Genomic DNA, 71579 nt, shown 5'->3' on the forward strand with positions numbered 1-71579 from the left:
AAGTGTGTCCAGGTTATTCGTTGCATGTCTCTTAGGGTAATTTGTATTGTTGGGGAAGCTGGGACATAGGTCTTCAGCTTAACAGATGGGTTTACGGGTAATGACCATTTGTTCCCCTTTGGATTATGTTTGGTTGGATTATGATTGGTTGGATTGCCTTATGGACTTGTGATTTGCTCTTTTTGGTGTGCTCTATTATCACCATGCTTGGTTAATAAAGACTCCTTAATAAACCTTAGACATGTCTGGTGTGATCTCGCTTGTTCCCTGTTACAAGAGCTACAAAACCACAGGGGAAACTCTCAAGTCTCCATAAAGCTTAAGATCAAGAAAAAAATGTTAATTATTCTCACCATTATTTAATATTTTCTTTCCCACAGCCTGGCATGGTAGATTAGCAGCTTAAGTCCTTGCTTTGCACGTGCCAGGGTCCAACATGGGCGCCGGTTCTAATTCTGGCAGCCCCACTTCCCACCCAGCTCTCTGCTTGAGGCCTGGAAAAGCAGTGGAGGACAGCCCAAGGCCTTGGGACCCTGCCCCTGCGTGGGGGATCCAGAAGAGGCTCTGGGCTCCTGGCTTCGGATTGGCTCAACTTCAGCCATTGCAGCCGCTTGGGGAGTGAATCATTGGATGGAAGATCTTCCTCTCTGTCTCTCCTCCTATCTTTATATTTGACTTTCCAATAAAAATGAAAATAAACCTTTAATATTTTCCAAAATGCAAGTCAGTGCATTTAAAAAACATTATAAATAGAGACAGAGGAATTGTTTTCCCAACCATTGACCAAAACTGACAAGAGTTGGACAGGTTCTGTCCGTTCACCCCCAAGGAGAAACAGATCTCAAGGATAAGAAGACAGGCTTGCTTTTAGATACAGGAACAATGGGAGTGTCAGATTCAAAGTCTGGCCTTTCTAAGAATTATCTCAGAACTACAGACAAAGAACTGACACAGCCCCAGGCCATGGGCCTGGCCAGAGCAAAGCCGGAAGCCGGAAGCCGATTCCAGCCAACTGACTCCTTCCACAGCGCACTGGCTTTGCAGTGGGGGAGTAGGGGCCCTGCAGATCACTTACCAATGCACCCTTGTTTGGAAATGTAATTGGTGGCAAACAGTGAGGCCATGTCCTCCACATGATCCAAAGATTACGAATAACCTTTAAAACAAGCCATTATTTTTCAATAATAGGAATAAAAGGCATGAAGGTCACGTGTGAGCTTTTGACCCAGTTGGTGATTTTTAGTTCTTTAATAGATCCTGTGAGTGGACCTAAAGGCCATAAACCCGAAAACTTAAAAACCACTGGGAACTTGTCTGGTTTCAGGTACGAGAGAATAGATGGGGTCTACCCATTTTCTTGCACCAAGTGAAGCTGGGGAACCCAAGAATGAAAGGAGTTGATGTGAGGATTCGGGAAGGAAAGAGTACATGGCTTGAGTAGCAAGATCTGAAAAAAGCACATGGCATAGTAGGAATAACTACAGCCCTGGTTTCCTGATTACAGAATTAAAGCTAGGAGCTATAGTAGATCAGAAAGTCCCAGGCAGAGCAGGAGGGGGAAGGAGTTAAGGAGAGCGATGTCATGCAGTAATTTGTGAACTTGAGGGCTAAGCTCCGAGCTCAAGTACTGCATCAGAGATCCTTGTCTTCACGCAAGAATTTCAAACAAGAGAGGAAGAGCAGCAGTAAGCACACTAGCCAAGTTTAATCAAGCGAATGCCTTTGCTGAGCCAGGAGGTCATTTCCACAAAGAACTGAAAGCTCAGATTGCATGCAGACTGTAGCTTGCATGGATATGGCTATAGGACTCACCAATTTTCCCCCAGCTCCTTCTTCTGGGATGTGGAATTTGTGAAATTCCTCCAGAGACTTTCATCAGCACAGCATTATGGAGCCTAACAGCCTTCCCTGGTACAGGATAGTGAAGTACCCCCTAGCTTCCCCAGCAGCAGGTCTGGGATTCACCTAATAATGCTATTGGATTGGGCAGGACTTGATGTGCAAATGCAACTGCTTCGCACTAATTCACACAGCACATAAGTTGATGGCTACCCAGGACCCTGGAGGCTCAGGGCTGGATCTGTTCCAGTCCCGGCATGTCTCCCAGGCTTCGGCCCAGAACAGGAGGGGCCACAGGAGCCAGTAAAGTCACCTGCCTGGTGGGATTCCAGCCGACCAATGGACATTCCTTACATAACTGGGGCACGGTCCACCCCTTCACCAGCCCACGTGTCTAGAGCAGTATAAAACTCCTGGACACGTATCTCAATTGCCCTTCTCGCCTCCATCTTCCTTCCGCTCTGTGCAAAGGGGGCCCAGGAGCAGATTTTCCAATAAAGCTTCCCTTACAACTATGGACAACTTGCTGATATTATTCCACCAGTGGGCGGGCGGTCGATGGTCATCATCTAACATATGTAATATATGGAGCTATGATGCCACATTGAAGCTGTGCCAGGTTTAATTCAAATATAAAATAACAATAACGCCTGGTGCAGTAGTGTAGAGGCTGAAGTTCTTACCTTGCAAATGCCCAGGATCCCATATGGGCACTGGTCCATATCCCAGCTGCTCCACTTCCCATCCAGCTCCCTGCTTGTGGCCTGGGAAGGCAATCGAGCATGGCCCAAAGCTGTGGCATGTTTCACCTACACAGGAAACCTGGAAGAGACTCTTGCCTCCTTGCTTCGGTTTGACTCAGTTCCAGCTGTTGCGGCCACTTGAGGAGTTAACCAGCTGATGGAATAACTTTCTCTTTGTCTCTCCTCTCTGTAAAATCTGCCTTTCTAATACAAAGATAAATAAATTTTTTTTAAATAACAATAACAGAAATGGTTCTCTGGCCGTGATGGGACCAGTGACAGCAAGATAGGGGAAAAATCACCAGACATGAGAGAATTAAGCCGTTCATGTGTAAACATGTCATGGGTCAACTAATGTGTCTCCAGAGAAAGAAGAAAATGGCTAGAAATGAAGTAAAATGGGAAGACTCCCAGTTTTAATTTGTAGAGCACAGCTGTATCAGCACTTAGTAGGAATTGTTCTGATACTAAGTGCTTCTATCAGAAGACTTCAAATTAATAAACTTGCTGATTAAAAACTGAATGAAAACAGAAAAACATTGGCAAGCACACACAAGAATCAGGCCTGGGATCACTTCAGATGAAGTTTCTTTGGGAATCCCCCAACTGAACTATTGGACCCAGAACCCCAACTATGGAGAGAAGTGCAGGTTCCATGGTCTGACCATGTTATGTGTCAGAGCTGGGCCTCCTCAGTGGCTTAGATGGAGCAGTGGACAGCACATCCAAGTGCACATGGAGGATATGGAGGGAAACTGGGACCTGCAGAGGACACCTGTTACCATAACAAAGAATGGAAGACAGAACAAATCAATTAACTACCCCCCACAGAGTTGGCAGTGAATATCTGGGCGAATGGAGACTCTAAGGTGGACTACGTCAGAGTCTGGAGAGATTTCATCATGATTGGAGTGGCAAGATCAGCAGCAATACAGAACTGTTGAACTATCAAAACCACTTGAGCAGGACCCTTGGAGCATGCCCCACATCGGGGACCCTGGGATGCATGGAAGGCTGGGTGGGGCTTCTCCGCTTATCTCTCCCCTCCCTCCAGATAAGGAAGGAAAAAAGGAATGTCAAAACAACAGTCTCACCCACTTTCTTCCAGCCTCTGGCCCTTTGCACCCTAATCACGTATGTAAAAATTATCAAAAATAAAATTTAGACAATTCTTCAAAAAAAGAGCGAAACAAACTCGAAGCAAGCAAGGGGGCTTATCTTGGAATGTAAAAGTAATTCACTAACAAAAAGTCCACCAATGTGATAATGCCACATTAACCAACATAGAAAAAACATCTGACCATGTTAAACAAGCACTTGTTAAAACAACCTAGAAGCCTGGAATGAAAGACAGCTTTAAAAAAAAAAAGATTTTATTTACTTGAAAGGCTGAGATAGTGAGAGAGCAGAGTGACAGACTAATCTTTCATCAGCTGTTCACACTCCAAAATGACCACGAGGCCAGGTCTGGACCAGGTTGGAGCAGAAACTCCATCTGGATTTCCCGGCTGTTTGGGCCATTTTTCCGTAATATATATATATATATATATATATTATATATATAATATATAAATCTTATTCATTGTTCTTCAGGGGCAACACACTGGCCATTTCATGTTCTGTAATGTTATACACCGTACTTTATATGTTTATGTCTTTTTTCCCAGGCCCCACAGCAAGCCTGTGGAGAAGTTCGGAGCACTGAATTCCTATTATAATATTGAATATATTCAATGTACAGATATGACTAAAGTTACAGTTTGGATTCTATTCAGAATTCGATATTATTTTCCAAAAATATTTATTTACTTGAAAGCAGACTTACAGAGTAATGGAGAGACAGAGAAAGAAGAAATCTTCTACCAATTGGTTTATTCCCCATAAGGTCACAATTGCTGGGCTAGGCGGGGCCAAAGCCAGGAATCTGAAATAGCATCTGGACTTCCCCCGTGGGCGGCAGGGGCCCAAGCATTTGGGACATCTTTTACTGCTTTCCCTGGCACACTAGCAGGAAGCTGGATCAGAAGTGGCAAAGCTGGGACTTGAACTGCTGCTGAACTGGTGCCCACATGAGATGCTGGTGACACCAGGTAGTTTAGCATCAAACACCACAACACTGGCCCCTACATTCAATTTTGAACAAGCAAAATGTGTGAACTTTGCCTGTTCATATTCCTGCAAAACAACTTTTAAAATATTTCACATACTAAACCATGGGAAAATGAAAACAAGACAAAAATACAAATAACTCACTGTCATTTTTAGAAAAGGAAAAAAATCTGACCTGAAAAACCACATACAATGGCACATTCTGAAGCATGCAACTCTGTGGGAATAAATGCTCTCTAATCCACGGAGCTGTGTGCTTACTGAGATGCAGGTGAGCTGGTGATGTCACTGCTATGTCACGTGCCTCCCTGGCCTTGCAATAAAGCACATCTCAGACAATGCAGACAGATGCAGATGGAGGCTTTCCATGCCCTTTGGCTACTTAGCAGAACTGTACTCTTTGCCTTATCGTCCCCATCACCCTTATTTCCTGGAGTCCTCAATGGAGCTTTTTGCTGACCATTAAAAAAAAAAATACACTGTTTTCTTAGAACAATTTTAGATTCATAGCCAAAGGGAAGGACCTGTAGTTCCTGTATCTCTGCCATTCCCTCCACCTGCAGCTCCATAGAGGCTTTCATTATTCCCCCACTACACTGGACTAAGTTATGGTAGCAATAGCTGGCTCTATCTAGACCATCAATATCACACAACGTCCTTGGTTTATTTACCTAGGTTCATTCCTGGGGTAGTAAATATGGTGGACTCAGATAAATGTATATATAACATGTACCTACCTTGATAGTATCATTCAAAGTGATTTTTCGGGGTCAGCACCATGATATAGCTTGTAGGGCTACCCTCTGTAGAGCTGGTATTCCATCTGGGTGCCAGTTCAAGTTCATGCTGCTCCAATTCCCATCCAGCTCTCTGCTCATGCACCTGGGAAAGCTGAAAAAGATGGCGTGAATACTTGGTCCCTTGCGGCACCAGTGTGGGAGTCTCAGAAAAAGAGTTCCAGGCTTCAACTTGGCACAGCTCAGGCCATTTGAGGAGGAAACCAGTGGCTGAAGGACTTCTCCTTTCCTCTCGGCCTCTGATTTTTTTCCCGCTGGAACTCCACCTCCCCTTTTAAAAAATAACTTGATTTGCTCCAAAAACCATGGTGCCCTGTGTATTACCTCTCCTTCCCTTGCTCCCACCACTAATTCTTTTTTTTTTTTTAATTGGAAAATCAAAAATACAGAGAGGAGGACAGACAGAGAGGAAGATCTTCTGCCCAATGATTCACTCCCTAAGTGACTGCAAAGGCCGGAGCTGCGCCAACCCAAAGCCAACAGCCAGTAGCTCCTTCCGGGTCACCTGCATGAGTGCAGGGTGCCAAGGCTTTGGGCCATCCTTGACTGCTTTTCCAGACCACAAGCAGGGAGCTGGATGGGAAGTAGGGCCACCGGGATTAGAACCAGTGGATGTTTGGGATCCCAGTGTGTGCAAGGCGAGGATGTTAGCCACTAGGCTACCATGCTGGGCCCACCACTAACTCCTTTTAATAGATGTATTTATTTCTATTTGAAAGTCAGATATTCAGAGAGGAGGAGACAGAGAGGAAGATCTTCCAACCAATGAGTCACTCCCCAAGTGGCTGCAGTGGCAGGAGCTGTGCCCAACTGAAGTCAGGAGCCAGGAGCCTTTTCTGGGTCACATGTGGTTACAGGGTCTCAAGGCTTTTGGCCATCCTTGACTATTTTCCCAAGCCACAAGCAGGGTGCTGGATGGGAAGTGGGGCCGGAATATGAACCAGTGCCCATATGGGATCCCAGTGTGTGCCAGACGAAGACTTAATTGCTAGGCTACTGCACCGGGCCCTACCACCACTAACTCTTGATCTGTGTTCTACCCTCGCAGTAGTACCTTTCCCAGAATGTGATACGGTTGGGCTCAGGTGGCATGCTGGTCTTTCCAATTGGCTGCTTTCACTCTGTCATATTCATTTAAACTTTCTCCAGGGCTTGCCAATGTCTTCTCAGTGCTGAATCTTACTTTACTCTTGCGCTGTATTACAGCTAACCCATTGGCCTACTGAAGGACATCTTGTTTTTTTCCAAGTCTCAGTAGCTATAAATAAAGCTGCCATACATGTCTATGAACAGGTTTTTATACGGATATAAATTCCGAACTCATTTAGATAAATATCAAGAAGTCTTCTTCCTGGATCACACGGTAAGAGTGTGTGTAGTGTCGTGACTGATCGAACAGACAACAAGATGCTGAATGGAGAAACGATGTTATTAATCCACGCTGTGGCCGTTATGCTCACTTCAGGGATGACAGACTATATATTTAAGAATACGCAGATTTTATACCCCCAAGGAACATGGGTGTCATACAAAGCTTCCTTTAATCGTAAGTGCAGCTAGCTGTTCTTAGAACAGTTTTTCTTATGTTAACTAAAACCGAAAAAAGGGAGATGACATTAACAGAGTCTTGGTATGTTCTGATTAGTTATTTACAACTCATAGAAAGCAAGAAGAAAAGACAGCATTGAGGCCAGTAATACTTCGGTTATTTTTAGGCATAAAGGAGAAATAGCGCTGGGGTTCCGGTCTGTTGCGTGGTGTTACAAGCTTAGTCACAAACCCAGGTATCCCTGGCCTGGGAATAATAGCTCTCTTGCCCACTGATGCACTCTGCTCTTTCAGTGCACATTTAGTTTTGTAGAGCAATCTTCACGCTGACTTCCAGATTGGCTGCGTCATTTTGCATTCCCGGCAACAACGAGAGCTCAGGTGGCTCCACAGCTTCCCCGCCACATGGTGCTGTCAGTATGCTGACTCAGGCCAATCTAATGGGCATGTCATTGATGTTTTAATTTGCGTTGCTCTGATGACACATGATGTCAAGCATCCTCTCACATGTTTATCTGTCATCTGTCTGACTTCTTTGGTCAGGTACCTGTTAAGGCCTTTTGCCTGTGCTTTTCAGTTGGGTAGTTACTTTTCTTACTGCTGAGTGTAAGGATTCTTTGTGTGTGTTGGATAAGTCATTTGTCACAAATGTCTTTCACAAATACTTTCCTCCAAGTCTGTGCCTTGACTTCCAGTTTTCTCCTGAAATTGTCTTTTGCATAGCCCTTCCTTCCTTCCTTCCTTCCCTCTTTCTTTCCAGGGATGTCCAGGTTAGAAATAATTTCTTCTGTGGATTGTTCCTTTGATGTTGTATCTGAAAACTCAATGTTTCAGTCCAGATCATCTAGATTTTTTTCCTGCATTATCTTCTAAGGCTTCTACAGTGTTCTATTTTCCATTTAGCATTCATTTTTGCAAAGGGTATTCAGTCTGTATCTATATAGTTTATTTTATTATTTGTTCATTTATGTGAGTACACTGTACTCTTTATTAAAAAGATTGTTTTTCCTCCATGGTCTTGCCTTTGCCCTTTGGTCAAAGACCAGCTGACTGTATTTATGTAGGTCCCAGCTTTGTATCATGTGGTCTCTGTCATCTCTTCCCTCTCCTGGATTGATGTCCGCTGCCCACAAAGCCTCTTAAAGCAGCATCATCACGTTGGGTGACACTCTTTGTGAAGACACTAGTACCTACATTAGGAATGCTCTCTTGAGTATCCCAGGACCCGAGCTTTAGGTGCTTGGTTCACTGATGGACATTGGAGACAATGGCTGTGTTGTCAGGGTCCCAGCTCAAGTGCCTCTAGAGACTATAATCAAGGGACCATCATAACAATGTGGTCAGACTCAGGCAACCAATAAGAAGGGACCCAGAGATTGACTTCATGAGGAACGCATTCTTTTTTTTTTTTTTTAAAGGTTTTACATATTTGTTTGAAAATTGGAGTTATAAAGAGAAAAGGAGGGAGGGGGTAGAAGGGAGGAAGGAAGACTTCCTATATGCTGATTCAGTCACTAAATGGTTTCAATGGCCAAGGCTGGGCCAGGCCAGAGCTTCTTTTGGGTATCCCACATGGGTTCAGGGGCCCAAGAATCTGGGCCATCCTTTGATGCCTTCCCAAGTATACTAGCAAGGAGTTGGATTGGAGGTGGAGCGTCCAGGTCTCCAAATGGTATCCATGTGGGATGCAGGACTGTGGGTTGGAGGACTAAGTTGATGTGCCACAGTGCTGGCCCCAGAAGTGTTTCTCAGGTAGGATCTAGAGAGGCAGAGGCAGGAAATAATCAGCAAAGTACAGGAGAAAAATGTAATACAAACCTGGGAGATCAAATGAGTTCTATTGGGAAAGTAGCATCATTTTTAAGAATGCAGGTCTTGGTCTGGGGAAGCAGTGACAGGTGCCATGTCCGGCCAGGAAGGTGGCAAAAAGAAGCCCCTGAAACAACCCAAGAAGCAGGCCAAGGAGATGGATGAGAAGGATAAGGCTTTCAAGCAGAAGCAGGAAGAACAGAAGAAACTTGAGGAGCTGAAAGCGAATGCTGCGGGGAAGGGCCCCTGGCCACAGGTGGCATTAAGAACTCTGGCAAAAAGTAAGCTGTTTCTTGGCACCTGAAGTGATGCTGCCCTCAACCCCACACATGTCTGAACATCTGGCGCCATGGCCAGAGCATCTTTAGTCGCCCATAGTTAGAATAAAGTGTCACCTTGGAGCCCGTTGTACATTTATAAATAAACTTTTGTAAAAAAAAAAATGCATTTCTTAAGTTTTTAATACATGATGTACATCAACCACCCAACCTCAAAGACCATTAAGGCACTACTGGCACCTTAAAACTTAGCCTAAATTGGGCCATTTCCCAATCTATCAGACTAGCGGTTCCCAGGGCTGGAGGTGTGATGACACCAGTGACGTTCAAGAGCATGCATGAGTCTGCTGCCATGCTTCTTTTGCTATAAGATGAACTCCTTGAAAGGAGTGTCAAAGTCAAATGGAGAATAAAAGTGCAATGACCATCTTCTCCACTGAGTTACGAAATCCATGGGCCCTGAGACAGTGGTATTTAAATCGCAAATGGCCACTTCACCTCTTCCTAAGATTGAAACACCTCTCCCCACCTGCTTCGTGAACTTTACTTGCGTCCCAAGTCTACAGTCCCTACCCAAACAACGAAACAATGAAATAAGCCGCTCCTAGACTACCAAAGCACCTGCGTGTACCATTGCAGACAGGGAGATGCCTGGAAGACAGGATGAGTCAGAATCATGATTTAGGAACATCACTTTGGCTGTGGAAGCAAAAACAGTATGAGAGAAGGGTGGGGACAGGAAGGCCAGTTGGGCAGCTGACAGGGTGATGATGACAGAGTAGCACTATAGAGTTGAGCAAAGTATAGGCAATGAGAATGAAAGAGATGAAAGAGATGTGGGGAGTGAGCGAACGCAAACTACATGAGCGTTATTACCATTTGATAGGAAGGAAATCAGGAGAAAAAAGTAGAGTGTGGGGGGAAGAGAATGAATTCAGCACCAGTGATGTTTAGCCTGGCACAGTCCACTTGGGTATGCCCACCGCAAAAAGTCTTGGAAGTTGTGGATATTGACCTGTGATTCAGGAGAGGAAACTCGGCTAGAGACATTCAAGTCTGGGATGCGACCACGTAAGGGAGGATGAAGGCATGTGAGTGCAAGAGGGCAGCCAGGGCCCAGTGAATGTAGTCGGAGAATCAGGCTTAAGCCTGAAGAGAAATGTTTGAAGGGTAAGCAAGAATACTGCACCAAAAAAAAAAAAAAAACCTGGGAAAGATGTGATGGGCAGATGTTCAAGAGAATCTGGCATTGCCAAACTCTCAGATATGTTGCAAGAATGATGAGGAGGTTTTTGTTTCTGTTTTCATCTTGGCATGACTGATACAGTGTAGCAGTTCTCAAGCATTTTGAGTCCTATGATTTCTTCTTCTTTTTTTTTTATTGGAAAGGCGTAAGTACAGAGAGGAGAGAGACAGAGAGGAAGATCTTCTGTCCGATGATTCACTCCCCAAGCTTTTGCAATGGTTGGTGTTGAGCCAATCCGAAGCCAGGAGCTTTCAGGTCTCCCACACAGGTGCAGGGTCCCAAAGCTTTGGGTTGTCCTTGACTGCTTTCCCAGGCCAAAAGCAGGGAGCTGGATGGGAAGTGGAGCTGCCGGGATTAGAACCGGCAACCATATGGGATCCTGATGCGTTCAAGGTGAGGACTTTAACCACTACGCTATCACGCCAGGCCCAAGTCCTATGATTTCTTATAGACTGTAACTAGCTTTTAGTCTAGTGATTAAGGCACTACCTGGGATACTAGCATCCCGTATTGGAGGACTTGGGTTCACACTGGAGCTCTGCTGCTGATTCTAGTTTCCTGCTGTTCCTGTATGCACCCCGCAAAAAACCAGGTAAGACTCAGGTACATGGGCTCCTGTCCCGCACATGGAAGACCTGGCTAGACTGAAGCCAGGAGCAAGGGGTTTCTTCTGGGTTACTCACGTGGGTACAGGGGCCCAAGCACTGTACATAAGAATATTCATTCAACACATATTGAACACATATTAAGTGCCAAGAGGTATTTTCAACACTCAGGATATAATAATGAACAAAAATATCCTGATCCTCTCTCTCTCTTTTTTTTTTTTTAATTTTTTTTCTAGTTGCTGTGGCTCTTGGCCATCTGGTGTATTTTCTTATTTATTTGTTTATTGCTTATTTCCCCTGCCCTATCCCCAAGTCCCTCCCCTCCCCAGAATTCCTCTATATCATTACTATAGCATAGCCATGATTACATCTATTATACATGATCACATCTATTATATATGACATTAGCTGGAAGAGTCAGGAGGTTAGACGAGGTAACAAAAGCTTTCCGAGTGCTTGACACATGCCAGGCAGTTTCCAAAGTATTCCATTATTACAGGTAGGAAGGCTATGAAGAAAAGGTGACCCCAGCTCTTGTCTCACATAGAATTTCCTCTTGGACAAGGCAGCAAGAAAAGCTAGATGTATTTGTCGGTCAGGAGAGGAGACACAGGGCAGGAAAACCCGAGAAGTTAGTTGCTGGTGAGCAGAATGATGGGAACAACCAGAGGGGTGGGGGTGGGGAAGACCAAAGGCCGGAAATGTCATCCTATCAAGCTGCTCAGGCTAAAACAAAGAGCCAATACAAGAGTGTGACGGGGAACTTCTTTCTACACTCCTAAACCTAGCACCACAACAAGGCTGGGATTGGGGCTCTACTGGCTAATCCTCCAACTCCAAGCCCTGCATCCCATATGGGCACTGGTTCCTGTCCCAACTGCTTCATTTTTCCTTCCAGCTCCCTGCTCGTGGCCTGGGAAAGCAGTGGAGGATGGCCCAAAGCCCTGGGATTCTGCACCTGCATGAGACACTTGGAAGGGGCTCCTGGCTCCTATCTCCTTGCTCCTGGCTTCACATCAGCTCAGCTTAGCTGTTGCGGCCAGTTGGGGAGTGAACGAACAGATAGAAGATCTTTCTTTTTCTCATTCTCTCAGCCTTTCAATTAATAATTAATAAATCTGCAGGAAAAAAAAAAAAAGAAGGGTGAAATCGCACTTGTATCCTCCTAGAAGGACTTCGTCTTGTCTCATTCCAACAGGGGCCCGGGCTAACTGCCCCACTAGCTCATCTACTGCCTCACAGCAGAGGAGGTGTCCTAGCTTGTCTTGGTAAATATACCACAAATGCAATTTTTGTAACGGTGCAACAGGTCTTGGGGTGGAGCGAGCTACAATACATCTGCTATGTCTACAATTCCCTTGCAAGAAATGCTACAGGGAAGCTAACATCACCTGTTCAGGCCCTTAATAGCGCATGCCATTTAGCTCCTTTCATCATAAAAATTCCAAGCAGTCTACAGCTCTGTGAGAGACCCAGGCTCCGAGGGGAGTCGGCTGGACGTCCGGCTTCAGGTACGAGACTCTGGTTCTAAGCAGGTGCTGACATATCGTAGCTGTCTTCTTTGGAGTCTCCATCCACTTCCAGTTACCCAAGAGAGGGGAGGGTCAGCTCAGGGTTGGGGAGGCGGCGAAGAGCGCACTGCGCTTGCGCAAGGGCGGGGCCCGCCACCCGGAAGGACGCGGCGGGCTCGGGTTGTGCGCAGGCGCAGTGCTCCCTGAAGGCGGAACTAGGGCGTCCCCGGCTTGAGCAACCCAAACACCCGGTGGGAGGAAGGTGGCGGCCGCGGGGCAGTGCGCATGCGCGAGCGGCGCTCCCGGGTGAAGTGAGAGGCGGACAGGGCGGCCGGCGGGGCTCGGACTGGGTCAGGATGGACGAGGACGTGCTGACCACCCTCAAGATCCTCATCATCGGCGAGAGTGGCGTCGGCAAGTCCAGGTGAGGAGGTGTGCGGGCCCGCGAGGGGAACGGTCAACGGCGGCCGCTCCCGAGGCCTCCCGGCCGCCCCGCGGGGCCGCCAGGGCCAGGGCCACCGGCCAAGTCCGGCTGCGGGAACCGAACCGGGGGCGGGCGCGGCCCAGGCTCCGGGGACAGAACCGGGCCGGGTCCTGGGAAGGGGCCGCGCTCCCTCCGCGCGGGGTCGCGTTCCCGGCCGCTTGTGGCGCAGCCCGGGGTCGCTGCTGTTCTTTCGTCCCTGCCAGCCGCGGCGGACGGGCCCTTCCCGGGAGCGCTTGCCGCGTCACTTTGGCCTGATTTGTCGTCGGCTTTTGCCACTTGGTGTTGGAGGAGGTCGACTTTCGGGGTCCTGGCCGGGGTGGCGTCCAGCGCGGGGTGTGACCCCGACCTCAGGGTCGTGAATTGGGGCAGGTTATGGGGACGAAGTTCTCTGGGTGCGGCCGCGGCGCCAGCTGTTAGGGCTGGGCCAGCCTGGGTACAACTCAGCAGTCACGACACTTGGGAAATGGAAAGCCTAAAGTGTGTGTTCTCCATACGGTGTGTGTGTGTTTTCCCCCAAGTTTGGCACCGTGGTAATTCTCCCTCATTCCCACGCTGTGTGCGATGCACTGAGGGGTTTCTGCATAGGAACGGATGGGGCAATGGTGCACCCTGAATTCCAAAGTCCTTGGCCGGTGCTGGTGTTCAAGGGCGGAATACAATGAGCAAGACGGGCGTCGTGGCCACCTTCTGTGATTGCCCATGTCAGAGGATTAAAAAGTTAATTGATTATTGAGGATGGGCTTAATGGGATTTCCATCATCTTTTCCGATTTTCCTGTTCTTGAGCCGTGCCTTACATAGTGAAGGCATTTGAAATGGCTGTCTTTGGAGTCAGGAAGGCTCAGCCATCATTTCGGGTAGTTGGTATAATCCGTGTTGGATTATGCGTTGAAGTGTGTTAGGTGCGGTTAGCTGAAGCAGTGAATTGGGGTTCCCTCTTTAGACCGTGGCCTGACAGCTGCATTTGTTGGTTTATCTTAGTTCATTACCTCCCCCATTGCATATGAGTCTATTTGAGATTAATCTGCTTTCATTTTTTTTTTTTCTACAAATATACTTAATGGGGAATGATTAACTACTCCGTGCACAGTTTCAACACTTTGTTTCTTTCGTGGTCTGCATCTAGGGAGGTCGTTTGCTTACTTGTCCAGGTCTAGGCACATTTTGGTCTGAGAAGCCTGTTCCTTTTTTTTTTAAAGATTTATTTTTATTATTTTTTTATTGGAAAGGCGGATATACAGAGAGGAGAGACAGAGAGGAAGATCTTCTGTCCGATGATTCACTCCCCAAGTGAGCGCAACGGCCGATGCTATGCCAATCCGAAGCCAGGAGCCTCTTCCGGGTCTCCCACGCGGGTGCAGGTTCCCAAAGCTTTGGGCCGTCCTCGACTGCTTTCCCAGGCCACAGGCAGGGAGCTGGAAGGGAAGCGGCGCTGCCGGGATAGAACCGGCGCCCATATGGGATCCCAGGCGTGCAAGGCGAGGACCTTTAACCACTTGCGCTACCGCGCTGGGCCCAAGCCTGTTCCTTTTAAGGTGAGTTCAACGCAGGAACGTTTGCCGTGGATGTGGTCTTAGAGGGCCCGTGTAGCCAGTGCGTGCTTCAGACCTCTTCCAGGACTGCGCTGGTGCGAGTGAAGCTAGCACCTGCAGGCCTCATCCTACCAGAGGATTTCCGCTTGTTGCCTAACCTGTCGTTGGAGCCGGGAATGAGGCTCCTGACACTTGTGTTGCTGTTTGCATTACCTGCTGTTTGATCCTTGACATCTCTGGTTTCTGAAGGGCTTGGCAGAGACACTTCTCAGATTCTGTTGTAAATGTTTAGATTCTGTGACGACGCCTGATGAAGCAAGCATATGGCAGAGCGTCTCAGGAAATGACAGGGGCTCTTGGAGCCCCGGGCTCTCCATTGCTGTCCCTCTTCCGCTCCTTCCGTGCCCCTTGCTGGGGAGGAGTTTGATCTCTAAGTTAGGAAAAGCAGAGTAGTTAACAGTCTCTGCTACATGTGGTCTTCATGGCGTGATGGAAGTTACACTGGACACCGAGTATTGCATGGTGAATGTTTTACACTTTTAAACTTTTGAAAACTTGAAGATTTTTTTTTTTTAAAGATTTATTTTATTTTTATTGGAAAGGCAGATATACAGAGAGGAGAGACAGAGAGGAAGATCTTCCGTTCGATGATTCACTCCCCAAGTGAGCGCAACGGCCCATGCTATGCCAATCCGAAGCCAGGAGCCTCTTCCGGGTCTCCCACGCGGGTGCAGGGTCCCAAGGCTTTGGGCTGTCCTCGACTGCTTTTCCCGGGCCACAGGCAGGGAGCTGGATGGGAGACGGGGCTGCCGGGATTAGAACCTGTGCCCATGTGGGATCCCGGGCGTGCAAGGCGAGGACCTTAACCACTGCGCCACCGCGCCAGGCCCAAAAACTTGAAGATTTTTGAAAACAGAAAATGAGCGCAGTGCTTCTTAAACATTCGATGTGGTGAATTCCTTTTAAAGTCTGCTAGACGTGTGGATTCCATAGGGAAGCACACGCGTGGACTGTAGGATACGCCTCTGGCTTGATGAGGTTTAGACTTGGAGCTTCTGGGAGAGTTGGTGGCTGCACAGCACGCCGGCTGCCTGCCTTTCTTGGTGACCAAGGCTGTTACAGAAGGATTAACGGTAACGGAAGAGAATTCCCAGGCTTGGTGTCTGGCCTGGTATCTGACACACTGTCACGGCCAATATTGCCATTATCACTGATGTTATTACTATAGTTTTTTTTTTTTAAGATTTATTTTACTTTTATTGGAAAGTCAGATATCCAGAGAGGAAAAGAGACAGAGAGGAAGAACTTCCGTTCATTGATTCACTCCCCAAGTGGCTGCAGTGGCCGGAGCTGCACCGATCTGAAGCTAGGAGCCGTGAACCTCTTCCGGGCCTCCCATGCAGGTACAAAGTCCCAAGGCATTAGGCAGTTCTCATCTGCTTTCCCAGACCACAGGCAGGGAGCTGGATGGGAAGCAGGACCACTAGAACACAAACCTGCGCACATGTGGGTTCCTGGCGGATGCAAGGCAAGGACCTTAGCCACGAGGCTACTGTACCAGGCCCTATTGTAGTGTTGTTGTTACTACTTCTTTACAAGGCCACGTTAACGTGTATTTTTGTAGTACTAATTTGTGTGGTGACTGAGTATGAAAACATACCGTTTCTATCCTTAACCTGAGCATAACAGAGCTTGTTAGGAGAGAAGGAAATTTTTATATATAATTAATTTTTTAAAGATTTATTTATTTTTATTGGAAAGTCAGATTTACAGATGAGGAGAGAGAGAGAAAGATCTTCCGACCGCTGGCTCACTCCCCAAGTGGCTGCAATGGCTGGAGCTGGGCTGATCCAAAGCCAGGAGCCAGGAGCTTCTTCTGGGTTTCCCACGTGGGTGCAGGGACCCTGCGCAAGACTTTAGGCCATCCTCCACTGCTTACCAGGCCACAAGCAGGGAGCTGGATGGAAAGTGGAGCGGCTGGGATATGAACCGGTGCCCATGTGGAATCCCAGCATGTGTAAGGAGAGGACTTTAGCCACTAGGCTACCGCGCTGGGCCCTTACGTATAATTGTTAAGTTACTAGTGCTGTCACATGATTCGTGTTGGAAGTCAGTAAAAACAGTTAGACAAAATGTTAAGTCAAAAAGTTTCAAAATGTTTGTTTGTTTTCAAATGTTGTTTGAATGAGTTACAGAGACAAAATGGCAAGGAGAGAGAAATCTTCCGCTGGCTGTAACAGCCACACTTAGGAGAGTCTGAAGCGAGGAGCTTCTGCGCCTTCCATGTGGGCAGGGACAAAGGCCTTGGGCCATCCTCAGCATCCTGTGCTGCTTTCCCAGGCCATTAACAGGGAGCCGATGGGAAGTGGAGGAGCTGGGACTTGAACCAGTGCCTGCATCAGATGCTGGCTTCACGGGCAGAGGCTGGATGACACCTGCCCCAAAGTTCAGAGTTTGACTTTAGTTTTACCTGTGATGTTGTGGCATATATTTTTTTGTGGTAGACCCATGAAAACAACTGAAAAATGGCAGTTGATTCTTCATGTGTGTTTGACACCGAGTTTGAAAATGTTCAGGGAGGCATTGTGTTTTGCATCATGGTCTGGACCAGAAAAGTAGTTAGCAGCAATAATCCCAGGGTTTTCCTTCAGCTCCAATCTGATGGCTGTTTGCTTTGATTTTATTCATGCAGGCAGGTTAGCAGAAATGTTCTACAACAGGTGTCATGGGGAGCTTCATCTTGTCAAGCTAGGTTTTTTTTTTTTTAAGATTTATTTTTATTTCAAAGTCAGATCTACAGAGAGGAGGAGAGACAGAGAGGAAGATCTTCCATCCGATGATTCACTCCCCAAATGACCGCATGGCCGGTGCTGCGCCAGTGTGAAGCCAGAAGCCAGGAGCTTCTTCCGGGTCTCCTACACAGGTGCAGGGTCCCAAATCTTCAGGCCGTCCTCGACTGCTTTCCCAGGCCACAAGCAGGGCGCTGGATGGGAAGTGGAGCTGCTGGGATTAGAACTGGCGCCCATATGGGATCCTGGGGCGTTCAAAGGGAGGACTTTAGCTGCTAGGCCACTGCGCCGGGCCCCAAGCTAGGTGTTTAGCAGCGACTTCCGTTTCCTTTTCCAAGAGCTTCAAATTACTTGTGTGTCAGAGCAGTTTAGGTAGGAGACACAACTTTAGAGTCCTCTTCTGACCTGGTGCTCCCTGCTCTTCTTCCTTTCCAGTTTCTTTACACTTGGTAGGCTCAGACCTTTGTTCTCCCACTGTAGCAACGGCACCTGTTTTCCATTCCTCCTTTTCTTTTTTTTTTTTCCCCCCTGGTGTTAGTACATCGTGTCATTCTTTTCCTATCAAAGTCTTCCCCGGCTCCTGGTTGACCCTCCCTAGCCTTGGTCAGAATACATTTGTCTGGCTCTCAGGATTTCCATTCTGCCTTGTCCTCCTACTAAGAAAGTCATGCTGCTGGTTAGGCACCGCTAGGAAAAAAACCTTTGTGACCTGACTTAGTGGACCATACATCATATTTTTACTCAGTTTGTTGAACTCAACAAAGTGTTTCCCCTTACACCCACTCGATTACAGCATTCCCAAGCTGCTGCTTTAATCTCTCAGGACATACCAGAGCAGTTTAAAGCAACAGCAAAACCAACTTTTCCTGCTAGGGTTTTGCAGGGAGAACATGGAAGTCCTACTTATTGGTAAACTGCTTTGCTGTTAGGGTTTTTGAATTGGCAACAGTTTATTGTCCTTGTTTATCTGTACTGAAGGGTTCCTGGGCGAAGACATTTATCAGCCCTTATGTGCATCTCCTAGTTGGGACCAAACTTTACAGTCCTGAACTCATTTGTCATAGCGTTGGAAGTAAAAGTCAAGTTTCTAAGGTATTTTTTTTTTTTTTTTTTACTGTCTTTTAGCCTGCTCTTGAGGTTCACGGACGATACTTTTGATCCAGAGCTTGCAGCGACTATAGGTAAGTCCGTATCTGCAACTTTGACAAGTGTGCCTTCGGGCTGCTCTGTGTTGTCACCCTACTCCTTGCTGTCCCACTGCTTGCATGTTCTTTGGAATGGCACCTGTTTCAGAACCTAACTGTGCTGCTCCTCCGTCTCTGGAGCCTGTGTAGAGCTCTCCCAGGGAATGTGCCCAATCCCCGGGGTCCGTGGTGCTGGGTGGTCCTGCCGATAATGAGATGATCTGCCTACACGTTTCTCTCGTGTGTATGGATTATCTTTTATTTTGCAACACACAACAGCGTCTGATTATCTGTGGTGTGCAGGCACTAACCTGAGTGGCGGGGCGGTCACGATGACTAATGCAAGCTTGGTGTCTGTTATCATGGACTTAATAGTGCGCCAATGTTTTATGCTGAATATTTGCTGCAGTGTGTGGCATGGATTCTCCACATATTTGTTTTGGGTATTAGTTACTGACTAAAGATTATCAAGCACAGTGACACCTAAGAGCCTTTTTAAAATAGCACGGGCTGATGGGACCTCATGGAATATCAGAGGTGAAGATTCCAGCATCCCCTGTTCAGAGCTTGAGTACACGGTGGGGCAGAGGCCTCCGGAGCCAGCCAGGAGTGCTGCAGGAGAGCGAAGCAGTTGAGCTGGGTTGTAACCTCGCTGTGCTGTGAGCTTGACGTTCGTCTTTAGCCGTTTTCCTTCATTGTCTTCATCTGTAAATTGAAGGATTTGGGGGCAAGAGAAGACCATTTTCTTCCAGCATCAGTTTCCTTATCTGATAAGTGGAATACATGATAACCAGCGTCAGCACTGTCGGCCTGTTCTGCGTTTTTCTCAACTCGCCCTGTTTGCATTTACAGTGTGATTTTGTTTTGTTTCCTGTGAAATATTTTCCAACCCAAACATCATAAAATTAGCAAAAGAATTTCTGTATATTATGTTCAAGTCCCCAAATATATTACCTTTACTTTATCATTTTCTCTCTACATACACACATGATAATTCTTTTTGCAAAGTTAAGAGTGAATTGTCTTTCACATATACGTATTTTATTTTATGAATATTTATTATTTATCTGAAAGCAGAGCTACAGAGTGAGGGAGACTGGGAGATCCATCTTTCATCTGTTGGTTCACTCCCCAAATGACCGCAATGAGTTTCTTGCAGAGAAAAGACAGTGTAGCTGTTCCATATTTTTGCCCTGTTGCTCCATTGTCCCCTGACAGCCTGGGCTTCAACAAATAGTAAGGACACTACGTAACCACGTCATTCCAGCCGTGGTGGTCGTCAGCTGGTGATTTTTCAGCTGTGACCATTCTGCCCACATTTCTTCACTTGGATTCGAAAGGAAGGGCGCCACTTCTTTTTTTCTGCAATATGAACCTGTGATGCCTCTAAATTTTTATTCTATCAGGTGTTACTACATTTATACATTTATATGTATTGAAAGAATCACTTAAACCCTAATACTTAGAAAGCCACTTAAATTTACCTTTGATGTGTTATTCATGTTGCCTGGAACAGGCCTAGTAACGGATAGTGAGGAGTAGAGGAATGGTAACTGCAGGGAAAATAAACTTGTTTCAAGTTTTACTGAAAGAATGAGCTTATATGTAACATGAAACTAGCTATTTTCATTTCAAACCCACATGGAATCTGGGAACTGGCAGAATGTCATGTCTTGGGTTGTCCTTAGTGCTCTAACAGCTTTGTCTTTTGCAAAACCAAATATCAAGATTATAGTATGCTAATAAAAGTGCATATAATCTGTTCCCTAGATGGACCGTGGATTTTGAATACATTTAAAAAGTAACTTTTGCATTTGTGTATCAGATGACTTTCTGCCATGGATTATAACCAATACAATCGTATTTGTTTTTTTTTTTAATTTATTGATTGTTATTATTTTTCATGATACAGTTTTGTAGCTATAAGCATTCCCCCCTTCCCTTCCTCCCTTCCGATCCTCTTGCCATTTTCCCCATATTGTTGTAATAGTATAGTCCTCAGTAAGTCACAAGTCCAGCATTCTGAACAGATACATTTGTTTATTTGGAAATGTGGCAGAGGAGAGAGAAAGATCTTCTGCTTGCTGAGTCACTCCCCACATGGCCACAATGGTCAGGGCAGGCTGAAGCCACAAGCCAGGAATTCCATCTGAGTCTGCCATGTGGGTGACGGGTCAACACCTGACCCATCCTGTGCTGTTTTCCCAGGCACATTGGCAGGGAACGTGGTGGGAAGCTGAGGAGCGAAGACTCAGAACCCCACACTCTGACATGTGGCATGCCAGTATCACAAGCAGTGGCTTAACTTGGCGCGCTGCAACATCAGTACCACAGGAGTTTTATTGTTTTTGAACAATAGTTCAGTTGGTCATGGCCCTGTGAAAATACCATATCTAGCCCTGCCGATGTGGATATGAGATCCTGTCAGGCCCTGGTTTCCTGTCTCATTTCCTTAAGTTTCTTTGCCTTTCTTTGATGATGAAAAATGAGCCTGTTTCTAAAATTGACTCACTAAGCTGTGGGTATGGTGCATCAGATCCACCTGGCCCTGTGGTGTCCCGGGTCACCAGACTCACTGGTCATTCCTCTCCTGGGACTCTGCAGTCAGCAGCTCCTGTTGTGAGGTCAGGTCTTCAGGGGGTTTTGTTTCTCTGTGTTAACAAGAGTCCTTGGCTCTGAACAGAAAGTAACTACTGCCTGCTCTTAGCCCCTTGACTCATCAGAGCCCTCTCTGCCATGATCAGAATTGCCAGAAGAACCTAATGACTGTTTCATCAGAAAGCAGTGGAAGGCGGAAGCAGTGGGAACCACCTGATGATGCACATCTGAGCCTCGATTTTACCCTTAGCCTGTTGGATCAGGAATTAAAAATAGCTGCCCACACTTCTTGCTGCATGCTTTGCAAATAAATTCTTCGCTCCTCTGATGTCTGTGACTGGCATGCTGTGCGTGAGCCCTTTACAAATAGCTGGTCCCGGAAAACCTTACCTTCTTCAAAGTTGAAAAGTCAAAGAATTCCTCTCCAGGCCCCTGCAAACATTGAAGAACCAAAAAAGTAAAGAACTCCTAAAAATATTGTCCAAAAAAGATGAATATTGTGACTAAACATTTGCATGACTTTAGAAAGCTTAGTGAAGTACTTAGCACTAATATCAAAGCAGTGGATCCAGGACGCTGGGAAGCAGTACTGTGACCACATGAGAAAATGCAGGGTAGGGCCCGGCGCGGTGGCACAGTGGCGCAAGTGGTTAAGGTCCTCGCCTTGCACGCCTGGGATCCCATATGGGCGCTGGTTCTATGCTGGCAGCCCCTGCTTCCCTTCCAGCTCCCTGCCTGTGGCCTGGGAAAGCAGTCAGTCGAGGACGGCCCAAGGCTTTGGGACCCTGCACCCACGTGGGAGACCTGGAAGAGGCTCCTGGCTTCGGATCGGCATAGCATCGGCCGTTGCGCTCACTTGGGGAGTGAATCATTGGACGGAAGATCTTCCTCTCTGTCTCTCCTCTCTGTATATCCACCTTTCCAATAAAAATAATGAAAATAAATCTTTAAAAAAATTTTTAAAAAATGCAGGGTAAACTGGATGGAAAATGAACAAAACCATCACTGAGATGAAGGTGAAATTGGAAGGAAAACCAGGATGACAGAGAACTATCACAGAAAACAAGACAGAAAGTGGTTCTAAAATGGGAAGAGTGGGTAGACTGTACTAAAATGAATGGAAAATGTTAGTTGAGAAGCTGTCAGGGCCTGGCGCTGTGGCTTGGTGCGTAAAACTGCTACGGGCAGCACCAGTAGCCTTGCGTGCAGAGGCCCTAGCGGCTTCACTTCAATCCAGCTCGCAGCTAACGCTCTTGATAAAGATGGAAGTTTTTTGTTTACTTCTCTCTAAAAGATGTATCTATTTCTTATTTATTTGAAATGTAATGTTGTGGAGGGAAGGAAAGACAGAGAAAGAGAGATCGTCAGTCTTTTGGTTTACGCCCTAAATGGCTGCAACAGCTGGAGCTGGGCCCTTCTGAACCCAGGAGCCAGGAGCTAGTCTGGGTCTCCCTTGTGGATAGCAGGAACACAGGTTCTTGAGCTGGTACCTGATTCTCTCCAGGCTGTGCGTTAGCAGGTAGCTGCAGTTGAAAGTGGAGCTGATTCTCCATGCACCAGTGGCAAGGTTTTGTTGTTGTTGATGTTAAGATTTTATTTATTTGTTTGAAAGGGATAGTTAGAAAGGGACAGGAGAGAGAGAAAGAGAGATCTTTTGCCAGCTAGTTAACTCACAGGTGGTCAGAATTGCCACAGCTGGGCCAGGAGCCAGGAGCTTCTCCCGACTCAGCATGGATGCAGAGGCCGGAGGCCCTGGACTATCCCCCACTGCTGCCAGGTGTGTTACCAGGGAGCTGAATAGAAAATGGAGCAGCTGGGGCTCAAACTCCTATGCATATGGATGCCAGCACTCAGGCAGAAGCTCAGCCTCTTGTGTCCCAGCACTGACCCCAACGGGTTCTTAACCACCATGCCCAATGCCTGCCTCAGAGTTGGTAAGCCTTGGAATAGCAAAGTAGTGTTTTAAATGTTACTTCTTTTTTTCTAATAAAAACTTAGAAATTGTGAAACAAACAAACAAAAAACACCCTTTTTTGTATTGATTCACCAATTTTTGCTTAGCCTATTTCTAAGATTGATAGAATTGGCAGCTAGTGGGTTGAGCTGCTGCCTGCCTTCCAGAGTGGTAGGGGCCCATATACCTGAGCCATCCTCTTGTGCTTTTTCCAGGCTGTTTGCAGGGAACTGGTTGGAAAGTGGAGCAGCCAGGACAGGAACTGGTGATCCTGTGGGATGCCCGCATGGCCAGCAGAGGCTTAACTGGCTATCCCACAATACCAACCTCAGCCAAGCTCAAGGCAAACTTTGATTGTGATTGGTTGACTTAGATCATTCATTCTTCTTGCTCTTTAAAATATCTCCCTAAGGTGGCCCAGAGTTAACTCCTAGCTTTTTCCTGGCCCAGCTCACCATTGTGGATGTCTGAAGAGTGAACTAGCAGATAGGATCTCTCTCCAACTATAAAACACAGTTCAAATTATAACATCTCACAATGCTGATGACCCACCTCCACTGTTCTAGGATCTATTGTAGTTCTGAAATAAGTCTTAAAAGCCTGCATTGATGTGGTGATGATATTGGAACAGAGTAAAAAGATATATATTTAAATGTTTATTTATTTTTATTGGAAAGGCAGATATACAGAGAGGAGGAGAGACAAGAGAGGAAGATCCTACGTCCAATGATTCGCTCCTCAGTCGGCCACAACGGCTGGATCTGAGCTGATCCAAAGCCAGGAGCCTCTTCCGGGTCTCCCATGCGGGTGCAGGGTCCCAAGGCTTTGGGCCGTCTTTGACTGCTTTCCCAGACCACAAGCAGGGGCTGGATGGGAAGTGGAGCTGCCAGGATTAGAACCGGTGCTCATATGGGATCCCAGGCGCGTTCAGGGTGAGGACCTCAGCCATTACATTATCATGCAGGGCCCAGAGATATATTTTATATGTGTTTGTGTATAATGTTATATATAATACATATACTATATGAATATATAGTTATTATATATCAATGATATAAATTATAGAAAAATATATTACGTATATATACATTTAATGAGAAAAAGGATCCTGAAATTTTCACTGCAGTAGATTTGTTAAGTTTAATGTGCAACTGATGCCAGTCTTAATATTTTCCTTAAGAGAGTTTTCTCTGTTTATGTTTTGGAACTTTGCTTATTTCTTTTTTTTTTTAAGATTTATTTATTTTTATTGCAAAGTCAGATATGTAGAGAGGAGGAGACAGAGAAGAAGGTCTTCTGTCCAATGATTCACTCCCAAAGTCCTCCAGGTCTCCAGTGCAGGTGCAGGGTCCCAAGGCTTTGGGCCGTGCTTGACTGCTTTCCCAGGCCACCAGCAGGGAGCTGGATGGCAAGCTGGGCTGCCATGATTAGAATCGGTGCCCATATGGGACCCTGGCGTGTTCAAGGCGAGGACTGTAGTTGCTAGGCCATGGCGCCAGGCCCAAACTTTGCATATTTCTTTATCGCCGATGTTTCGCAGTGTGTTCAGACCCTTGCACGGTAGTCAGTCTGTGATATGCGCACCTGCTGAGCAGCTGTGTCTTCCTTAGGGCTGCTTTTTGAGCCATCCTACACTTGATCTGAGCACGTCATTTTCTGTTTGAGATGCCTGGTTTATTTTAATAAATCAACTTTATGCTTTAAGTATTTATTCAAAATGCAGAAATAGGGAGTGTGTGTGTGAATGAGAGAGAGAATGAGCAAATGAGTGCCAGGTTAAGGCCAGGAACCTCATTTGGGCTGCCCCCCGTGGGTGCATGGGTCCAAGTGCTTGAGCATTTTCCACTGCTCTCCTAAGCGCGTCAGCAGCAAGTTGAACTGGAAGTAGACCAGTGGGTCCTGATTTGACAGCTGTGTGAGAGGGAGTGCCACGGGTGGGACGTAACCAGTTGCGCCATAGTACTGGCCCTGAGACACTGGTTTTTGTTTTGTTTTTAAGATTTATTTATTTTTGCTGGAGAGTCAGATATACAGAGAGGAAGAAAGAGAGAAAGGAAAGATCTTCCATCCGCTAATTCACTCCCAAAGCGGCTGCAACGACCGGAACTCAGCCGACCCAAATCCAGGAGCCAGGACCCTCATCTGGGGCTCCCATGCTGGGTTCCAAGGCTTTGGGTGCTTTCCCACAAGCAAGGAACTGGATGGGAAGTGAGGCTGCTGGTATTAGAATCGGCATCCATATGGGATCCTGGTGCTTTGGCAAGGACTTTAGCTACTACGCTATTGTGCCAGGCCCGAGACACTGTTTTTTGTTTGTTTGTTTGTTTGTTTTTTAAATCATATATGATTTACCTGTAAATTTTATTTTGGACAATAGCAGTGTAGATTCCTTGGTATAGCAACAATTTCGTTATTTATTCTTTCTAGTACTGTTGCTATACAATTAGCATAAAATAGTATAACAAATATACTATTTACAATAATACTATATATAATATAGTATAATTTATTGTCGCTGTCCCGCAGCGACGGACTTGGTGCACGGAGCCGATAATAACACGCGTGGACCCTGACTGATGGTCAAAGCCGAAGTTTATTAGGGGCATCAGACTTTATACTCTGAAAGTCCGTATTGGGTAGGGGAGGAAGTATCGAGCTCATAAACAAAACCATCAACTGTTTTTGCACTCTAGATTGGAATTCCTTTAGTCTTTACATCGCGCTAGGTGTTCTCATTTACATGCTGTTTACTGGACCCGTGGGAACTATCTCTCAACAGGTATACAAAAGGTAGCCATTCGGTTGTTGTCATGCAAATACTGCCCAATGAACTGCAATCCTGTGCTGCTGGCCTTCCAGGGACACAATGTCCTCCTACAATTTATGAACTGTCTTTAAAAACTGCTTATAATAACTTTCAGCACTATCACTGGTGAGATTATAACCCCAGGAATAATTGCTAAACCTATACTAAATTTGTTGTTTTTGTTATCAATTTCATTTAGCTAATCTTTGTTGCAACAAGACTCATTACTGAAGTCATTTATCAGAATAATGTTCTCCCGTTAATATATTGGATATCAGAATGATCGTTGTCAATAAAATTTAGGGGACGCTTGAGAGACTATCCTCTTGGGCCACACTGTGCTGCAGCTGCTGAAGCTGTGGCTGTGACACTGTCATCCCGCACTGGAGTGCTGCTCGGGTCCTGGGTGCTCTGCTTCTGAGCCGGCTTCCTGCTCATGCTCCTGGGGGGGAAACATCTGGGGCGTCAACTGCTTGGGGCCCTGCTGCTGTGCTGGAGACCCGGGTGGAGTTCCTGGCGACTCGGTTACGTCCACACCTGTCTGTCGTGGCCATTTGGGAGAGTGGACCAACAAATGGGAGATCTGTGTGACTCTGTCTTGCAAATAAGCCCTACTTTTCAAATAAACTTTAAGATTTGATGTGCCGATATTTGGTGTCCTTATCACTGGCCATTTATGACTTGTGCTTGGCTCCCAGTGGCTGAGTCCAGACTTGAGGGAACTTTGCACCAATTGATTTAAAGTTGGGCTTTAAAAAAGATAATTTAGTTACAATGAAAAGTTAGTAGGTTTAAACTTCTTGATTAATACTGTAACAAAAACTTGGTATAATGTTTGAAGATGAGATAATTTGAGGAAAACCAAAACTGGTATCTCATGATTTATGCATATACATGTTTTAATTGGAATAAAAAAGAGTTAAGATTAGTATTTCTTTCGACCACTAACATGGTCTTACTGATTTAAACAATCGCAACAGGTGAGAACCTGTGAGCTGCTTTTAGTTTGTTGGTTTTCAACATCGGCATTTTCAGGTTTTGCCGTTCTTAGGAGGGTTTTGAGCCACAGCTGCGCAAGCGCTTGCTTTCTCCTTGGTTAGTAGTCTAGCAGGCTCTGCATTATTTGTGACTGTGCATTATTTGTGACTGTGATTTGTGTCACTTCTAAACTTGTGCATTTTTTGTTGTCTGTCTTTTCTTGAGCAATGTGTTCCGCAGCATTGCTGGGGGGGCTGCTTTTTTATACACCCCCCATTTTTCTATACATTTTTTTTTCCCCTAAAGACTGTGAGAGAGAGTGAGAGAGAGAGAGAGAGATCTGATTCACCCTTCAGATTGCCACAGCAGCCATGAGGCAAGGGCTGAAGCCAGAAGTCTGAAACTCCATCTGGGATTCCCGTGTGGGCCTCAGCACTGTCTTTGAGTACTTTTCCAGGTGTGTTTGCAGGAAGCTGGACTGAACCAGAGCTGATCTGCACAATTGTCCGTGCCACAATGTGGGATGGACATTTGACCTACCAGGACACAGCATCCCTTGTCAGAGTACCTGGGGTCCAGTCTTGGCCCAAGCCAGTCCTGACCATTGTAAGCACTAGGAGAATGAGCCAGTGGTTGGGAGCTTTCTGTCTCTCAAAACAAAAACAACCCTAAAAGGCAATAAAGCAGGACTTAAGTATTTCTTGGTTAGAAGGAAATTGACTTAGAGGTTTTATGTCCTTAGCTAATGAGGCATTAATAAGAGAGCTGGGACTGAAGTTCAGCCTCCCAACGCCTAACTTGATATTCTTTTAATTACATCACATAGATGAACTACAAATCCGGACAGAGTACCAAAGAATGCTAAATGTAGGTAAAAGAGACTCCTCAAAATAAGTCAGTGAATTAAATATGTATATGTCTAATTCTAATAATTCAAATATAAGATTGCAAAGTGCTGAAATAACAAATATTGAAAAGGAAAAAATGGCCAGGTAGTTAGTAAGTTAAACAAGGGTTTGTAATGTAACATAAGTTAAGGTTGAGTTATAGGTTTGTGCATCAAAGAAAATAAAGTGGGGTATTATGTGATGACTTAAAGCTTGGTTATTTAATGCAGCAGTTGAAATAGTTACAAACAAGTAGACACAAAAAAATGGAAGTCATATATAAAAGCAAAGTTAGGGTCCCGGCGTGGTGGCGCAAGTGGTTAAGTCCTCGCCTTGCACGCCCGGGATCCCATATGGGCGCCGGTTCTAATCCTAGCAGCCCCGCTTCCCTTCCAGCTCCCTGCCTGTGGCCCCGGAAAGCAGTCGAGGACGGCCCAAAGCTTTGGGACCCTGCACCCGCGTGGGAGACCCGGAAGAGGCTCCTGGCTTCGGATCGGCATAGTATCGGCCGTTGCGGCTCACTTGGGGAGTGAATCATTGGACGGAAGATCTTCCTCTCTGTCTCTCCTCTCTGTATATCCGCCTTTCCAATAAAAAATAATAAAAATAAATCTTTAAAAAAAAAAAGCAAAGTTAGTTTAAAATGCAAAAGGAGAATTTTATGAAAATACAGTTAAGTAAGTTTGTTACATTTCTTTCACAGTTAGATTAAAATTTTTCCAGACGTGTTTGCATGAAGGTGGACTGAGCCAGAGATGATCTGCAATCCCTAAAATACACAGATAAGTTTATAAGGAGATGGAAAAACACTACCCACAAGTCTCATGAATAACTCTGCTTTAAAAGCCCATGGCGGCCCAGGGTTGGGTGAAGTCTCCTCCTGCAGTGCCCATGTGGATGCTATTGGAGTCCCAGCTGCTTTACTTCCAATCCAGTTGCTTGCTAATGGCCTGGAAAAAGCAACAGAAGATGTCCCAGTGTTTGTGCCCCTGCCACCCTCGCGGGAGACCCGGACGAAGCTCCTGGCTTCAGCCTAGGCCAGTGCTGGCTGTTTTAGCCCTCTAGGAAGTAAACCAGCTAATAGAAGATCTCTTTGTCTCTCCCTCCTTGTCATTCTGACTCCCAAATAAATAAATACATCTTATTTTAAAAAAAGGAAAATGTTTTTGGTATGTTCCATGGATATGACTTAATAGCAACACATTTGTACTAGCATTTGTTAAAATGAGCATTTTGTGTTGTTTTTTTTTTTTTGGTATGCAATTATTTGACTTTGAACGTGTGCGTTATAGCAAGTGTCTGTGCTATACAGATTGCCAGCAGTCTGGATACCACACAGTTCTGTCCTCCCATAACCTGCCTTCTGCCTCTGATCCCAGGCAACCAGCGATCTGCTCTCCGGTTTTCTCTCTAGCTAGCTGTGCCCTATGAATGGGATCCTAATAGTGTGTCACCTTTTGGCACTGACCGCTTTTCCTTAGCTGAATGTCTTTGCAGGAATCACCAGTTCTTGTTCATTGCAAAGTTGTGTTCCACTGTGTGCATGTCCCACAAACTGAGTTCTTCATTGTTTTTCATCACTATGAACAGGCCTCTTATAAACTCTCCAGGTCTCAAGTTTGCATGGATGTTCACTGGTCTGTAGGACACATTCAGTGATGATGTTGCCGACCCATATGGTCTGATACTTGAGTTTGCAAAATGATTTGGATATGTTTTTATACAATGCATTTGTATTTCCACTGTGATGATTAAATGAGAATTCCTGTTTTTCCATAACCCTTACCTATATTTACTATAGGCAATCTTTTAAATTTTAACAATTTAGTGTTTGGTATAGCATAGTGGTTAAATTGCATATACATGACTAATTATGCTGAGCTGTGAGACGTCTCAGACTTTTAATATTAATTGAATATTATTTTATGCTAAGTTTTTAAAATTCTTTATATATTCTGCTTATAAATGTCTTATTAAATGACACATGGTTTTCAAAATATTCCTTCTAGTCTTAGCTTATCTTTTCATTCTTATTACATTGCATTTCTAAAGATGCAAGATTTTTATTATGATGAAATCCAATTTTTAAATTTTTCTAAAATAATGTTCTGTTTTTGGTTATAGAAGGTTTCAATGGTTATTTTTCCTCTGATTTCTTCTAGAAGTTTCTTAGCTTTAGGTTTTACATTAAGTATAGTTTTTGAATGGTGTAAAGTGTTGATTGAAAATCTTTTCTTTCACATACAGCTGTCCAGTCGTTCTAGCCCTCAGTCAAAAAATCTGTCCTTTCTAAACCTAATAGCTTTCATTCTTTATTAGACTGTCATTTATTTAACATATGCACACATATTTCTGGACTCTACTCATCTGTCTTTTTTATTTTTGAAAACTCATTCTACAGCTTTGAGAATTTAACATTAAGTATTCTTTATATTTTTTAATTTTCATTTTTCATAATACTGTTTTGAATAGTATTTTAAAATGTTTGTTTCCCTTTGTTCATCACTAATATGCAGGCATTTGATTCATTTTTTGATTGTTGTTGTATTTTGTATTTCTGTTGCTTTTGGGTGGTTGGAGAGAAAGAATTGAGACAGGGAGAACTCCCCTCTATTGGTTCATTCCACAAACAGGTCACATCAAAGCAAAAGTCAGAAAATCAAACTAGGTCTCCCGTGTGGATGGCCGGGACTCCAGAACTAGCCATCACATACTGTTTTCCATTGGGATGAAACGAATTGACAGTGCAGCCAGGAGTTTCACCCATGCAATTTGATATGGTCTGTGGGTGTCACAGACAGCGTTTTAACCACTGCCCCAAAGCCTACCACATAACTGACTTTTTGAATGTTTATTTTGTATCCTCCAACGTTGCTAAACTTAGACCTACTTGTTCTAGGGCTGCTGTGCTTTTTCTTTTTGCTGTACTCCAGTGAATTTTTAGATTGCCTTCTTTCCAATCTGAATATCTTTGTTTCTTGTCTTATTTCTTTTGGCTGAAAAATCTCAAGTGCTGTCCGGTATTGAGTAGAAGTGGTGAGAGCCACATCTTGTTCCTCACATTAAGGACAAAGCATTCTTTTACTGTGAAGTGTGGTGTGAACCCTGGGATGTTGAGAGATGGCCTGTATCTGGCTTACCTGATTTAGTTCAGTGTTTTCCACATCCATCCGGTGTGTGATGTGTTAGTTTTGGATTCTGTTTTGTGCCTGGGTTGTGTTGCGTGGTAAAATGTGCTTACAAAACATGAGATCCATATATAGTTTTTTTTTTTTTCGTATTATGACTTTCCAGTGGACTTTTTAAAGGCCCCTCATATGTATGATTTTCTGTCTCTTTAAAAAGTTTTTTCAAAATCCGTATAACCCACTGTTTGAGAGACAATTACAGAGAGACAGAAGAGAGTCTTCCAGCTACACATCATTCCGCTGAAGGCTGCAGTGGCAAGGACTGGTCAGGCTGAAGCCGGGAGACCCAGCAGCTCCACCTTCATCTCCCATGCGGAGGCAGGGCCCAAGCACTTAGGCTGACAGGTGCATTAAGCAGGCAGCTGGATCAGAAGAGAAGCAATAGGGACTGAAACCAGCACTCCTGGGATGCCAGCGTCACAGACAATGGGTAAACCTGCTGTGCCATGTCACTGGCCCTATCCACAAACTTTGAAATGCCAGATGTGTGTACCATATTTTATTATTGATTTGTTCCTACCTTTTGATAGTCGTGGATAGCATGAATAGTACGGCTGTGCACTTTGTTCTCTAAATATGTATTCTGAGTCCTTGCTGTTAATTCTTTGGGGTCTTTACTCAGAAGTGGAATTGCTAGCTTATGTAATAATTTGATTTTTAGCTCTTTGAGGAATTGCCAAATAGTTCACAAAAGCTGAGCCAGTTTGATTCCTATTAGCAGTATGGAAGGGTTCTAATTTCGCCATATCTTTGTCTATGTTTATTATTTTCCATTAGCAGACCTCGCAACCTTTTTTTTTTTTTTTTTGAGAGCTAGAAAGGCGATCTGAGCCAAACGGAGTCCCATCTGCTAGTTCACTTCTCAGGTGCCCCAGCTGCAGGGGCTAGCATGGTACTCTGTCCAGGTCTCACACATGGGTGGCAGGGACCTACCTGCTTGAACCACCTACTGCCTGGAATCAGTACTATATAATGTGTCGTATCAACACTAATGATATTGGATACAGGCATCTAGGCTGGTGTATTAATTTCCAGGTCAAACGTCTGCCCTGATTTTTTTCCCCCAAGATTTATTTATTTGGAAGCAGAGTGACAGGGAGAGAGACACTCAAGAGTTTTTCTTTCCGCTGGCGAGTTCACTCCACCCACAATGCCTGTAAGGCCTGACCAGGTGACGTCAGGAACCAGGAAGTCCCTCCAGGTCTCCCGGCTGGGTGACAGGAGCCAAGTACTTGAGCCATCATCTGCTGCCCAGGTCATTAGGGGGAAGCTGGATCAGAAACACAGGTTGATCCCAGACATATAAAGGAGAGTAGCTCAACAGTCTGTGCCTTGATATCTGCCCGTGCTTGTTAAAACAGTAACCATTCTAAAGTGGGTGAATTATCCCTTTGTGCTTTTGTCAAGCATCTGCCTGATGGCTGAAGATGTTGAACATGTTTTTTGTGCTGTTTGGTCATTTTGTTTGTCTCTTTGGAGAAATGTCCTAGGTTTGTTGTTGTTGTTGTATTTTCTGGTTGAGATTTATTTTTATTGAGAAAAAGATCTTTCCTCAGCTGATTCGCTCCCCAAATGACTATAATGACCAGAACCATTATCTGAAGCCGAGAGTCAGGAGCTTCTTCTGGTCTCCCTCGTGGGTGCAGGGTCCCAAGGCTTTGGGCCGTCCTTGACTGCTTTCCCAGGCCACAGGCAGGGAGCTGGATGGGAAGAGGGGGAGCCAACACAAACTGACACCAATCTGGGATCCCAGTGCTTGCAAGGCTAGAATTTAGCCACTGAGCCATCGTGCTGGGATCTTGTTTTAATAGCTCTTCTTATATATGAACCTCTTACACAATACAAGATTTGTCAATGTTTTATTTCATTCTTAGGGTTGTCTTTCAGTTACCGTGGTAATGTCCTTTGATGCATATGAATTTTTTTAAACATTTATTTTCATTGGAATATTGAAATATTGCAAAACCAGGCTTAACAGAGAGAAGGAGAGACATCTGCTGATTTAATCCCTAAGTGGCTGCAACAACAGGATCTGAGCTTAACCAAAGCCAAGAGTCAGGAGCTTTTCTGGGCCCCCACTGCAGATGCAGGGTCCCAAGGCCTTGGACCGTCTTCTGCTGCTTTCCCAGGCCACAAGCAGGGAACTGGATGGAAAGTGGAGCAGCTGGAACATGAACCAGTGCCCATATGGGATGCCACAGCTTGCAGGTGGAGGATCAGTCTATTGAGCCATCACACCAACCCCTACTTTATGCAGTTCTAAAAGAATTTTGTATTGAATGCTTTTCCATTTCTGCAAAAAAGCTGTTGGAATTCCATAGGAATTGTTTTGAATCCTTAGATTACTTTGGGTATAATGTCATGTTAATATTAAGCCTTCTAATTCACTAACCAGTCTCTCCAGTTATGTCATATTTAATTTCCTCAGCAGGGTCCTGTAACTTTCAGTGAATGCTTTTTTTTCCCGCCCTTTTGATTACATTTATTGCTAAGTAGATTATTTCTGATGGTGTTGTAGATGGAGTGGCTTTTTTGAATTTTGCTTTTTGAATTTTTCAAGGCTAATGTGAAGAAATGCAACGGATAGGTTTTGTGTGGTAATTTTGCTGAAATTTATTTATTCTTAAGTGTGTGTCTGGCATCTTGTTAGTTTGCTACATGTAACATCAAACCATCTATGAACGGAGATTATTTTGCTTTCACTTTTCCAATTGGGATTCCTTTTCTTTCCTGATGTCTTTGACTAGTCTAAGCATTTTGAATTTCAAGAATAGAGATGGTGAAAGTTGGCATCCTTGTCTTTCGGTTCCTTACCTCTGAGAACAATATTAACTATTGGTTTTACATGAATGACCTTTATCGTATTAAGGACATTTCCTTTTATTCTAGTTTTTGAGTATTTCCATCATGAAAGAGTATTGTGTTGTGTTAGATGCCTTTTCTACATCTACCGAAAACATCCCTGTTTTATTCTATTTTTTTTTTTTAAAGATTTATTATATACTGTAAAGTCTGAGTTACATAGAGAGAATCTTCTGTTTGCTGGTCACTCCCAAGATGACCACAGCAGCCCAGGGCTTGTTCGGGCTAAATCCAGGAGCCGGGATCTTCTTTGGGGTCTTATATGTGGGTCCAGTGTCTCAAGGGCTTGACCTTCCTCCGCTGCTTTCTAGGCTGTAAGTAGAGAGCTGGATGGGAAGTGAAAGCAGCCAGGTCACTAAGTCTCTATGGGGTGCCAGTGCCACAGCTGGCCACAGTGCTAGCCCATTCCTTTCATTCTGTTCATGTTATATATGCCTACATTATAATAAACAGGATTGCTTGCTGATTCCAACTGCCCGTTTGTTATTCTAGTCCCATTCAGTTTGGGCCATTTGTGTATTTGTAGGAATTCATTTCATGTAGGTTGTCTTAATTTGTAGGTGTACAATTCTCTGATATTTTCTCACAACCTTTTTTGATGGAAAATTGGCAGTAGAGGCTGAAGAGCCATACGCTCCAAATCTAAGGTGCCCTGACGCTGCATGTTTGGGTGCATCTCTGCTGTCTGATTTTGGGTTTTCAGAGTAGGGATGCTCAGGTGGTAGAGGAAGCTTGAAATCTGTGAGACCCCCCAAACCCAAAATGCTCCTGCTCCTGAGCGTTTCAGCTAAGGGAAGTCAGCCTTGAATGTGTTCTTTCACATCTGATTTTTGTCATTTTAATTCTTTTTTTTATTATTATTATTCATGATACTGTTTCATAAGCTCAAGGATTTTCTTTTCCACACTCTCCATTCTTTCTGTCCCCCACTGTCTCCCCCCCATATTCTTAAAATAGTGTAGTCCAATAGTTTATAGATCTGTTAGTGTTGATTTTACTTAAAAGACAAAAACAAGGGCCAGTGTTGTGGTACTACAGGTTAAGCTGGTACTTGCAATGTCAGCATTCCACATCACAGCGCTTATTCCTGTCCAGCGGCCCCAGTTCCCATCCAGCACCCTGCTGGTGTGTTTGGAGGCAGCACAGGATGGCTCAAGTGCCTGGGCCCGTGTCTCCACGTGGGACGCGAGTTTGCAGAGTGAACCAGTGGATGAAAGTTTGAGCTCTTCCCTTCACCTTCTGCCTTACGTTTCTCCCTCTACTTCCCCCTTTCCTCTCCTTTTTCCTTCTGTTTCCCTTTTCTCTCCCCCCGCCCGCTCCACCTTGGACCCCCATCTCTCCCTCTCTGTGGCACTCTGACGTACAAATGAGTAAGTAAATTTAGGGGCTGGCATTGTGGTATAGTGGGTAAACTCCAGTATATCATGGGTGCCAGTTTGTCCCAGCTATTCCACGTGTGATCCAACTCCCTGCTAATGGTCTGGAAGAGCTGTGGAAATAACCTTAGTGTTCAGTCCCTATACCCACATGGCGGCCCTCAAGGAGCTTCTGGCTCCTGGCTTTGGCTTACCTTGGCACTGGCTGTTCTGGCTGTCTGGAAAGTTAGGCCATGCAGGGGGCGCACCAGCCGATAGAGGGTCAGTCTCTCTCTCTCTCTCTCTCTCCTCTCCTCTCCTCTCTTTTGTGGCTCTCCCCTTTCATCTCTGTAGGTAGTTGTAATTTTCAAATAAATGGATTTTTAAATTTCTAAAAAGCTAAATAAATAAATCTTTAAAAATGTTTCTCTGTTGTGTATCTGTGCTTCATTTGGCTTTGCTCTAATCTTTATTTGTATTTGGTTTGTTTTCCTAGTTTCTTTAGCTCTGAAGTTAGGTTACTGTTTTTTTTTCTCTTTTTTTTCCCACATTTTATTATTATTGCTAAAATTTTATGATACAATTCCATATTCCTTTAGCCCCTCCCCAACTCTCCCCCCCCCCAGTTCCTTTATATTATTACTAACGTATAGTTCTTCATACCCAGTCATATGTTCAGCATTGCAGGCATGGATAATGACAGAGAGTCCAGAATCCCATTGTCAAAATATAATATAAACAGTTTCACTGTAAGTCCATCTTTGTCTGGAAACAGAAATGCATACCACACTGCATCCTCACATTTGGATGTTAGTCTCCATTACATAACTACTGTACATTCCCTTAAATGAAAAGTCATGATACAGAATCAACAATAGAAAGAAAAATAGAAATTTACAATGCCATGAAGTTAAATGACTTGTTACTAGATATGACAGTCTCGATTACACAACTACTTTACCTTCCCTTAAATGAAGAGCCACAAAACAAAATCAACATCTGAGAGAAAAAAGAAATTAACAACACCAAGAAGCTAAACAACATGCTATTAAATGTCTAACATGTAGCTGAAGAAATGGAAATCAAGAACCTTCTTGAAGAAAATGATGCCACTGCATGATCTACGAGTTATTGAATGATTTAATCAGAAGAAAGTGTTTTGAAGAGATGAAACCAACAGAAAACAACAAAACCCATGTGATAGTTTCCGCTGATCTTTGTTGGAGTGTGTCTCCTCCAGACAATAAACAGATGGGTTCTGTTTTTTAATCCAGTCTACTAATCTATGACGTTTGATTGGGCTTAAGCCATTTACATTCAGAGTTTAACATGTATGGGTGGTACTTTGATCCTGTCATTTTAGGAATGGATTGTTCTGTTGTCATTTTACTGGGATGTTCTTCCCATTTGCCTTTGGTTTTGGTAGGTACTATTCCTCTTCTCTGTCAAAAAAACATCTTGAAGTATCATTTGTAGGGCAGGTTTGGAAGAGGCAAATTCTTTTAGCTTTTGTTTACTCTGGTGTGGGCAACGCCCGCGTTGCCACATACCCCGAACTGAGCGGAGGGACTAGGGTTATGAGACAGACAAGACAGACAACACACACAACACACTGAGGCTCATTCTTGTGAAGAGAATGCCCTTTATTCAAAGTCAAATTGCTCTTATATACTCTGCTTGGCCCCTCCCAGGATTTTCCCAAGCAACGCCTAAGGCCTCCCCCCAACCCACTTCTGCAAAACCAGGAAGCAGGAAGGAGGGAAATTGCAGTCAAGCCAGGGGCTAAATGTATCAGGCCCCGATTGCCCTTCTTGTTACACTTTGAGAACCAAGCTAAGCTGTGGAGTTAACCCTTGGGAGACCAGGGCCTACACTCTGAAAGAATTTTATTTCATTTTCAAAGATGAAGGAAAGCTTTGCTGGGTATGTTATCCTAGGTCGACAATTTTTTTCTTTTAGAATCTGTAATATGTCACTCCATTCTCTTCTTGCCTGTAGAGTTTCCTGTGAGCTTAATTGGCATTCCTTTATATGTCAATTGATTTTTTCACGTGCACATTTAAGGATCTTCTCCTTATTTTCAATTGAAGAGAGTTTGATAATCATATGTCTTGGTGAAGATTGCTTTTAATCAAGCCTGTTGGGAGTTCTGTGTCCCTCCTGGATCTTGTTTCCCAATTCTTTCTCCAGATTAGGGAAATTTTCCTTGATTATTTCTTTAAATACATTTGCAAACTCAGCTTCTCTTTCTGCACCTTCTGGGACTCCCATAATTCTTATATTTGGCCTCTTAATAGTGTCTTTCAATTCTAAAATACTTTTTTTGACCTGATCCAGCTCTGCTTCCAGCTTTTTGTTTGCTTCCCCTTGGTGACAGGAGACATCTGCTAATTCTGAGATTCTTTCTTCTGCTTGTTTCATTCTATTTTGGAGACTCTCAACTGTACTTTTAATTTGCTCTCCTGAGTTCTTAATTTCTGATATATCAGCCTTGATTTGCTTTATTGCTTCCTTAAATTCTTTGAACTCTTGCATGAGCTTCTCATTTTTGACCAGAATCTTTAAAATGAGTCTTATGGATTCTGTGTCCCCCATTTTCTCGATGTCTTCCTGGGTTAACTCTGAGGTTGGCATAGGGTTTTGCTCCTTTGCAGGGGAGTGCTCAGTGATATTCATTGTGCCTTTGTCTCTTCTTTTGCTCTTGCTCATTGTACTTCTGGTTAGCGGGGTCTTCTCCTTGGGACAGGTTTCTAAGCTGTGTCACCCACAGGTCTACAATGCGAGTTTACTTATTGCAGTTGGTACACAGCTTTTTGCTTGCAGCCACTTATGCCACAACCTCCAGCGAGTTCCAGGTCTGGGTTCTTATGTCAGATATCCACCGTGGTCTCCACAGCCCCAGCTCTTGGCTCACCACTCTCCACCTCCTATGATACCGTGTTTAGGCTGCACCATTGTCTCTGCAGCCTTTCTCCCTCTTCCGGTTGGAGTGGGTTCCAGGATTAGAGACACCAGATGTACTATCTAGTTAGGTTGTTGGTGGTGCTGATCTTGTTGGAACCTGTTGGACGTTAGGTCTGGGTGCCACACGGACCTAGTTTGACCGGTACAATGTCACAGTCGGTATTATTTCCCTGTGGGACCTCAGCCAGCTCTGGCGAGCTCAGCACATGCGCAGTTCACTGTTTTCCCTGCAGACCCAAAGCTATTGCCACAGTGTGCAAAATGGCACCCGACGTGCTACCACAACAGTTCTTGATCTGCTGGCCCTCAGATCCAAGGGCTACCAAGACCTGCCCCGGGTGGAACCCATAGAATGCCACGTCGTTGCAGTTCATCGAGTCAGAAATGAGCGCACTCCCTGCTCAGAGCATGCTAGTCCTTTCCCTTGCTCTTTTCTCCTTACGCAAATTGGCACCCAATTCAGCTCTAGGGGGCTGACTGGGCTATGAAATTCACTCTGTTCTCGCACTGCCTGAGATCTGCTGCTCTGTCTCTGCTCCTGGTCAAATTAAAGGGACCAGCAGGACGGACAGTTCCCCATCTGGGTTTACCTCCCAAGCTCCCAGTGAAAGTCCCTTCCCACCTGGTTGCTGGTGGAGTTCCTGCTGCTATCGGAGTTCAGATCGCCGTGCTGGAGTATCAGTCACTGCAACACCACACTGCCATGCCTGCTGCTTTCCTGTGTCTGTCAGTCTCCAGGTACCCCTCTGCTGTTGTTCTGTCCTTTCCTATTTCCTGGAATATGTCCTCTCTGCTTCATCCTGATTAAATGTTTCTCCGTCCATTTAAACGTGTCCTTACCCTATTCCGCCATCTTGATTCTCCAGGTTACTGTTTTGAAATATTTCTTTTTTTATTATGAAGTTTGTTCTGAAGTGCTCTCATTGGTCTCAAGATGTTTTTATTTTCCTTAAAGTTTCTCCTTTGGTTTATTGGTTAGTTCAGAGATTGTTCTTAAGTGTCTACATGTTTGTGATTTTCTAGTTTTCCTCCTCTTACTGATTTCTAATTTTACTCCATTGTGACCAGAAAAATAGTTTGTATGATTTTAATGTTGGGGGGTTTGTTTGCTGTATAGTCCTCTATGCTCTGTTATGGAAATATTCCATGTGTATTTGAGACAAATTTATTGTTAAGTACAATGTTTTACATATGATTAGTTCCCAGTATTGTTCGAATATTTTGGTTGTTGTCAATGATGTGTCTTGTGGCTCTGTTCATTACTGAAAGTGTTATATTAAAATTTACAACTATTTCTGTTATTGTAACACTCTTGTTTTCTCCTTGAATTTTTTTTAAAGATTTATTTATTTTCATTGGAAAGTCAGATATACAGAGAGGAGGAGAGACAGGAAGATCTTCCATCCGATGATTCATTCCCCAAGTGACCACAATGGCTAGAGCCGAGCCAATCCAAAGCCAGGAGCCTCTTCCGGGTCTCCCACAAGAGTGCAGGGTCCCAAGGCCTTGGGCCGGCCTCGACTGCTTTCCCAGGCCATAAGCAGGGAGCTAGATGGGAAGTGGAGCTGCCGGGATTAGAACCGGCGCCCATATGGGATCCCAGGCATGCAAGGCGAGGACTTTAAGCACTACACTATCATGCAGGGCCCTCCTTGTGAATTTTGACAGTGTTTGCTTTGTGTGTATTTGGAGATGTAGTCTGTGGTGTGTATGTACTTATAATTAACTGTATCTTCTGGTGAATTTTTGTCTTTTGTAACAGTTTTTGATAACATTTAGATATTGTGTGATAACTTGTATAATCACTTCTATATGTCTTTTGCTCATTATTTGCATGAACTGTGTCTTTTCTCCTTTCACTTTAAACCTTGTTGGTGTTTCTAGACCTAAAGTTAGTCTCATGGCGCTGGTGTTGTGGTGTACTAGATTAAGCTGCCACTTGCAGTTCTTCATTTTATAAAAATGTTGGTTCAGGTCATGGCTGCTCTGCTTCCCACCTAGCTCCCTGCAAATGTGCTTAGGAAAGCAGCAAAAGAGGGCCCAAGTCCATGAGCCCTTACACCCAAGTGGGAGATCCAGAAAAAGCTCCTGCCTTCTGGCTTTGGCATGAGCCAGCCTGGATTGTTGTAGCCATTTGCGAAGTAAGGCTAGTTGGGGAGTGGACCAGCAGATGTAGGATCTCTCTTGCTCTCTGTTTTTGTAATTCTACCTTCCAAATAATAAATAAATAAGCCTTTTTAGAAAGTTTCTTTTGGGCCCAGCATGGTAGCCTAGCAGTTAAATCCTTGTCTTGCATGCGCCAGGATCTCATATGGGCGCTGGTTCTAACCCTGGTGGCCCTGCTTCTCACCCAGCCCCCTGCCTGTGGCCTGGGAAAGCAGTCGAGGACGGCCCAAAGCCTTGGGACCCTGCACCTGTGTGGGAGAGGTGGAAGAAGCTCCTGGCTTGGGATTGTCTCAGCTCCAGCCGTTGCAGCCACTTGCGGAGTAAATCAACAGACCTAAGATCTTCCTCTCTGTCTCTCCTCCTCTCTTTATATCTGACTTTGTAATAAAAATAAATAAATTCTTTTTTAAAAAGTCTTTTTTGCCAGTTTCTAGTTAAATAGTCTATTGATCTCTGCCTTTTTATTGGAGTTTTATCTATTTACATTTATTGAAGTTTCTGATAAGAAAGGATTTGTGCTGTTTTCTACTTGTTTTCTGAAAGTTTATCCTATATTTTGCTCCAACTAAATACCTTCTTTTCTATTTAGTTGATTTTTCTTGGTGATAAATTTTAATTTCTTTTTTTTAATATTTCATAGATATTTTGTGATGTTTCTTTTTGAGTCAATTCTGATCTTAAATCTTCCAGGCAGATTTCTATTATTCTGAGCTGTTAAACTTATGGATACGGTCTTACTCATAAAAATTTTTTTTTGAATGTTTATTTATTTGAAAGAAACAGAGCTCATGTACCTGCTGGTTTCTTGCTTCCTGATGCTCGCAACAGTGAGGGGAGCCAGGCCGAATAGAGCATCCCATAAATTGATTGAATTTTCCTGCAAGGGTGGCAGTGACCAAACCCAAGGATTTGAGCCCTCACCTGTTCCCTCTGTGATTTGCACCAACAAGAAGCTGAAGTTAGAAGCAGTGGTGGCAGATAAGATTCCTAGAGCAGCCAAGGGAAGTGGCCCCCTCCACCATCAAGGTGCCCTTGCAGCCTCCCTGTGTGTCTGTTGGCTCTCCTGGTCATCAGCTGCCATGGTTGTTAGCAGTGTGTCAGTAGCTTGAAGATGCGGGAGATTAGCCACGTGACAGAGGCACTAAACTGTTATCAACAAACATACACAGGTAGGGATGATAAAAGATGGGGGAGGAGGGGAAAGCACAGGTGGGGAGCAGTGAGTTTCTTTATTGGAGTAGGTAGCCAGTGCCTAGGAAAGAGCCTGTTCTTTCCTAAACAAGCCTCTGTGCTTATTAAGAAAAAAGTTAACTGTCCATATTCTGTCTGAAGAACCTAGAGAATTGAACTTTGGAGTATAACAGGCTGACTCGCTAATGTCGCTCAGTGGCCCTAATTTTGTACCTACACCAAGTTAAAATCATTTGCCTTCCTGAAAATTCTCGGGTTTTCCTTTAAGTTTGTATTATGCCATTAAGTGGCCTAAGACTTCTTTCTCTGGATCTGAACACCAGAGTGTTTAGTCTTTGAGATGTTCCTTTCAGGGTTCCCTTTGGCTGCATAATCAACCTTGTCCCCTTCCCAAGGGTTTTCTGTTCATTCTAGGTGCTTCTCCATCAACTCCAGCTCCTTCATCGCTAGCCCACGACTTCACACTCTCCTTTTTTTTTTTTTTAACAGTATCTTTAGCATACAAAAATCCTTGACATAATGTGCATTTTGAATGTGCACTTTTATTACCTAATTTTTGTATGTAATGGATTGTCGCAAGTCATCCAAAAATGACAAAAATATTTCCATATGATGACAGGTGTTCTGTTAAGCTTTTGGTACATCATGAGGGTGCTGTTCATCATAGTTGGGGTTGTTTGGAATTAATTGTGACAAGCTAATAATATCTTTTGAAAGTTTCTTTCCATACTTGTTGAGCTAATGTTTTCCCTCTGGCTAGTGGGGTAGACTGCATAGTATTTTCAGACTTTTTAGAGACATGCGGGCAGTCACTGTTCATTTGAGCCAGATGCCTGTGTCAACTCCATTTCCTGGAAAGGAGAGATTTCTTTCTTTCTTTCTTTCTTTTTTTTTCTTGGTCGGTTGTAATAAATTAGCCTTATGTGACTGTCTATGAAGCTCATCTTCTCTTAACATGACTTAATAGTTACAGAAGCTTTTCAGAAATACACACATCGTTGCCTTCAATAGGATTTTATTTTTCATTTTAGAAGAAGTAGAGGTAGGTGAGTGAATTCTACAGGCATTTGGTTTTCATTTGTCCTGGTTAAAGCATTGGCGCTTCACTGATACTTTTTCTTGCATTTTCACATCCAGCATTTAAGAATTTAGGTTGTGCGTATGTGCATTTTATGTGGTTCTGATTCTGTTGATAATGGATTCTAAAATCTGTTTTACTGGAGACTTACCAAATTTTTTGTTTCTTCAAGGTGTTGACTTTAAGGTGAAAACAATTTCAGTGGACGGAAATAAGGCTAAACTTGCAATATGGGTAAGAGTTCTTTTTAATGTACTTTTAATAAACATGTGAGGGATTAGAAATTGATTTGTATAGTGTTCTAGAGATGACCAATTTGTGTTAACTAATTTAGAAGATCTGATGTTGATTAAAGGGTAAAGTAGTTACACCTTAATGGGATAATTAGGCTAAGACTTCTTAAACTCAAGGATGTTCCAGAACAGAATATTTGAAAAAAAAAAAAAAAAGCTACCACAAGCGCCCATCTCATCTGTCAGAATCATTGTTACTGCATGTGTCCTTGGGACTTTGAAAAACTCAGCTAGTCTGAGCTAATACTAAAGTTCATGCTAAGGGGAAGGATACTATTGATCAGTATATTATAGATCTTTATAAAATTCAAGTTTGTCAATTTTTATTGCTTTGGCTTTTTTTTTTTTGTCTGGCTTTTTCCTTTCTTGCGATCCACCCTTTCTGATCTGCATTGCTCTGCTTTTAGGCCCCCTTAGGGCCAGTTGTAAATAAGGGAGCCGTAACTGGCAAAACATTCAAGATGCTGGTATCCCTGTCTGTCTCCCTAATACACATTCTCCCTTCTGTCTAAAAATGATGGCTAATGTACAAATACATGATAGCATTTTATGTAATTTCTGCATATTCTTTAACAAGCTTGTTTTGATGAATACATTTTAAAATTCATGCAGTGTGTTTTTCATAATACACATTTTCCATGAACTTTTTGAGTACCCCTTGTATATATATGTTTCAAAGAATTTCTCACCAAAATAAACTTAATTCTGTTTTTTATGAACGTCTTGAAGTCCACCGCAGGGTTTCATAAGCATGGCAAATAATGGTAGACTTAGGGACCAGGGAACAGATTGAGCCACCTCCATGTGGAGGCCCTGTGGTCAGTGCTGCCTGCACTGACTCAGCCCTGCCCTGCTTTCAGTGAGGGCATCCATCTCATTGGTGCTGAGTGGCACTCTGCTTCTAACCTGCATTTCACCCAAAGTAACAACCAAGTGTGCTCAGTGTTTGGAAGTCCGCGTTTTCCAAAATACAGTATTTTAAATGATTATTTGCATATATGTGTCCCCCGGCAACTATATAATTCTGAATGATATATTTAATGGTATTTTTAGTATCATTCAGAAGGGCTGTGTGTGTCAGAAAGCAGGCTGGAGAATGATGGGCTGGTCCGCAGTCCAGAAGTGCAGGCTCCCTTTGTGCTCAGTGGAGGCCTGCTTTTCCCTGTGTGTCTCTAGGCTGGTGTGTCTCCCTGCTTCGCCGCTTGCTGGGTTTTGTGAAAGGACTGAGTTAGCCCAGGCCTGAGGCTGGCTGCAGTGACTGTCTATGTCAGCCAGGGCATTTTTGGTCTTACATTCACTATCTAGTGCTGTGTGACAGGAAGGTTGGCCAGGTAATACTGGAAACACATCCTTGGCAGTTGTCTAGAAGGACTTCATTCAAGGGAAGAGGTTCTATCTCTGGCGGTAACAGAGGTGCAGAGTGTCTGAGCCTCCAAGACAGCAAAATGATTTGGTCTAGCTCTGCCTGGGCAGATGCAGGTAAGGGTTTGAAATTCGCTGAACCTGTAGCAGGCTGATTTTTAAGTTGATGAGTTTGTGTTGGCTGGCAAATGATTTTACGGGTATTCAAATAACCCTTGGCAGAAAAACAAATGCTCCCCATGCCTGATCCCTAAGAGTAATACAGGTTTTAATTAATCACTTACACTGAAAGACAAAAAGACAGAGACCTTGCAGACACTGGTTACCCACAGCAGCCCAAGCTAGGTCAGCCCAAAACCAGAAACATCTCTCCCACTCGGGTGGCGATCCCCTCTGCCTCCCACGATGTGCATTAGCATCCTGCAGTCAGCTCAACCCAGACCCGTCTATGTTTCTATATGAAATGTGGACACCCCAAGTGGTGTCTTTACTGGGACAGAAAATTCATTTTTTTTTAAAATATTCATTTATTTTTATTGGAAAAGAAGATATACAGAGAGAAGGAGATAGAAAGATCTTTCGTCCACTGGTTTACTCCCCAAGTAGCCACATGGCTGGAGCTGAGCCGATCAGTAGCCAGAAACCTCTTCCAGGTCTCCCACAATGGTACAGAGTCCCAGGCCTTGGGCCGTTCTCCATTGCTTTGCTGGGAAGTGGAGCAGCTGGGACAAAAGCCAGTGCCCATATGGGATCCCAGCACATGCAAGGCGAGGACTTTAGGACTACTGTGCTGGGTCCAACTTTGCCCATTTTATTTGAACGTGTCGTTTTCGTTATAAAGTCTTTCTATAATAAAATATTAGCTCTTTATGCTACATGGTGGCATTGTGACATAGTGGGTTAAGCCACTGCTTGCAGCAGCATCATGACCTAACTGTTCCATTTCCAATCCGGCTCCCTTGCTAATGTGCCTGGAAAAGCAGTAGAACATGGTCCAAGTACTTGGTCCCTGCCACTCATGTGGGAGACCCAGATGGAGTTCCAGGCTCCTGGCTTCAGCTCGATCCCACCTTGGCCATTGCAGTCGTTTGCGAGTAAGCCAGTGGATGGAAGATCTCAGTTTTTCTTTCTTTCTATGTAATTCCACCTTTCAAATAAATAAATCTTGAGGAAGAATAAAGCATGAGTGTATATTTGTATTCTGCGTTTGTAATACTAACATGCAGTACAGATTTTTTCTTTTCCTTTTGTCATTTGCTTTTCAACGTGCTTCCCTTCAACTCTTGTTAAGGATGTGGTGGAGGGAGGGGGTCTTATGATGGGGCATTTATTTTCTTCATCGCTGCTGAATGACATGTTTTGTTTTTGACAGTCTTGCTGCTCAGTAGTTGAAATACATGAATCCATAGTTTGCTGTAATTGTACGTTGTTTTATTTATATAAATAAAATGAGTCCCTTTCTTCCCCTGGAAGCCTCTGGTAGGATTCCCTGGGATAATTAAGTCCAGCCTTGTCCTGTTGCCCTCCTGAAGGCCCATTCTCTGTGGCTTGCATGTCATCTGCGAAGTCCCTTATCCACATCTTGGCCTCATTTTCACTCCCAGGTTGTTGCAGGCCTTCCTAGATCTTTCATGGCCATCTTCAGGAGTCTCTTCTCTGCTTCCCCCACTAGGAAATCACTGAAAACAAGCAAACAAAAAATTCTAACTTTTATCTTGCAAAAATATAAGCTCTTGAAAACAGGCTCTCACATCTGACTGGGCAGATTCTGTAAATCCTGACCCAGTGCTGTGATACAAGGCTCCCTGTATTATCATGCCTATGTTAATTGGGTCCAAAAACGTTGAGTCTGATATAATATTCCTGTGTGAAATTTCAAAAATGTATGATGATTTAACATCAAAATATTGTTTCCACTGTGCTCCATTAGTATATGCAAGAACGTACCAATTAAAGTAAAAGATAACTTAATGTTTTTCTTTTATTGGAATTGCAGCTTCCATTTTTTATCGTGTGTTTCATCAATGCAGCTTGCTGGGAATCAGTTTCCTGAAGCTACAAATGTAGTTTCTTCATGAAAATAGAAGGACATTTTTCCTGTCACCCAAGAGTCTTCACTAAAATATTTCTTGATCCTTGCCCAAACTGCGTATTAAGTAAATGAATAGTGGTCCAGTATGACAGAACAGCTACTTCTTAATTTCAAGAATTCTCCATTCCAAAACTATGTCCTTAAATAACAATAGGTTTCTCTTTTATTCCCCATCTCTTGTAGTAGGGTTAAAGGAATTAAAAAATGTGTATCTGGCTATTAGGTAATGGGGGAGTGGGCTGTTTGGTTTTGTGTGTTTTTTAGCCTCTAAGCGGTAGCTGGGGCTGTTTTACACAGCGGTTTTTCCTCTGCAGTTCCAGGACCCCCTGCAGGTACCAAACCTACAGAGACTGAAGTCTCTCACATAAAATGGGACTGTGTTTCTACACTGAACCCACACAAACCGCATGGTGTGCTGTAATCACCCCTAGATTACTTGTCACACCTAACGCAATGTAGGTAATATACAAAGAGTCGTTGTGCTATGTTGCTTAAGGATTAACTACAAGAAAAGTTGAGCCGCAGTGTTCAGGACAGGCGAGTGTTTTCCATCTGTGCGCACGAAGCTGTGCCCATGGGTCGGGCCGACTGTAAACCTGCATTGCATTTATGACTCCCGTTTTCTAAAACGGGTTCTGATTCAAGGCTGTGGGATTTTCTGATTTTTTAAAAGATTAATTTTATTTTTATTGGAAACTCAGATACACAGAGAGGAAGATCTCCCGTCTGTTGATTCATTCCACAAGTGGCCACAATGGCCGGAGCTGTGCCCATCCAAAGCCAAGAACCCGGAGCCTTTTTCAGGTCCCCCACATGGGGGCAGGATCTCAAAACTTTAGACTGTCCATGACTGCTTTCCCAGGCCACAAGCAGGTATTAGAACTGCGCCCTTATGGGATCCCAGTGTGTTCAAGGAGAGGACCCCAGCCGCTAGGCTACTGTGCTAGACCCTGTAATTTCTTGATAACTACATGTTTGCAGTTGCTTTCCAAAACTGTTTGGGAGCAGACAGTTAGCCTGGTGATGAAGATGTCCACCTGCGTGTCGGGTCAGCTCCTGGCTTTAGCTCTAACTTCAGCTTCCTAGCGGTGCAGTTACTGGGAAGCAGTAGCTGGGTCCTTACTTCCCACATGGGAGATCTAGACTTAACCCAGAGCTGCCAGCTTGACCCTTGCTGACCCTTGGTCAGTCCTGGTCAGACCAGCAAGGTCCTGGTCGAGTCTACTCCTGTATGTCCTTGTGCAGTCATTTCTTTTTGACTCTTTGCCTCTCAAATAAAATAAATAAATATCATTTTGACTTGCTGTTGATTCTCTTTTCTCATCAAACTTGAAACTTGATATTTCAGTCTTAGGGATCCAAATAAATGACTAGACATCTATATGGTGTTTTATTGATGACTATTGTCGCTGTCCCGCAGCAACGGACTTGGTGCACGGAGCCGATAATAACACGCGTGGACCCTGACTGATGGTCAAAGCCGAAGTTTATTAGGGGCATCAGACTTTATACTCTGAAAGTCCGTATTGGGTAGGGGAGGAAGTATCGAGCTCATAAACAAAACCATCAACTGTTTTCGCACTCTAGATTGGAATTCCTTTAGTCTTTACATCGCGCTAGGTGTTCTCATTTACATGCTGTTTACTCAACCCGTGGGAACTATCTCCCAACAGGTATGCAAGAGGTAGCCATTTAGTTGTTTCCATGCAAATACTGCCCAATGAACTGCAAACCTGTGCTCGCTGGCCTTCCAGGCTCACAATGTCCTCCTACAACTATGAAGTTATAATATTGACATATCATGTTATCAGTTTTAACCTGCTTTAGATGGCAAGCTTATTTGTTTTATACACCTTCTAATTTGTTACTTATGTAGTTGAGCAAAGACACAAATGAAAGAACTTTCATATCAGAGGCAGATTTTGTAAGAAACCTAGAAACAATATTTGCAAAGAGAACATATCTTTTTATCTCATAAATTAATCTGTTTTGAAAGACTTGATTCTAAAGTGTGTTACATTGTCATTGAAGCGTGGGACTTGGGGTGTAGTGTCCTGGTGCTGAGGCTGTGGCAGTGAGAGGGGGGCTTCTGAGGGTTTTTCAACAGTGACCCACATTAGAATCACCAGGAAGGCTTTTCAAATTCCTGTCTTTCCTCTAGCTCAGTTCCTTCAGAATCTTTGAAAGTTTTATCTTGTTACTGTTGCAAGAATTTTTATTTCAGGTGCCAGGTTTCTGCCCCTGCCTGGGTAAGAATTCGAAGTGGCGGCCTGTATAATGTGCATCAGAGATCAGGGAGTGTCACTCATTCAGGGGTCAGTGCTGGCAGGCTCAGAAGGAAAGACATTTTCTTGCCTGAGCAGACCAAGAGCTGTCTGCCAGGAAGCTGTGCCGAAGATCCAGCCATCCCCTTTATAGGGTGGAGGGTGGTACCCTTAAATATACAGGCAAAAGGCAAGTGAAGTAACCTTTGCGCAGGGGGCACAGGGTGAGGTCTTCTGGGAGTTTGGTGGCATCTGCACATACAGCTCTAAGTGTGCTCATAGGGGATGCCCTCCTTGGTGGTGTAGGAGAGTCGGGTGCATCATGGGAAGGTGAGCAGATCGGATTGCCACGAAAGGGGAATAGAGTTACAGTGCAAGGCTAAAAACAGAAATTGTGGGAAAACCTTCAGTTAACTTTTCCATAACATCCTGCCAGAATTAGAAACTGTGGCATTAATGATTTGGTGTCATGCTTGATAAAGACCTGAAGTCCAGAGTAACACATAACTTAGTTGTATTTTTCTTTTCTTTTCTTTTCTTTTCTTTTCTTTTTACTTATTTATTTATTTATAATCGTACTTAGTTACTTAGGGTACAAAAGGTCAAGGGCTACAGAAAAGTGGGTAATAACATTGTTTTTACACTAATGTAATCATTTTTTTTTCTGTATCTGGGGTCAGGGGAGAAATAACGGGAAAAGCCCCACCCAGCCTCCCACCCATCCCAGGTCCCAGATGCAAGGTGCGCTCCGAGGGTCCTGCTCAAGCAGTTTTAATAGTTCAACAGTTCTAAATTGCTGCCAGTCTCGCCATTCCAATTGCGATGAAATCTATCCAGGATCCACTGGCTGACATAGTCTCTTCATGGTTGGGGTTCTAAGATCAGCAGTTCAGTTGGAGGGATCTCCACAGAAACCGCATCTGAGGTGATCCCAGAACTGATTCCTATGTGTGCTTGCCAGTACAGGGTCCGGCACAGTCTGTCACCCCAATCAGCTATGCACATGCTGGTCATTTCAGTTGCTGGGTCAGTTCTGTTTCCAGCCCTGTCTTCCACGTGAACCGATGGGTTTTGTAGTTCAGCCTGATCCTACCCACTTCATACTCGGTCCTCACGCAAAGCAGTGGGAGCTACAGCCTAGTTGGGGCAACTCCCCATAACCCCCACCAGGCCTGCCCCTTACCCTGGTTCCCATGCTTGCCTGTATGTACTGCAGACTTGTTCAGTCTGTCCCACATCCCATCTAGCTCTCATACATGTCAATGGGCAATGAAGCCTAGTTCAGCTCAACCAACCCTACTATCCAGTCCACACACACACTGGTGGGTGGTCCCCTGTCTCTGTCCAGGTTTTCATGCTCTCCAGAGGAGTGATAACCCAAGAGGGAGGTGCCCACTATCTCCCTACTAGACCACTCCAACTGCCAACTTATTCACTCTCCAGATGGTTCTGGAGTTTAATTTGACAGACGAAGCTCCCAGTGCCAGCCTCTGCCAGCTGATGCTGCGGGAAAGCCCCACCAACCCTCACCCACTCTAACTTTTGCTTGCCCCAGTCAGAACAGTCAGTCCAACCTGGCCCTTTGCTGATCTAGCTCACCTGAGGCCCACAAGTGTTGTAGCCCTGCCTGGTCTGGTCTGCCCCATCCCAACTCACGCTTTCCAGTGGGAGTGGTTGTCCAGCAGGGGAGCTGTATGTTTTTAAAGGTGAATCTGTATTTATTAATTTTATTTTAGGTAACACTTACTATTAAAAAATATCTATCTTTAAATCACAGATTATTAATAAGCTGGAGCATTGATATGGTTTGTTTAAAATCACGTTCCATTTCTTACTCTGAAAATCATGTGTTCAGGATCTTGTTTGTGATACTTCTGTTGTTATTTATACTTTTATTAATAATAATTGATTGTTACTTTTAGGATACTGCTGGTCAAGAGAGGTTTAGAACGCTAACTCCCAGCTATTATAGAGGTGCACAAGGTGTTATCTTAGGTAAGCTTTTTACTTTAATGTACTGCCTTAAAATATTGTTTCTTGGAATTTCTGATTTTTCTTAGTATGTGAAGATTAGTAACTTTTTGTTTTATGCTTCTTCAAGGCTACTTTTATGTAACGTGGAATTACATTAACCTCCCTTGATTTTAATACATTTTAGAACATTAAAAACTGGCTTATTCTATTGCCTAGCAATTGAAACATAAAGACAAGATTTAGGTATTTGGTATAAAAGCACATGTTACTGAAAGACATTACTGGAGAGTAATCCACATGTGCTGGTCTCTTTGGGATCATTACCAAAAATTGTTCTTCACTGCTGAGTGCATGTCTGCTCCAGTTCATAAGAAAAAAGAGAATTTGTTACTTAGTAGAATCTGTTTTATCAGTGTTGATCTTAGTCAAGCTGAATTGGAAAACCAAAATGTGAATTGAGTGTAACTTGTTGAAAAATGCTTGTTCTTGATATTCCTATGAAGCTATTTAAAATTAATACTGATCAATTGCAGAGAGAGTTCTTTTTGATATTGATACTTTTGGCTCAGCATCTCTCAATTGGGAAAAGCTTTAATTAGTAACTTCTTCATTATAATGCAAGAGAAAAATACAGTAGAGGGAAACATAAGGATCCTGCCGACCAGCTGTGCTGTAATCTTTTCAGATTTTCAAATTCTGATCCTTGTAAGAAATAAGTCAACAGGGTCATAAATAGTTAAGTTAAATGTAATAATTGTTTAATTTTGCCTTAAATCCAGACACTTTGGGTTTTGGATAGGCCTCCTTTATCATAATGAATGGAAACAGCTGTTTTACTTTAATTGGTTTTCAGATGCTACAGAGATTATAATTTTATTACTATAAGAGTGTGTGTTCGAGGGCCATGTTCCTGTGTGGTCTTTCTAAAAACATTTGTTTATTCCATCTGGCTCAGCAGTTATGCATGATTAAGCATTGAAATTCTAACCTAAACCAAACTTGGTTATATAGTAATGTTAAATTCTACTTACATCATAGAAATATAAAGACATGCCTTCTCATTTCTCAAGCTTATGCAATAAATGACTTCTTTTGTTTCAGTTTATGATGTCACACGAAGGGACACCTTTGTTAAACTGGATAATTGGCTAAATGAATTGGAAACATACTGTACAAGAAATGACATAGTAAACATGCTAGTTGGAAATAAAATTGACAAGGTAAGCAGCAAGATACAGCATCTGGGTTTTCTGTATTTTTGTTGTGGAGAATTAGATGCAAAAGACGTCAGCAGCCTCATTCCTTGTCTCATATGAAATAATTTTCATGTGGACAATTTTAGTGTGCAAAACAAGATTTATGTAAGAAAAGAGAAAGAGGGCTCCTGTCTTAGTGACAGGAAAGGAAGACCTGAGAAAATGGTTGAAGATGTATCCTTTATACACCATCTCAGGGAAGGGGAGAAAGATTAGAGAAAAAGGGGGACTCATTCCCAATGAACAGCAATGTCTAGCAGTATTCAGAACAACAAGGACATCAGAAAGGTGTGATGGTGGCTTCCTCCTCCCATTCTGATAAGCTAAAATCTTGGGCACCATCTCAGAGGTGGAGTTAGTCTGAGCTGCGTCTCCTTGCATTTGGTGTGACAGCAACTCCAGGAGATGGGAACTGATACGTTGATTCTGTAAGAAATGGGGAGAAACAAGATTTTCTATTTTAAAAGGTAACTTCGGCAGGGATCACAGACCCTAGGTTGCCCTTCAGGCTATGCTCTTTCTGGTGACTTTTCTTCATCATTGAATTTCTCTTTTAGGAAAACCGAGAAGTTGACAGAAATGAAGGTCTGAAGTTTGCACGAAAGCATTCCATGTTATTTATAGGTAGGTGTATAAATAAGTATCTTTCCTTTTGATGAGGGTTTTTTTTTTAAAAGGTTTATTTTATTTGTGATTGAAAGGCAGAGTTACAGAAAGAGAAGGAGAGACACAGAAGTGGCTTCAAATGGGAGGGCCCAAGCACTTGGGCCATCTTCTGCTGCTTTCCCAGGCCATTAGCAGGGACCAGAAATGGAAGCGCGTGGATTCGTACTGGCACTGTTAGGGGATGCCAGCACCACTGTAGGCAGAAGTTTAGCCTACAACACCACGCAATCAGCACCAAGGGAGATGTTGAAATGGAGCGGTAACTAAATTTTTTTCTTCATATTTATTCATCTCACAGTTATCTCCTGTTAAAAGTCTAAATGCAGAATGAGGTTTTGTATCTTTATTTCTGTGAAAATAAAGTAGGATTATGTTATGTAAAGTCATGTAATACTTGTCATGCCTGGCTGGTGAATCAGCCCCACCAGGGAGTTAACTGAAATGCCTGGCTTTATCTCAGGCTCCACCCTAAGCTGGTGAACTGAACTCTGCATTTTAGCAAGATGTGGTAAAGATGCACATTACCTTTTGAGATAAATGGTGGATCAGGGATTGGCCAAAGACAGCAGGCACTAAATATGGTCCTGTCTTTGTGTTGAAACACAGCCATGCCCAGGCTGCATACCGGCTCGGGTTGCTACATGACCAAGTTCAGTCGTTACAACAGAAACCGTGTGGTCCACAGAGCAGAAAATATTTAGTGTCTGATGCTTTAGAGCAAAAGTTGAGCAAAGCTCTGTGTTAGTCACCTGGGGAGCTTTGGTAAGTCCTTGTGCCTTGTCACAGGTGTGAGAGGTAACCTAGACCTTACTGGTTTGAGTTGTTTCACGGTATTGAAGTTATTAGGAACCTACAGATGCACCTGGCAACAAGTTGTATCGATCAAAGCGCTGCAAGCACAGTGAGGAATCTTCAGAAAGGGAACCGAGTGCCGCGTTTACTGCCTACTTCTCTGCGTCCCCATTTCCATGTTAGTCTGTCCAGTGTTTATTGATCACTGAGGGAAGAAAAACGAAGAAAATAGGCAAACTCCATGCCCGCAGGGAGCTTACATTGTAGTAGCCGGTCAAAGAAGTAGTGCAGTGAAGGCAATGGAACTGGACAGGGGGACAGAATGAGGAGTCTGGGACTGCTGAGGGGGTGATTCTGGGGAGAAACCTGAGAGATGTGTGGCATTGCCCAAGGTGGGCGCCACTGAGAGCCGGGGAATAGGAAGAACGCTATAGACTGGGGAGACTGGTGATGCTGGGAGATCTGAGCCTCACAGGATCTGCTAAAGAAATGGGTTTTATCACAGTTGTGGTGCAAAGCATGGGAGTGGCAATGTGATATGATAAAAAAGATTTGTTTTTTGTAAAACACGGACTGTCGGACTTGGAAGCAAGAAGCTAGTTCTCTTGCTGTGTCTCCTGTGAATGGTGCTGCTGGCTTTAACTACAGAATAGTAGTGAGTCGGGAGTTCTAGGAGAAACTTTGAAAGTAAAGTTGACAGGCTGTATGCTAGATTGGGTGTGGACTTTTAGAAAAGAGAGAGTCCACAGCTAAATAGGTTGACCCGCCCTTATTTGGGTTGTGGAAGATTGAGATGAGAGCAGGTTGGGGTAGGGGAGTGGGAAAGCAAGATCTTGGCAGATGTAAGGAGGCAGTCTTCAGCAGATGTTCCAATCATTGGCGTGATTGGAGTGAGCACTTCTGGAAAGAGTGTGGACAGCAAAGGGCTGAATATCCAATCCTGGGTTGTCCGGTAATTAGCAGTCAGCAAAAAGGGGCAGTGCCACGATGAGGCCATCAGTGACGTGCTATTGTGGCAGAAGGGTCACCAGGAGAGTGTAATATCAGTGAACGAAAGTGAAGAAAAGTGAGTGATAAGAAACGAGGTGGTTGCGAGAAGGCTGTGTGGGCTAACAGGCAAGCTGGGTTTTTAGTAAGATGGCAAGTGAGACGCTTAGGCTGATTGATGTGACACAGCGGATAGGCTATGATGCCTCAGTGCAGGGGAAGATGGGGAGTTCCAGGAACAGCAGGGGCAATTCATGCCTGGTGCCAGGAGCGAAGCAGCTAGATCACTTGCTCAGATGGTTCTGACTAGGCTGCCTCTCTTTTTCTCAGCGTGAAGCTGGCTTACGTGCTGAGGGAGAAGAGTTTTGAGAAGAAAGAACAAATAGGCAGCACAGAGAATGAAAAAAGGTCGTCACCGGGGAATGGCGGGGTTTCAGGAGCACAGATTGAAATGTCTGTCATGTTATCCAGCTGTCTGTAGCTTCTCGGAGAAGTAGGACTAACCCACTGCTAAGAATGAAGTGCTGTGCTAAGGAGAAAACCTGGATATTTTTTAGTAAGCCTTTGTAAGTTCCAGTTCTGTCAGAGAAATCTTGGGCTTACATAAACTTGTATTTTTCTGGATACAATTTAGCCCAGGTTTGAGAGTTGGGGAAAACTCAATAATGTAACGTTGTATTTGTAGAGAGAGGTTGTGAGTGTATAGTTCTTCATGTATTTGTGGGGTGATGTTTATGTCTGCATACGTCTCAGAACAACAAGGGACTAGGCCAGAAGAGAATATACTGTGACACTTTCCCTTGAATTTCAGAGGCAAGTGCAAAAACCTGTGATGGTGTCCAGTGTGCCTTTGAGGAGCTCGTGGAAAAGATCATACAGACGCCTGGACTGTGGGAGAGCGAGGCCCAGAACAAAGGAGTCAAACTGTCTCACAGGGACGAAGGCCAGGGAGCTGGCGCCTGCAGTGGCTACTGCTCTGTGCTGTAAACTTGAGGAAGCTCCATCTCTGCCCATCCGTCAGATAGCAGCACCTTCTGTGTGTATACTCTGTAACTGCTCTGTGGGGGCCTTGCAGTTTGCACATAATTGTTTTGTATCATGGCAGTAAATAATTGCAAGAAATTCCACTCATCGGCTTTCCCAGGTAGAATGTTACGGTAAGCATGCACAGTCTGCAGTTTTTTTATGTAACATAAAATAGGTGTACCTTTATGAGTGCATTTGATTTTATGACTTACATCTATCATGTCATTTTTTTTTTTTAAAAAAAAAAATCCATCTATCTAGCATATGTCGAAACAAGGTCTGCTTCTGATCTCCTCCTTTGTGCTTTAGTACTCCTTTCCGTGACTGGATCCCTCGGTGCGTAGAGCTCTGGAGCCCGGGTGATGCACAGGCGTCCTTCAGGAATGACAGGGCACGATCTGACAGCTTTTCTAGGGCGCCGAGACTCTCCTCTGGTACTAAACAACACTACGCCACAGAATGTAGCACAGGCCGGTTATTATTGACTGTCTATTTGTCCCGATGATGCTTCTGAAAGAGTATTTATATGTTGAAGAAGTTGCTTTTTAGTTTTCTTCAGTGGTTAGCTCAGTTGCTTGCCTGGAGTTTTAATCTTCTGATCTGTCTGTCTGACTCAAGGGCCTCGGCACAGCATTTGGAGTTCACGTATCTGCAGAACCACAGCAAGGTTTCAGAAAGACGTAGTATGCTTATTGTAACTGCAGTCACAGTTATCACTTTTAGAACCATTTTTTTTTTTTTCTCATTATAAGTGTTGGTAGCATTTGTCCAGGTTCCTCTGTTTTGGCTCATGTAATGTTAATAAGTATCCATATTTTATGAGTTTCTATAAATGGCAGTTGATGTTCAAAACCTGTTTCCTTGTTTTGAGGGTTAGGGACAAAAAAAAAACTAAATGACAATTTGAGAAAGATATTTTACTTCCAGATTCTGATGTGTATGGGAAAATTAATGCTGTTGCAATGAAAACCTTGATAATTTATTGCAACAAGTAACCAGTAGTTTATCAAAACACAGCTTGTACAGACTAATAACTTTTTCCACAGTATTCAGTTTTTTAACTTCTTGCTATTGTACACTGTATAGTTTTTCACTCATATGTTATTTAATCTACATTAATCTTTGCTATTTGAAGCCCCTAAATAAGTAATTTGTCACTATGCTACCCCTCAGTAAGAGTCCAGTATTACTTTCTGGGCAGTTTGTTCTCTGTATACAATTGCAAATGATAAATGTTTTGTGAGTGATTCCTGCAATGTGTGTGTAAGTCAATTTACTTCAAGTTGGATTCTTTCGGAAGTTCATGTCCCCACACTAAGAAACCTCACGTTCTACTCTGTTTGCACTTGTTAGTCAACAATACATGTGGTTAAAGATTTATATGTTCTGTATGTTTTTGCTAAATAAAAAAAAAATTTACTTCTCTATATAATGCTAAAGAAAGGTAGCTAACACATGTACTTAGAATTTGTTCATGTTCCATTAAAACTCTAACTTTGTGTATTTATATAGGAGTCTGTGTTGACAAGACTTTTCATCGGTGTGAGCTGTATAATAATATCTGTCCACTGGATGTTTGCCCTGATTTGTGCAGAATGTGAACACCTCTGGGTCACTTGAATATAATTAATAATAGCAGATCAATTTTGTTTGGTAGGTTTATATTGTAACCTTTTATAGTTTTTGAATAAATACAGCCTGCTTTCCCTAGACACGTTTGCACAGGGAGTATACATTTCCCTACTACTTTCCTCAGCAGCTGGCAACCATTTGAATGTACTGGTCTTGAGAGATTCTTTTACTTTATGGAGCTTTAATTTTACCATTTTGTTTGCAGTTTAGTAGAAGAAATTTAGTGGAAGTATCGTGAGATAGTTACAATGGCTAAAATCAAGCACTTTCATCAAGTTCAAAGTCATTTAAAGAAATCTTAGAAAGACCTCTTGCAGGGGTACTAATTACAGCAAGGACAACATAGTATTTTGAGTTCTAGGACTTCTGACACAGACTTAAAAAATAAGTATTCTGTTTCTTGGTGATAGCTAGCTTCTAGTGAATGCCTGCGGGTGTCCGGTGACATTTTTCCTGAGGTGGGTGCTCTGGCGATGCTCGCTGAAGGGGCAGAGCTCAGGCACGCGTGTGGTCACATCACTCGGCTAGCACCTGCCTGGGTCCCAGCTGGGCTGTTTCACTCCAGAGGTAGCCCAGATGCCAAGCATTGCTCCTTGCCTCTGGATTCTTGTTTTGATACAGTCAAGGAAATTCCTATGCTTCTGCATCACAGGTCATAGAACACATTACCATGATGTAAACGTGGCCGTCAAATCCATTTGTGGTACAGCGAAGGTCGTGGATGGAGTGAGTGGTCTCTTTTTTTAGTGCGAAGGCAAATTTACAAAGAGAGAAAAATCTTCCATCCAGTGGTTCATTTCCCATCCACTGGTTCACTTCCAGCTGCCACAGCAGCTGGAGCCGAGCTGACCCCAAGCCAGGAGCCAGGAGCGTCTTTCTGGGTCTCCCACAGTTGTACAGAGTCCCAAAGACTTACACCATCCTCAGCTGCTTTCCCAGATGCATTAGCAGGGAGCCGAATCAGAAGTGGAGCAGCTGGGAGGAAAACCAGCACTTGAAGTTGGGGGATTAACCGACTGAGCTACAGAACAAACCTTTCCCTTTCTTTTACCTTCTAGAGTGAGATAAAAAACACTGATATTAAAAAGATACGAAGTTAAGACATAGCACCCTAACTTCCGTTTGTAATTACACTAGAGAAAACAAATTAAGTCTGGAAGCAGTCTTCTTCCTTCCTTTCTTCTTTTCATTCCTTTCTAAAGATTTATTTCTTTGAAAGGTGGAAAGAGGGCTTGACACAATGGACCAGAGGCTAAATTCTCACCTTGCACATGCTGGGATCCCATTTAGACTCTGGTCTGTGTCCTGGGAGCTCTATTTCCCACGCAGCTCCCTGCTTGTGGCCTGGGAAAGCAGTCAAGGATGGCCCAAAGCCTTGGGACCCTGCACCTGCATGGGAGACCCGGAAGAGGCTCCAGGCTCCTGGCTCCTGGCTCGGGATTGGCTTACTTGGGCAGTGAACTAGTGGATGGAAGATCTTTCTGTAAATCTGCCTTTCCAATGAAAATAGATATATCTTTATAGAAATAAATACAAAATGAAAGGCAGAAGATCTTCCAGCTCTTGTTTCACTCCCCAAAGTGACTGCAGCTACTGGGGCTGTACCAAGCCAATACCAGTAGCCAGGAGCTTCTGTCTGGTCTTTGTTTCTTTCCCAGTTGTGTAAAGGAACTGGAGCAGAAGTGGAGTAGCCATGACTTGAAGTGTCACCCGTGTGGGACTCTGGTGTCTGCAGTTGGCAGCTTAATGCACTGTGCCACAACTGTAGCCTCTTGAAACACTCTCTGCCCAAAATGAAATGTGGGGAGAGGTTTTCATTTACAATAATGAATTGTATTTACAAGCTTTCACTTGGTGTTGACATCAGTACAGTGAAGTTAAACTTGGCTTTGACTTCTTATGGTTTGCATACTGAAGAAATATACGTGGTTGTGTATGGAAGGGCTGACATAGCTCTTACACCAGTACTTACTCTGCTTGTAAGATGACACTAATTTCATTGTTATCTTTCAGTACAGTGGAGTACATATATATATTTAGTGAACAGGGACAGTACTTCAGGTATTATAGCCTGAAGTCTCTGTCATTTCAACGTTATGCTGTTGTGCCTTGGGATCCATTTTCTTGTAGTGCTTTGGAGACATTTTTTCCCCCATTATGTGTGTTTCTTATATCATGAAAGGAATAAAAGCATTTAATCATGTTGAGAAAGACTTTTTTAGGTGCTAATGCTGTGGCTTAGGAGGTTAAGCTTCAGCCTGTGGAGCCAGCATCTCATATAAGTGCTGGTTCAAGACCCAGCTGTTGCATTCATGATCCAACTCCCCACTAATGAGCCTGAGAAAGCAACATCTCATGGCTCAAGTTCTTGGGTTCCTGGACCCACAAGAGAGACCCAGAAGGCTCTCTGGCTCCTGGCTCCTGGCTTTGGTCTAGTCATTTGGGGAGTGAACAAGTATTGGTAAAAAGATGTCTATCTCTCTTTCCCTCCTTCTCTCTTTGTAAACATCCCTTTCAAATAACTGACTTGTTGATTTGACTCGAGCCCTACTGTGGGTAATGAACTGTAGACTTCACCTGGTTTTGCCAGAAACAGTCACAGCATGGATTGATGGAGCCAAGTCTCAGAGCTGTGGGAATGTCTTTTGCAGCGCATACAAAATCATCACCTTAGCAATTAGTCATCTACTGCGTACAGGTACAGGGTCTGTGTATTTTTCAACCTGGTAAGTAGCAAATTGATATAGTTTCATTTACAATTTGAGATCACTGGGTAGGTTGAGGACTTAGTACCTTACAGAATGCTTGTATTGTTTCCCTTCATTCCTGCCTCATATGTGTTGTGTGATTAGCCTTCCAACATCTGCTCTCACTGAGGCCGCACTGCCTACTGATCCCACACCGCCTGCCTTTTCTTTGGGAACTGGCCTGCTGCCCTGCCCCTCCTGGCCACAGATGCCGAGTTTGAAGTGTGAGTGGTGTTACTTTGAGTTTTCTAATTTGACTCAAGGACCCCCTCCCCAGTAATCCGCGGTTCAGGAAAAGCTGCCCACTCTAGGGCAGGCACCTGAGGCGCAAGGTTTGCTGGGCCGTCCTGAGGAATGGTGGAAGACGCTTCCTCGGAGGTGGGATGCTGTAGGCTATCATCCTGAGCAGGCTGCAGGCTGTGGTGCTGTCAGGAAAGCTGGGAGGAGGCTCGGGCAGAGTTCTGCTGCGTTTGGAATTTCAGCTCTCCTGGGCCCTACAGCGAGCTTTGTTTCTGAACTTCGACCAATGTGTGAGTCCATCAATTCCTTTTTTTTTTTGGTTTAAGCTGGTTTCACTTTTTTTTTTCTTAAAACCAAATATATGCTGTGTGAGTGGGTGTGTTTTTCTTATTTATACGGCTTCTTTGCACATTAAGTTCAGTCAATGTTTATTTGCAGAAAGGAAGGAAAAAGTAAACCATGTCTTGGAAAGCTACTACTCTTAAGTAACTATTTACATTAACTTTATGTTTATGTGTTTCATTATGAGTATATACACAGAAAACTGTGTAAATGAGTTAACTTAGAGCGTGCTATTTTAAGGATCCCTTGATTTATAAAGTATCATGATCTTTTGTTTAATTTCCTGCCGTTCCCCACACCCCCAGTGCTGCGGCCTGCCATGTGTGGTCTGCTTTCTGCATCTCTCCAAGTCTTGATGGTCGTATGCAGACATGTACATATGCCCATATGGATATTTCATGTACGTTTCTATGTAAACTGTGTGCTTCATAAAAATAGGGTCAGGTTCTTATTTATGTCTGCATGTTGCTTTTCTTACATAAAACTAAATTCTGAAAGTCTTAGCCAGCCAACTCACATGATTCAGCATCCGTTTGATGGTTGTGTGGCATTGATCTTCCAAGACATCAATATATTATGGCTTCTTCTGCCACCGTTCTCCTGCTACACGTGGGCTTGTTTCCTCTTTGATTGCTACTAGAGATAGTACCATAATGGATGAACACTCTTGTGCATACATATTTTTAATAAATATCAGAGTTGGATGCATGGATCAAAGTTTGTTTTAGTTTTGATTTTACTCATTATCATCATCATCATCATCATCATTTTATGATACAGTATCATAAGCCCTGGGATTTCCCAAGTCCCCTTCCCCTGTCTGAGTTCCCTTATGTTACTGTAAAGGATAGTTCTTCATAAACAGTTAAATGTCCATCATTGTGGGCATGGACAATGGCAGAGAGTCCAGCATCCTATTGTCAAGATATAGTAAACAGTTTCATTGGGAGTCCATCTTTGATCTGGAAGTAGAGATGTATACTGCATTGTATCCTCACATCCGGATATGATAGTCTCCATTACACAGTTACTGTATATCCCTGTAAATGAAAAGTCACATTACAAAGTCAATAGTAGGAAGAAAAACAGAAATTTAAAATGTCATGAAGTTAAATAACATGCTACGGAACGACTAATGTTTCACTGAAGAAATGAAAAAGAAAATCAAGAATCTTCTTGAAGAAAATTATGCTGCTGTATGACCTACCTCAACCCCTACCCTAACGCATTGAAAAATTTAATGAGAAAGTATTTTGAAGAGATGAAACTAAACAAAAAAAAAATCAAAATCCTTGAGATATAATTTCCGCTGATCTTTGTTGATGAAATATGTGTCCTGCAGGCAACAAATAGATGAGTTTTATTTTTTAATCCATTCTACTAATCTATGATATTTTATTGATGAGTTTAAACCATTTACATTCAGGGTTAATATGAATGGGGTAATTTGGTCCTGTCATTTTAGCAATAGGTTGTTCCTTGGTTGATTTAGTCTTCTGTTGTTATTTTACCGGGAAGTTTTTCACATTTGGCTTTGGTTTGGGTGAATGCTATTGCTTTTTTTTCTGTCTAGAGAACATCTTTAAGCATCATTTGTAGAGCAGGTTTAGAAGAAGCATATTCTTTTAACTTTTTTTTTACTGTGGAAAAATTTTATTTCATTTTCAAAGACAAAGGAAAGCTTTGCTGGGTGCATTATCCTGGGTAAAGATTGCTTTTTGTCAACCCTGTTGGGAGTTCTGTATCCCTCCTGGATGTTGTTTCCCAATTCTTTCTCTTGATTAGGGAAATTTTCCCTTATTATTTCATTAAATACATTTGCAAACTCAACTTCTTTTTCTGCACCTTCTGGGACTCCCGTAACTCTGATATTTGGCCTTTTATTAGTGTCTTTCAGTTCTTGAATACTTTTTTCAGCTTGACCCAGCTCTGCTTCCAGCTTTTTGATTGTCTCCCCATTATGACAGGAAGTACCCTCCAGTTCTGAGATTGTTTATTCTGCTTCCTTCATTCTGTTTTGGAGGGTCTCCACTGTACTTTTAATCTACTCAACTGTATTCTTCATTTCTGGTATATCCGATTTCATTTGATCCATTTCTATCCTTGCTTCTTGTTATTGATAAGAAATTTTAAAGTGTTTTGAATTCTGTATCCCCCATTTTCTCGATGTCTTCCTGAGTTAACTTTAAGGATGGCAAAAGCTTTTGCTCCTTTGCAGGGGAGTCTTCAGTAATATTCATTGTGCCTTTGTCTCTTCTTTTGCTCTTGGTCATTGTACTTCTGGTTAGCAGAGTCTTCTCCTTGGGGCAGGTTTCTAAGCTGTGTCACCCACAGGTCTACAGTGGGATTTTACTTATTGCAGTTGGTACATGGCTCTTTGCTTGCAGTCACTTGTGCCACTCCCTCCAGCAAGTTTCACGTGTGGGTTCTTATGTTAGACTTCCACTGTGGTCTCCTTAGCTCCAGCTCCTGGCTTACCACTTTCCATCTCCTGTGATACGGTGTTGAGCCTGTACAGTTTTCTGTACAACCTTTCTGCCATTTCTGGTTTGAGTAGTTTCCAGGATTGGGAAGACACCTAATAGCTAAAGTTGTTGTCCAAAATAGCTAAGTTGTTGGTGGTCAGTCCTGTCCCATAGCCTTTGTCTCCCTATACATAATGGGGCCTGATTTGTCTCTAGGGGGTGTGTGGGGCTGTGAAATTCACATTGTACCTGCACTGCCCATCTGGGATCTGCCGCTCTCTCTCTGCTCCTGGTCAAATCAAACAGACCAGCAGGATGAGCAGTTCTTTGGATTCACCTCCTGAGATCCAGTGAATGTCCCTTTGCACCTTGTTGCTGGTGGAGTTCTGGCTGCTGGTGGAGTTCAGATCACTGTTCGCTGAATGCCACTGGGATATTAGTCACTGCAACACCACACCATTGTGTCCGCTGCTTTCCTGTGTCTGTCAGCCTCCAGGTGCCCCTCTGCTGTTGTTCTTTCTTCTCCTATTTCCTAGAATGTCCCCTCTCTGCTTCATTCTGGCTAATGTGTCTCCGTCTGTTTAAATATGTCCTTACCCTATTCTGCCATCTTGATTCTCTCTAAGGCTTCTTATAAAATTGTTTTTATGCTATGGTTTTTGGCTTGTGGATTCTCCAGAACCGAGATTGTATGTGCTTAAACAAGCATCTTAACTTTTATTTTGAATTATAATTAACTTCTTAGATTTTAATACTCCTATAACTTGAAATTTGCCTCTATTTATGGTGCCCGATAAGAAGCTGTCTCATTCACATAGACAACCATTTGTGTCAGCACCAGCCATCCCCAGGGAGCTGGGAACTGTTGTCCTAGCTGAAATGCCTGTGACTTATGTACCCCGCTTTGGCCTTCTATTTTAGGCGGGTTCATATATTTCAGCATAATTGTTCTTTAATCCAGTGTATTTTACTTTCCTCCTTTCAAAATCCCTTCTCAGAATGGTTCCATAGATTTTGTCCACTGGCTGGAGGCCTGGAAAAACACAGGAGTTGATGGTGGCTTTCTGATGGCTTCTGGGTCGTAGGCCACACCCTTTGTGGCTTGTAAGGCACCACAGCCACCCCTAAACATAAACATCTTAAAGATTACCCTGCCTATGTGTCCCTTTGTGAGGCCTGCTTTTTTAGTGTGTTCATATGAAGGAGATTTTTATGCTGTGATGTAGACACCAACCTGTCATTACTGCATCTTCACTCAGTGACTTGTCTTTTTTGTCTGAAACAGTTGCATATTTAAGGCTTTAAATGATCATTTAAATTCCTTGGCTTAGAAGTTGGGATTTTAATTAAAATCATGCAGTGTTTCTGTAGTCTGAGAAAGCTGATCATTTAATAAGATTTGCCATTAGGATGCTAGGATATCTTTTGTATTCATATTCTATCTCTTTTAAGAAAAATGCTTGTATAGTTTTCTTCTTAGGTACTTTATTAAAATCAGCCCTTCTGAGCTGAACATTTGGTGTGGCAGTAAGATGCCTACAGCCCGCATCTGTGCCCTGATTCCATGCCTGCTTCCGGCTCCTGAAGTTAGCTTGCTGAGAGGCAGCAGTGACGGTGTGCGGACTGGACTCCTAACGCCACCTGTGAGACAGTGGTTCAGTTGCTTTGGTCCAAACCAGTGGGCTGCTCTGGGCTCCAGGGCAGTGAGCCAGTGAATGGATTTACTCACTGATTGCTTCTCTTTCTGCCTGTATTAACAAATAAATAGAAGTTTATTTAAAAAAAATTAAAAATGATTTCTTCTAGGATTTTTTTCCAGTGTAGATAGAATATAGGTTATCCAAGGTTCAGAATCTGTGCAGTAGCGGGCATTTGGCCTGGGATACTGCTGGGTCACCACCCCCGATGTTGTGGAGTGCCTGGATTCGGGTCCTCGCTTGGTTCCCAGTCCCAGCACCCTGCTAGTGCACATCCTGGCAGGCAGCAGGTGATGGCTCTAGTACTTGTTTGCCTTCCATGGCTGTGGAAGACCCAAGTGGAGCTCCTGGCCTCTGTTTCAGGCCTGCCCAGTCATGGCTTTTGCAGGCATTTGGGAGGTGGGCCAGCAAATGGACCAGGCTGTTCACCTTTCTCTCTCCCCCCTTCACTCTTCCTCCTCCTCCCCTCCCTTATATCTCTCCTGCTTGCCCCAACACCTGCCGTGTGTGTATGGGACAATAGTAAGTTCAAGCAAATAAGCTGAAGTAAAGTCTGTCTGTCACTGATAAGGATAAACTATAGACTTTTCTAAGTCTATCCAGCAACCTAGTCTGTTTAATTGGGTACTTGGTGGTTTAAACTAGGAATTCTTTAGTTATGTAGATAAAGTGTCAAAAAATATAGCTTGTTAAGAGACTGATGGAACTATGATTCCTTATGAAGGACTATACCATTGTTGTAAAATGAGGAAAATCTGTTGGGGGGTGGGAGCTTGGGGGGGGGAGATCCCAGTCCATACAAAATTCAAAAATTCAAAAAAATATATAGCTTGTAATCTTAACAGTTATGTTTATGTAGCAGAAATTGCAGGCATTTGTTTTCTCTGGTGTATTTGGGATAGTTCTCTGACAAGTGGTTGAGACTGACCTCGGGCAGTGTCTGGCAATTCCAGGGCCCCTGGATCACCACGCCGCTCAGCTCTCCACACTCCCTAGTGTCTTGTATAGTCACAGTGAGATTGGGCTGTTGTGTTTTGTTATTGTTGCTGTTGTTAATGTCATGCTTTTGCGAAATTTCAAAAGATTGGTAAGAATTCTGTCATTTTGTGTAAGCTGAAATGTATAACTTAAAAATGGAGATAAGGGCCTGGATTGATAGCCTACCAGCTTAAGTCCTCGCCTTGAATGTACCAGGGTCCCATATGGGCACCGTTTCTAGTCCCGGCAGCCCAGCTTCCCAGCTTCCCATCCAGCTCCCTGCTTGTAGGCCACAGTCAGTCGAGGACGGCTCAAAGCCTTAGGACCCTGCACCCACATGGGAGACCTGAGGGAAGTTACTAGCTCCTGACTTCGGAATGGTGCAGCTCTGACCATTGCGGTCACTTGGGGAGTGCATGATTGAATGGAAAATCTTCCTCTCTCCTACTCTCTGTATATCTGACTTTGCAATAAAAATAATTAAATCTTTTTTTTTTCTTTTTAATGGAGATGAGCAGTTTGTGAAAAGTTGGCTGGAACTGAGGGTGGCACATGGCAATGTGTGGTCTCTTGAAGTGAGGCAGGGCTCCTAATTTCAGTCCAGTTACTGTGCCCACCTGGGCCAGTTCACCTCTGGAGGCTCTGTTCCTTATCGCTGAAGCCCACGCGTGCTCTCATCACCTTCATCAGGATCAGGTGAGCGGTGGGGGGGACCGTTCCCCTTATCACTGTGTCTCGGGTTTTTATAATTCACGGGGAGGAAGTACAGCCTCCTTTTCTTTTCTTTTTACAACTTTAAAAATTTCTGGGAAAACATCAAATCATTTATCTGGGTTCAGCTTCTCACACCATGTGTCCATGTTTTCTTTCCTTTTTTTAGGTTTATTTGAAAGGCAGTGTTAGGGAGGAAGAGGGAGAGCAAGAAAGAGACTCTTCATCTACTGGTTCACTCTCCACCAATGGCCGGGAAGGCCAGGACTGAGCCAGGCCACATGCATGTGCTAGGAACTCCAGCTAAGTACTTGGACCGTTTTCCTTGAGTGTCCCAGGCATATTAGCCAGGAACTGGATCAGAAGTAAAGCACTTAGGACCTGAACTGTTGCTCATATGGGCTGTAGAATCACAGGCCATGGCTTAACGTGCAGACTCTGCCTGTTTTCTTTCTGCTTTTTCACATTATTTTTTGTCCATTTATGTCAGGCAGTAAGTCCCTGGAAAAGTGAACTGGAAATAAATGATGTACGGATTTGTAATCAAAGGCACCCATTGAGAATCCTGCCAGGTTTCATAGCACATTGCCCAGTCTAAGGTTCTGGGGCCAGTGCAGGGGCTTACTCCCAGCATCCCATATATCCCTTGCTGCTTACCTGTCCATGACACGAGGCACAGCTTCTAGCCCTACACCTGGGACGTGACCTCTGACATGACCAGAAGGTCAGGGGAAATGGATATGCCTTGTAGCCAATTACAGTGTCTTTAGTGGGTGGGGCCTGCTGGAAGACGCCCTCCTGCCCTCCCCTTCCTTAGCTTTTAAAACTCATAACTTGTGCATAATAAAGTGGACATTCCTCCCCAGCTTGTCTCCTGTGGCTCTTCAGCTGAAGAACACAGCCTCACCCTGGCGAGGTGACCACAGGGCCTGTTGGCAGGTTTAAACCCTTCACAGCGGGCCCGGCGCAGTGGCGCAAGTGGTTAAGGTCCTCACCTTGCACGTCCCGGGATCCCATATGGGCGTAGGTTCTAATCCCGGCAGCTCCATTGCCCATCCAGCTCCCTGCCTGTGACCTGGGAAAGCAGTCGAGAACGGCCCAAAGCTTTGGGACCCTGCACCCACATGGGAGACCCGGAAGAGTCTCCTGGCTTCGCACTGGCATAGCATCGGCCGTTGCGCTCACTTGCGGAGTGAATCATCGGACGGAAGATCTTCCTTTCTGTCTCTCCTCTCTGTATATCCGCCTTTCCAATTAAAAAAAAAAAAAACCACAGCCCCAGCTATTCATGAGCATGTTGGGGAGTGAACCAGTAAATGGAAAATTCTTTCTCTGGGTTGCTGGGTTGTTCTTTCAAACAAATAAAAAGAAGCAGCTTTTTAAAAAGAAAAGTTAGTCTTGCGTGAAAAGCTGTTATCAAAAAAGTCACTCATTGTCCCAATTCTGTCCTTACACTCTCCCTGAACAGTCACTAGTGACAGATTGGAGTTTATCTTGAAGCAATCTATATATACTCTTCTGAATCTTGTGTTTTTCATCTTGCCAGTATGAGCTTAAAAGATGACTCTGGGTGTCTTCAGTGGGTGGGGCTCTGCCTCTTTGTACCTGCGTGATTGAAACAGCCTTGAGGATGCTGCAGTGTGCTGGCGTGGTTGACGGGGAATGATACCAACATTTTGTGACTACAAATAAAGCTACAGTGAAAAACCACCTATTACATCTGTGTCCTTTTCATGTCTGTAGAGGGTAAACTCCTAGCGGATTTTTTAGGTCCTTATTGAGGTATATCTTATATCCATTGTAAGGCATTGTGATGAGATGAGTTTCAATCAATATGTGCCTTGGGCAAATGCTATCCCATGGGGTACAGAACATTCCTGTGACCAGGAGGTACCCCATGTTATATTGGGGTTACTCCTTTTCTTCCGACATTGACAGATGTTCTGAGTGGCACCCAATCTCCCAGGCAGCTTGCCTGTGCCCACCCTCCTTTAGGGTTTCTGCTTGAATGTTCTGGACTTCTTTGTTTCTCCTCATTTACTCATTAGAGACCTCTGTCTTTTCTCCATTTGCATAAATATGTAGAAGCACTCTAGCATTCAGAACTGTTTACTAGTCTTAGTTTATCTCATTTTTCATCTGTTATTTCTTTTTAGTATATTCTTAATATATTCTTGAGAGGGCAAAAAAGCCACCTTGTGTTGGGGATACTTTCCTAAGTTAGGACAATCATTTGACTTTTAATTGTTTTGCCTCGTTTTTGTGTGCACAGGGTTATTACATAGTTTTGCTGTTAGCTTATCTGTTTTTATGTTTTATTGAAACAAAAAAATCATTCGCCTTGGACTTATTTGTGGCTTTTGATGATGATTATTTTCTTCCAGGCTGATAGCAAAGTGTGCTGGCAAGATTATTAAAAATTTCCTGGGACTGGCTCGGTAGCCTAGCAGCTAAAGTCCTCACCTTGGACATGCTGGGATTCCCATATGGGCTCTGATTCTGGTCCTGGCCCAACACTGGCTACTGCAGTTCCCCAGAAAGTGGACTAGCAGGTGCAGGATCTGTCTCTTTTTCTCTGTTTCCTGTCTAACTGGCTTTCAAAATAAAATTAAAAGGCCTGACTAAAGCACCGTGGTGCTTTGGACTAGGAATGGTGTGGTTAGTCTGTTTTCTGTTGCTGTATCCTGGAAGTGGATACATTAAGAGATTTATTTAGCTCAATTTCTGGAGTTGGAAAGAGGAGACATGGTGACAGCTAGATAGCAGGAAGGGTTTAGCTCACTGAGGACCGTATATTGGGATCCTATGAGAACTGCCTTCACCCCTTACAAGGCAGCTCCTTCAGAGATCCTATCTCCTAGAGGTCCCACTGTCTCCCACATTGCCACACGGTTACCAAGCTCAAACACTTGGGCAACAGTCAGTCTTTTTTTTTTTTTAATTGTAATTCTTTTTTAAAAAATATTTTTATTTTGAATTTTGAATTATGTGGCACATTTTTTATAGGCTGGGATCCACCCCCAAACTCCCATCCCCCATCAGATTTTTCCCATTTTGTTACAATAGTGTAGTCCTTCATAAGGAATCAGAATTCTATCAGTCTCTTATATAAGTGTACTCCGACATTGTTGGTACAGACAAGGTCAGACAGTCCAGCATCCCATTGTCCAACAGTTCATTGGGAATCTCTTTCATCTGCATGCAGGGATGCATGTTCCATTGTACCCCCACGTCTGTATATGATAGACCCCAGTACTCCATCACTATACATTACCATAAGTGAGAAGCCATGAAACAAGGTCAACAACCAGTGTGAGTTAGAACAGCCACATCAACAACAAATTATAGCACCTTGAAAAAATAACATGCCACTGAGTAACCAACACATGCGTGACAAAAAAACACAGACGTCTCTTGGGAAAAATGATGCCATCTTATACTTCGTGAGCACGTGATGAATTCGACTAGAGAAAAGAGATTATTTGGAAGGAACCAAACTGAAATAAAAAACATCAAAACACACGGGATACAGCCAAAACAAACAAACAAACAGAAAAAAACAGTACAGATTGGACTATTGGAGGTGGAATTGGTGGCCTGCCTTGTCAGGACTATATTTTCCTGCTGAGCCTGTGCAGTGCTCTAAGATGGTGGAGATTTTGTTCCCAGCTTAGTTCTTGGGCAGCTCAGCTGTACTTTCTTCAGTGTAACAGCGTCTGGTCCTGTGACACTGTTACCTGAGAGCTGCTGGATTAACGCATGCATAGCTTGCTACTCTTGCAGTTTATCAGTGTTTGGAGTACTTGCCACAGTGTCCAAGATGGCGCCCATTGGGGCACCAACAATGGTCAGGGGGCTGTTGACCATCAGCTCCGGGACCACTCAGACCCTACAGGCTACAAGGCTGGCACTGTGGGCTCAGCTCAGTGCAATTAGCTAGTAATACGCTCACTCTGGACCTTCACTTGGGGTCCATACCTGTTGCCCTGCTACCTGAGGGGGCGCCAGGCGGGATGCTGCTGGAGAATTGCGGCTGCTGGCTTTCAGCTCCAGGGACCACACCGACCCTCAGGGAGCAAAGCTGGTGCTACCTTCCCCACTTGGATCAGTTCCATGTGATCAGCCAGAAGGGAGCCTCCTCTGTGCAGCTCCATCAACTCCGCGTTCCACCTCCACACAAGATGGTGCCCTGAGTCCCCTACTCTCTCTGCCTGTGGCTGGTTCCAGTCACTCAGCTTGATTGTCCGATCCCAGACTGTACTCGCCTTTCTAGCTCCCCACACGGACCCAGGCTCTCACCTAGCGGTCACAAGAGCTATGTGGAAGCCACTGCTGGAGGTCTGGCTGGTGCTGGAAACGGATTGCCAGAGCCTGGATTGCCGGGGTCTGAGTTGCTGCTCACTGAGTGCTGGTGGGTTTTTCGGTCCACTGCAACACTGCTGCCCCGTCACTGCAGCTTCTCTTTGGCCAGGGCGTCTCCAGGTACCCCCTGCTTCCTGCCTGGACCCTATTTTTTCCCTGTAATCTACTTATTGTACTTGACCCTGTCTAAAGATTCTCCATCTTATCAAATGTGTCTGTACCCTATGCCGCCATCTTGCCTCTCCTACAGTCAGTCTGAAAGAATTGATACAAAGTAACCAGTTTCAAGGATACATTCAGAAAACGGGCTTGATGAGGAAGATGAGAATAAAGAAAGCAAAGCAAGTAGATACTCTTACAGAGGGTAAACAGATTGAGAGAGGAAAATTATTTGGATTTACTAAAGTTTAGTTGCCAAATGGAAATCTTGAAAGATTTGCCTGTTAGAGTCTAGGCCACAAGGGAAGAGGAGTGACCTGGGAAGTTGAAATTTGTCAGCACAGATGGAACTGAAAGCCGTAGACACACCACTCCTAGGGAGCCCCTGAGGAAGAGAACATGTCTGAAGTGCTAATAAGCCTGAGGACCTTTTGCTATTTAGACAGCTAGAAGGAGGAGTCAGTGTAGGATGCCGAAAAGGGGTTGCTAGAGAAATCAGGAGCAAAAGGTACTCAGGATTTCAACTGGCAAATGGGAGGAAAAAAAAATCAAGGAAGAGAACAGCTCTAGTACTACCAGCCAATACTTGCTGAATGCTTATGCTGTGCCAGGCATGTTCAAAGCACTTAGCACATATTAAATCACAGAATCCTCGCCAGGCAATATCACCGTAATGTTAACATACTTTATACCATTCCCCCTGAAGAAACCCCGCTACTCAGTACAGGTGACTTAGCCTGTTTTCACAGCTGTTTCAAGCCTGAGGAGCTTCTAGGTCCTGTCGCCTAGTACTGGAATTGATAGGAAAGAGACAACGTTCACATTTTGATTTGGGAGTACAGAGGCAGTTAGTGACCCGGAGAGATGGACGAGGAGATGCAATGAGAGCCTGGAGGGAGTAGGTGGGAAGAGTCGGGAAGGGAGACCAGGGGAGCAGAGGGGATATCCTTTCTGCATCCTGGAGCAGACAGGCTTGGAGATGATACAGGAGAGTGTGTGTGTGTGTGTGTGTGTGTGTGTGGGAGATTTGG

The 71579-nt window shown here is 43.9% G+C and overlaps 1 protein-coding gene across 5 annotated transcripts; it reads left to right on the forward strand.

Moving 5' to 3' along the window:
* Window positions 1–12749: 12749 nt before the first annotated feature.
* RAB18 (RAB18, member RAS oncogene family) lies at window positions 12750–56925 on the forward strand. Of its 5 annotated transcripts, none has more exons than XM_040992545.1 (7): window positions 12750–12912; window positions 18418–18473; window positions 42649–42737; window positions 50437–50509; window positions 51590–51708; window positions 52302–52368; window positions 55001–56925. In XM_040992545.1, the coding sequence occupies exons 1-7, from the start codon at window positions 12845–12847 to the stop codon at window positions 55174–55176; spliced, it is 648 nt and encodes a 215-aa protein (XP_040848479.1). In that variant the 5' UTR covers window positions 12750–12844; the 3' UTR covers window positions 55177–56925. The 5 variants fall into 5 exon arrangements, with proteins under 5 accessions (XP_040848479.1, XP_040848480.1, XP_040848478.1 ...); XM_040992546.1 differs by having other exon boundaries at window positions 42676–42737; XM_040992544.1 differs by lacking the exon at window positions 52302–52368 and having other exon boundaries at window positions 42676–42737.
* The last annotated feature ends 14654 nt before the right edge of the window (window positions 56926–71579 follow it).

Source organism: Ochotona curzoniae, unplaced genomic scaffold (assembly GCF_017591425.1).
Source record: "Ochotona curzoniae isolate NIBS_2020 unplaced genomic scaffold, NIBS_Ocur_1.0 contig_78, whole genome shotgun sequence".
Classification (NCBI taxonomy): domain Eukaryota; kingdom Metazoa; phylum Chordata; class Mammalia; order Lagomorpha; family Ochotonidae; genus Ochotona; species Ochotona curzoniae.

What these genes read in the sequence shown, in the direction of transcription:
- RAB18 (XM_040992544.1), top strand. Translation starts at nt 12,845, where the DNA reads ATGGACGAGGACGTGCTGACCACCCTCAAGATCCTCATCATCGGCGAG. An exon ending in AGTGGCGTCGGCAAGTCCAG is followed by an intron (nt 12,913 to 18,417) that starts GTGAGGAGGTGT and finishes ACTGTCTTTTAG; the next exon opens with CCTGCTCTTGAGGTTCACGG. An exon ending in AGGCTAAACTTGCAATATGG is followed by an intron (nt 42,738 to 50,436) that starts GTAAGAGTTCTT and finishes TGTTACTTTTAG; the next exon opens with GATACTGCTGGTCAAGAGAG.